The sequence below is a fragment of the Somniosus microcephalus genome, unplaced genomic scaffold (assembly GCF_052327205.1).
Source record: "Somniosus microcephalus isolate GS21.2 unplaced genomic scaffold, FLI_Smic_1.0 unresolved_chr4, whole genome shotgun sequence".
In the NCBI taxonomy this organism is placed as follows: Eukaryota; Metazoa; Chordata; class Chondrichthyes; order Squaliformes; family Somniosidae; genus Somniosus; species Somniosus microcephalus.
Window position 1 is genome coordinate 25,408,508 of NW_028225182.1, and position 72,089 is coordinate 25,480,596.

Below are 72,089 nucleotides of genomic sequence, written 5' to 3' on the forward strand. Positions count from 1 at the left end.
GGTTTCTTGCGCGTTTAAATTTTTTTTTGTTGTTTTCCCATCGTGGAACAACACTGTGGGACTCTTGCCTCCCTCTTCGTGGGTCTATACGCAGCCCGGCTTCGTAGCACCGTCCGCGCCCGGTGTGCTCCACCCTCTCTCTCTCTTATTCCTGAGAATGTTGCTCGGCCCCGTTGCAAACCACCCGCTCGGGTTTGCGACTGCCGCAGCCCAGGAAGGATCAGTGCACTACCTGCCACCAGCCTGATTAGCTGAAGCACCATCGACAGGAACCAGGCCCCGCATCCGACAGCTTCTCCAGCAATCATCAACTCTGCAACACAGGGCGGATGCCCACGGTCGACGCCCGTTTCTACTGCCTCTTACTTTCTTTTCTTTCTGGCCTCGACCTCTGCTCACTTCGCTGTAGGAATGGATCCCAGGAGGTGGTGCAGACTGTAGGTAAGTTCGTATCTGCTCATCGCCAGTATTACATCCGTGAATGATTGAGACACGGACAGCAGGAGTGGAACAAAATAAGTCTTTACTGATGGAAGTCAATAGTGAAACAGAAAAACAGAGGCTCACTAGCGCCTTTTATACAGGGGTGGTCACTGTTGGTACTGCAGTCTGAGACCAGTTATTCTCTTAAAGGTACATACACAACAGTAGCGTAGTACGCAGACATGAAGATCGGCTACTTCCCAGACAAGGGGAAATTGAAATGAAGGTTCCAGATGCAATGACTGAAGACAGGGTTGCCCCAGTTCTCTAAGTGAATCTGTGATGCCACCACCAGGGTCAGAGCCAATTCCACAGGAACCTATTCGTCAAGAGGAAACCATTGTTGCAGAGTCAGATACTCTGAGCACTGCTCAGGAGCAGCTGGTGGCTTCACCACAAACAAGCAGGGACTTTGCTGTTAGACACTCACAATGGCCTCGCAAGCCACCAGAGAGATTGATACTGAACTGTTAGATTTGTCAAGTATGGAACATAATGAATGGAGACTCCTTATGTGACCCTCAGGAATGGTTGTTTGTTAAGAAATTCATACTGAAATCTTAAGGGGGGAGGGTAGGGCCTGATAATATGCACCACAGGGTAATTAAGGAAGTGGCCCTAGAAATAGTAGATGCATTGCTGGTCATCTTCCAGGACTCGATAGACTCTGGAACAGTACCCATTGATTGGAGGGTAGCTAATGTTACCCCACTATTCAAAAAATGTGGTAGAGAAAAAGTGTGGAATTATAGACCAGTACGCCTGACATCGGTAGTGGGGAAACTGCTAGAGTCTATTGTAAAATATGTAATAGCAGAGCACCTGGAAAGCAGTGACAGGATCGGACAATGTCAACATGGATTTACAAAAGGTAAATCAAGCTTGACTAATCTACTGGAATTTTTTGAGGATGTAACTGGTAAAATAGATGAGGGAGAACCAGTGGAGGTGGTGTATTTCGACTTTCAGAAGGCTTTCGATAAGGTCCCACATAAGAGATTAACGTGCAAAATTAAGGCACATGGGATTGGGGGCAAGGTATTGACTTGGATAGAGAACTGGTTGGCGGACAGAAAGCAAAGAGTTGGAATAAACGGGTCATTTTCCGAGTGGCAGGCATTGACTAGTGAGGTACCGCAAGGATCGGTCCTAGCATGGTGGCATAGTGGTTAGCACTGTTGCCTCACAGCGCCAGGGACCCGGGTTCGAATCCGGCCTCGGGCGACTGTCTGTGTGGAGTTTGCACATTCTCCCCGTGTTTGCGTGGGTTTCCTCCGGGTGCTCCGGTTTCCTCCCACAGTCCAAAGATGTGCGGGTTAGGTTGATTGGCTATGATAAAAATTGACCCTTAGTGTTAGGGGGATTAAATACGTGGGGTTACGGGGATCGGGTGGAATATGTGTCGGTGCAGGCTCGATGGGCCAAAATGGCCTCTATCTGCACTGTGGGGTTTCTATGATTTCTATGATATGACCCCAGCTGTGCACAATATATATTAATGATCTGGACGAGGGAATTGGATGTAATATCTACCAATTTGCAGACGACATAAAGCTGGGTGGGAGGGTAAGCTGTGAGGAGAATGTCGTGAAATTCCAGTATGATTTGGACTGGTTGGGTGATTGGGCAGAAACATGGCAAATGCACTATAATGTGGATAAATGTGAGGTTATCCACTTTGGTGGCAAATACAGGAAGGCAGATTATTATTTTAATGGCAATAGATTGGGAGAAGGGGAAGTGCAACGAGACCTGGGTGTTCTTGTGCACCAGTCGCTGAAGGTAAGCATGCAGGTGCAGCAGGCGTTTAAAAGGCAAATGGTATGTTGGCCTTCGCAGCAAGAGGGTTCGAGTACAGGAACAAGGATGTCTTGTTACAGTTGTACAGGGCCTTGGTGAGACCGCACCTTGAGTATTGTGTGCAGTTTTGGTCGCCTTACCTGAGGAAGGACGTTATTGCCATGGAAAGAGTGCAGCGAAGATTCACCAGGCTGATACCTGGGATGGCAGTAATGATGTATGAGTAGAGATTATGTCGATTGGGCTTATACTCACTGGAGTTTAGAAGATTGAGAGGGGATCTCATCAAAACCTAAAAAATTCTGTCAGGCCTGGACAGACTAGATGCAGGAAGGATGTTTCTGATGGCCGGGGAGTCCAGAAGCAGGGGTCATAGTCTAAGAGTAAGGGGTAATCCATTTAGGACTGAAATGAGGAGGAATTTCTTCACCCAGAGATTGGTGAACCTGTGGAATTCTCTGACACAGAGGGTGGTGGAGGCCAGTTCATTAAATACATTCAAGAAAGAGTTGGATATATTTCTTAAGGGTAAAAGGATCAAGGGATATTGGGAGAAGGCAGGGACAGGGTACTGAAATTGATGATCAGCCATGATCTTATTGAATGGCGGAGCAGGCTCGAAGGTCCCTATGGCCTACTCCTGGTACTATCCTCTATATTTCTATGATTCTATTTCTGGTCACATTACAGAAAATCTGTGGGAAAGCAAATACTGGGGACCGTCACAGTACGCCAAGACATCCCGAGGCCTTGGGCTCTGTTTTAATTCAACATGGGGGTGGGTGGGTCTCAGGGGGGAAATCCCACATAATTAATCCGTAGGAGCTGCAGCGAATTTTTCCTCTGTGTCTAACTCGTGTTGTACATGCCCTGGGAGTGTTTGATGGGACAGAGTGGAGGGAGTTAATCTGTATCTAACCTGTGCGGCACCTGCCTTGGGAGTGTTTGATGGGAGATTGTAAGGGAGCTTTACTCTATATCTAAACTGTGTTGTGCCTGCCCTGGACGTGTTTGATGAGATAGGCTTGAGGGACCTTTACTCTGTATCTAACCTGTACTGTACCTGCTCTGGGGGTGAGTGATAGGACAGTGAATAGGCAGCTTTACTCTGTAACTCAACAGTGCTTTAACTGACCTGGCAGTTTTTGATGGGATAGTATAGAGGGCGCTTTACTCGGTATCTCACCCGTGATGTACCTGCCCTGGGAGTGTTTGATAGGAAAGTGCAGTGGGAGTTTTAGTCTGTATCTAACCCATGCTGTACCAATCCTGAGAGTGTTCGTTTGATCTGGCAGTGAACAGGGTGCTTTACTCTGTATCTAACCCGTGTTGTACGTGCCCTTGGCATGTTGGATGGGACAGGGTTGAGGGATGTTGAATCTTTATCTACCCCTTGCTGTTCCTGCTCTGTGAGTGTATGGATGGGATGGCTAGAGGGAGATTTACTCTGTATTTCACCTGAGCTGTACCTGCCCTGGGAGTGTTTGATGGGACAGTGCAGAGGGAGCTTTACGCTATATCTATCCCGTGTTTTATGTGCCCTTGGAGTGTTTGATGCGACCGGGTTGAGTGATTATTACTCTGTATCTATTCTGTGAATTTCCTGCCCTGTGAGTGTTTGATGGGATAGATTGGAGGGAGCTTTACTACCCGTGCTGCACCTGTGCTGGGTTATTTGATGGCAGTGTGTAGAGGAAGCTTTACTGTATATCTAAACCCTGCTGTACCTGCCCGGTGAGTGTTTGATGGGACAGTGTAGATGCAGATTTACTCTCAATCTAACCTGTGCTAGACATGCCCTGGCGGTGTTTGACGGGAAGGCATAAGGGAGCTTTACACTATATCTAATGCGTGCTGTACGTGCCCGGGGAGTATTTGATGGGACAGTGTAGAGAAAGCTTTACACTGTATCTTAACTGTGCTGCACCTGACATGAGAGTGTTCGCCCGGATAGTAGAGTGGGAGATTTACTTGGTACCTAACCCATGATGTAACTGATCTGGGAGTGGTGGATGGGACAGCGCAGAGGGAGTGTTCTGGACTTATTACATGCAGATAGCACAATCTAGTGGTAGCTAGGTTATAGCAGTGTTAGTATACTGCAATAGCTCATTTGACCTTGTTCCTGTGTCAACCCAGAAGTAGTATTCCAGAAAGAGCCTACTGAGTAATGGAGAATCTTCCATGACGGATTCTCAATCCTGTGGCATCTCATCTTATATGCTGGGCTGGACGCAATGTCTGTGAGTATCTTTGTTTGTTAACATGATAGCAACTTTGTCAGTGTAGTATTTGACAATACTTTGTTTATAAGAGGTTATTAGTGGTAGCTACAGAAGTTTAGCTCAAGTGCCATTTAGTTATACAAATAGTCTATTCTATTTTTATAAATATGTTTGTATCTTATGTAACATCTAATGTGTCCATGTACAAAACATACTTTGTCTTTGTTTACAGTTTCACAAATTTGTTCAAGTAAAGCTTCAAAACAGCAAACCCGCTTGTCGAGAAATTATCTGACTGTGTGTTTAGCTGGCTGGATAACTAGATAGGAGCACGTCTATCGAGACCAGTACAGTGAAAAGACAGCAATACGGCTAGCTGTGAAGAGTGGAGCAGCAGGAACTCAGAGTAGGCCATCACAACAGAGCCAGCTTAAATCTTCACCTTGTACACCACACTTACCTCACATCAACATGTCAGAAGATAATAGCAAAAACGCTGCTCAGCGAGTAGAAGACCTTAAACAGTTAGCCGAAACTGTAGAATGTGACAATCAGTCTATAAGCTCTGGTTTCTACATATCGCAAGCTGGTTCACGGTCATCAGCTGGTTCACATTCATCAGTTGGTTCTCGGTCATCAGCTGGTTCTAGATCGCAAGCTGGTTCACGGTCATCAGGTGTTTCTGGGGCAAGCTGGTTCACGGTCATCAGGTGATTCTGGGGCAAGCATGGCCATTGCCAAAGCATGGGCTAAGCTGGAAGCTGCTCAAGCCAGAGCTGCGCATGGCGACAGAGAAATAGAAATAAAAGTAGCACAGGCCTGTCTCAAAGCTGAACTCCAAGCTGACCAGGCCCGTTTCCAAGCTGAACAGGCCCGTTAGCAACTTGGACGCCAGGCTGAACAGGCACGTCTCCAAGCCACATTAGATGCTCTGCAGCAACAAAAAGAGATAGATGCTGCATTAGCTGAGGCACAAGTATTCCAGGCAATTTTAGAGGAAGCTGATCCAGAGACAGCTAACATACCTTTAATTCCCGTTCCGTGGCAGAGTTGATGACAGTGCACCAGAGATTACGTGAGCGACCATGCCGACATACAGTTTACGAGAGAGAGGGATGAAGACCCGTACATCTCTACAGATGCAATCACTTCATATAACATGCCCCAATTCGCCAACCAAGGTCAAAATAGACAGCGTGCCTCAAGTCACAGGTTCGTCACCTACAAAACAAGAGGACACGGTGCAGAGGAATAGAATGCTGAAGACAGAAAGTCAGCAGCACACGCCCTTTCGTTCCCTTGAGAACCCCATTAGAGCCCTTACTCAAGGCAACCCCGGCAGAGGTCCCAGCACCTACGACCTTGCCAAATACCTTGCACACAACCAGCTGGTGACTACAGGGTTAACCAAGTTTGGTGACAGGCCAGAGAATTATTGGGCTTGGAAGTCTTTCTTCCACGATGCCATATCAGGCTTAGACCTGTCGGCAGGAGAAGATGTCGGCCTCCTTATCAAATGGCTCGGCCCAGAGTCCACCGGACTGGCACGCAAGATAAAAGCGGTCAATGTGGGACATCCGCCAGTGGGGTTGAAGATGGCTTGGGCGAGGCTGGAAGAAAGCTACGGCTCGCCTGAAGCCATTGAAAGGGCTCTCTTTGCCAGGTTGGAGAACTTTCCGAAATTGACCAATACGGAACCCCAGAAGCTCCGCGACCTTGGAGATCTGTTGTCGGAACTCGAAGCCGCAAAGCAGGACAGCTACCTACCCGGCCTATCGTACTTAGACACTTCCAGAGGAGTAAGTCCCATCATTGAGAAGCTTCCATTCAATCTGCAGGAGAAGTGGATATCATTCGGGTCAGAGTTCAAGCTAAAGCACGACGTTACCTTCCCTCCATTCTCTGTGTTTGTCAACTTCATCCGTAAAGAAGCCAAAGCCAGGACTGACCCCAGCTTCAACCTCTTCTCCTCCCACACAGTACTTGCCAGAAGAGATAAGTTTGACAGACATGGGAAGACACCAATATCTGTCCACAAAATGCAACTGTCTTCAACAGAGAACACAAGGGATCAGAAGAAATCTGAGGATACGAGCAAACAATGCCCTATCCACAACAAGCCCCATCCATTAAGGAAGTGCAGAGGCTTCAGGGAGATGTCCCTGGAAGATCGGAAACATTTACTCAAACAGAACTCTATATGTTTCAAGTGCTGCTCTTCCACGAACCATCTCGCCAGGAACTGCAAGGTAGATGCAAAATGCACAGAATGTGAAAGTGATCGACACATTTCAGCATTCCACCCAGGCCCAGTTCCTTGGAAGTCAGAGCCGCCTCCTCCCGCCTCAGAGCACGGCGGGGAGAGAGAGGGAACTGCCGGTCTGGAGATGACATCTAAGTGCACCGAGGGGTGTGGAGAAGGAGTGAGCGCAAGAGCACCCTCCAAGATATGCCTCATTAATGTATACCCTGTAGAACGTCGCCAGGAATCTGAAAAGATGTATGCCATACTAGATGAACAAAGCAATCATTCTCTAGCAAGATCCGAGTTCTCCGACATTTTCAAGGTCAAAGGATGTCCGTCGCCTTACACGTTGAAGACGTGTGCTGGATTTTCAGAGACAGCCGGCAGGAGGCCTGCAGTTATGTTGTTGAGTCAGCCAACGGGAAGATTAGTCTCCCCCTTCCTACACACATCGAATCTAATCAAGTCCCCGACAACCGTTCTGAGGTTCCCACTCCGAATGCAGCTCATCACCACCGTTATCTGAGACGCATTGCAGACGAGATCCCACCTCTTGACCCAGATGCAGACATACTTCTGTTGTTGGGAAGGGACATCCTGAGGGTACATAAGATAAGGAAACAGATCAACAGTCCACATGATGCCCCTTTCGCCCAACGGCTAGACCTCGGCTGGGTCATTGTTGGAGACATGTGCCTCAAGGGTGCTCACAAGCCATCTCAGGTGAGCACACTCAAGACTTCCATCTTGGAGAATGGTCGTCCAAGCTACCTTACCCCATGCAGTAGTCAGATCCGAGTGACAGAGAAGTTCAGTCATACGGCTCAGCCTCAGAACCCCCTGGCGCTGATCTCCGCAGACAGCACACAGATGATGCTCACTGGAGAGAACCCGGGTCAGTCAGTCTTCTGTCGCACCGCCAACGACCACAAACTTGCTCCATCGATTGACGACATGAGATTCCTCCAGATTATGGACAATGAGGTCTCTCGTGACAGCTCTAACAGCTGGGTTGCACACTTACCCTTCCAGAACCCCAGACGACAGCTGCCGAACAACAGGGAGTATGCCTATAATCGTCTTAACTCACTCCATCGCACACTAGAGATGAAGCCGAAGATGAAAGCACACTTCCTAGAGTTTGTTAAGAAAATGCTTGTCAACGATCATGCAGAGATAGCTCCTACACTCCAGGAAGGCCAAAAGTGTTGGTACCTCCCTTCCTTTGGAGTCTATCACCCTAAAAAGCCGGAACAGATCCGCCTGGTGTTTGACTCCAGTGCACCATGTCAGGCAGTCTCTCTCAACGACGTACTCCTCACAGGGCCTGATCTCAACAACAGCCTCTTGGGGGTACTCATGAGATTCAGGAAAGAACCCGTCGCCATCACTGCCGATATCCAGCACATGTTTCGCTGCTTTGTGGTGAGAGAAGACCACAGAGACTTCCTCCGCTTCCTATGATATCGCAACAACGACGCCAATAGAGACATTGTGGACTACAGAATGAGTGTCCATGTCTTCGGGAATAGCCAGTCCCCTGCTGTCGCCATATATGGACTAAGGAGGGCTGCCAAGGAAGAAGAAGACGAATTTTGGCAGTGAATAGAGAGGGTTCATCAAACGAGAGTTTAAGTCGACAACGCACTGAAGTCATCCCCGAACGAAGCAGAGGCCATCAGTATCTTGGACGAGCTCAGGAACTACTTGCACTATCCAACCTCAGGCTGCACAAGATAGCCTCTAACAGGCCAGCAGTGATGGAGGCATTCCCCCCTGAAGATCGTGCTAATGACGTCAAGGATCTAGACCTCTTCACCGATGACCTCCCCCTACAGTGTAGACTAGGAGTGTCTTGGAACATAGCAACAGACACGTTCACGTTCCAAGTCTTAGATGACAAGAAACCCTTCACGCAGAGAGGAGTGCTCTCTACAGTCAACAGCCTATACGACCCTCTCGGCTTCTTAGCCCCTGTCACCATACCGGGCAGGCTGCTCCTCAGGGAACTCTCCACATGCGCTGAAGAGTGGGATTCACCCCTCCCTGAAGAGATGGAAGCAGAGTGGGACAGATGGAGAGACTCACTTCAAGACTTACAGGAGATCCGAATACCTCGCTCCTATACATCCTTCTCTCCCTCAAGAGCCCAATTCAAAGAGCTTTGTTTCTTTGCAGACACTTCCGCTAAGGCCATAGCAGGTTGGCTTATCTGAAGATCACCACTGAAGATGGACAAAGCAAAGTCGGCTTTGACTTTGGTAAGGCCAAGTTGGCCCTCGAGCCAGACCTCACCATACCCAGATTGGAACTGTGCGCAGCAGTATTAGCAGTTGAGATTGCAGAGTTCATAGTAGACGAGATCGATCTGAAGTTCGACAGCATCACATATTATATAGACAGCAAGGTGGTGCTAGGATACATCCATAATCAAAGTAGACGGTTCTACTATACGTGAACAACAGGGTCCAACGTATTCGACAGTCCACATCCCCCGACCAGTGGAGGTACGTCCACACAGACCTGAACCCAGCTGACCATGGGTCTAGATCTGTAACAGCGTCCCTACTCAGCAGCACGACATGGCTGTCAGGACCTGCTTTTCTTCAGGATCAGTCCCTGCACTCCTCTGAACTCAATGAGTCATTCGACCTCCACAACCCTGTTTCTGACTCCGAGATACGCCCACAAGCCACAGCGAACGTTACTCAAATCTCTAAGGACCTGATGAGCACCAAACTCTTCGAGCGTTTCTCCAAATGGAACACTCTCATAAAGACGGTAGCATGCCTAACCCACATAGCTCATACTTCCTCCCAGTCTACTCTAAAGAGTGGCTGCCATGGGTGGCACATCTGTTGTAAGAGTCCCTCTGAAGAGGCGCTCAATAGAGCCACAATTCTTGTGATAAAGTGTGTCCAACACGTGTGTTACTCAGAAGAGTTAAAGTGCATAGCAGCAGAATGCAACCTACCTCCTCACAGCAGTCTATGGAAGCTGCATCCTATCGTCGACACCGACGGACTTCTCAGAGTTGGGGACGCATATTGCAGTCTCAAATGGAACAAATGCAACCAACCCCATCCTCATTCCAGGTCGTCATCACCTGACCACTCTGCTTGTGCGTCATCATCATGAGGATGTGAAGCACCAGGGCAGACATTTCACCAAAGGTGCCACCAGAGCAGACGGTCTCTGGTTGGTTGGAGCTAAGAGATGTATCAGTGGCACGCTTTTCCAATGTGTCATCTGCAACAAAGTCCGTGGAAAGATGTAGCACCAACAGATGGCAGGTTTGCCAGCAGAGTGGCTACAAATAGCACCACCTATCACCTATGTAGGCGTGGATGTCTTCGGAGCATGGCACGTGGTCTCACGCCACACCAGAGGAGGACACACCAATAGCAAAAGGTGGGCAGTGATGTTCTCATGTATGTCCACAAGAGCTGTACACATCGAAGTTATAGAAACAATGAGCGCCTCCAGCTTCATAAACGCTCTGAGATGGTTTTTCTCAATCAGAGGCCCGGCAAAGCAAATATGCTCGGATCGCGGCACAAACTTTGTTGGTGCTTGCAGAGAGCTGAAGATGGATGGATCCAGTTCCAGCTCAGAGAGTGTGGAGAAGCATCTTCAAGAGCAGAAATGTACCTGGGCATTCAACCCACCTCAATCATCCCACATAGGTGGCGCATGGGAGCACATGATCGGCATTGCCCGCCGCATCCTCGACTGCATGCTTCTCCAAGGAAGATCGCCGTGCCTCACACATGAAGTCTTGACCACACTGATGGCTGAGGTCACCACCGTGATGAATGCAAGGCCCCTCATCCCAGTATCTTCAAACCCGGAATCACCCCACATCCTCACTCCGGCCATGCTTTTGACCCAGAAGATAGGTGTTTCCCCTTGTCCTCCAGGAGAGTTTGGGGAAAGAGAACTCTTCAAGGATAAATGGAAACGGGTTCAGAGTCTGGCAGACACGTTTTGGGGCAGGTGGCGAAGGGAGTACCTCAACACACTGCAGAGCTGACGCAAGTGGCAGGACAAGAGGCCAGATCTCAAAGAAGGAGATGTTGTCTTGATGAAGGACAGTCAGGCAAAAAGGAATGAGTGGCCTATGGCTATCATCATGAAGTCCCTTCCGCGCCAGGACGGGAGAGTGAGAAAGGTGGACTTGAGAGTCATCAAAGAAGCAACAGCAAATGTCTTCTCCCGGCCTGTCTCTGAGGTGGTTCTTCTTTTGTCGCCAGAGGACTCCAGTGACAATTAAAGTTAGGATTATGTGGAGTCGCTAACGACCCCGGATGGGGAGTGTTCTGAACTCATTACATGCAGATAGCACCCTCTAGTGGTAGTTAAGGTATAGCAGTGTTAGTATACTGCAATAGGTCATTTGACTTTGTTCCTGTGTTAACCCGGAAGTAGTATTCCAGAAAGAACCTACTGAGTAATGGAGATTCTTCCATGAGGGATTCTCAATCCTGTGGCATCTCATCTTATATGCTGGGCAGGATGCAATGTCTGTGAGTATCTTTGTTTGTTAACATGATAGCAACTTTGTCACTGTAGTATTTGAAAATACTTTGTTTATAAGAAGTTACTAGTGTTAGCTACAGAAGTTTAGCTCAAGTGCCATTTCGTTATACATTTTGTTTATTGTATTGTTATAAATATGTTTATATCTTATGTAACATCTAACGTATAGTACTCAGTTCTATGTACAAAACATACTTTGTCTTTGTTTACAGTTTCACAAATTTTTTTCATGTAAAGCTTCAAAACAGCAAACCCGCTTGTCGAGGAAATATTTGAATGAGTGTTTAGCTGGCTGGATAACTAGATAGGAGCACGTCTAGCGAGACCAGTACAGTATAACTCCCTCGAGCACCCAGTACTGAACCCTGGGGAACAGCACTGTATACATCCCTCCAGCCCCCAATACTGAAATTTGGGGAACTCCACTGTATAACTCCCTCCATCCCCAGTACTGTACCCTGGGGAACAGCACTGTAAAACTCACTATTCTCTATCCCTTCGTCAATTTTGTATCCATGCTGCTAATACCCCTTTTATCCCATGGGATTTTAACTTTGCTAACAAACCCACAATGTGCAACTTTATCAATCACCTTTTAAAAGTCCGTATACACAACATCAACTGCACAGCCCTCATCCACGCTCTCTGCTACCTCATGAAAAAACTCAGTCAAATTAGTCAAACACGATTTGCCCTTAACAAATCTTTGCTGGCTCTCCTTTATAACTGATACATAGTGGTATAAAAATCCAGTTACAGTAACTGTTAAATTGGGCTTGATGACCAATGCGCTGGGGAATACATTTATCATTAATTGTTAACTTGGACATGACAACCAACTCAGAGTGGAATAGAGCCAGAGATGGTTTTAACTTGGAAGTGAAAACAAATACACTGAGGAACCAAGGTACAGTTTATTCATAAATTGGAGAAGGACACTAATACACAGGTTGCAGAGCAGGCTCGTATTTATTATTTTATTCAGAGCGTTGTTGTTAATTGTAAAACTGAACATATTAAGCAACGGAGGGGGAACAAATGCTATAGTTAATTAAATTTGATAATATAAATAATATAATTGCATAAAAGCTAGTTAATTGTTAAATTGGAGATGGCAACCAATACACAGGGAATACAGTTACCGTTAATAGTTCAATTGAATATAACAGACAATGGCTAATACAATTATCTTAATTGATAAATTAGCCTTACTAACGAATGAATGGAGTATAATGTTACAGTTAACTGTTAAATTTGATATAATAACCATACGCAGGGCAAAATTGATAGTTAATTGTTAAATTGGACATGATAACCAATATACAGGGTAAAACTGTCACAGCTAATTGTTAATTTGGGTATGAAAGCCAATAAACAAGGGAGTAATGTTTATTGTTAATTCTTAAATTGGACATAAGCAATACACAAAGCAAACAACTCGTATTTATATAGCGCATTTAGTGTTGTAAAACATCACAAGGTGCTTCACAGGATTGCTATCAATCAATTTTAGACATCGAGCCAAATAAGGAGATATTAGGGCAGATAACCAAAAGCTTGATCAAAGAGGTAGGTTTTAAGGAGCGTCTTGAAGGAGGAGGGAGAGGCAGAGATCTTTACAGACAATATTCCAGAGCATAGGGACCAGGCAGTAGAAGGCATAGCCACCAATGGGGGAGCGATTAAAATCAGGGATACATTGAGAGGGACATTAGAGTCATAGAGTCATAGAGTCATAGAGTTTTACAGCACAGAAAGAGGCCCTTCGGCCCATCGTGTCTGTGCCGCCCATCCATCCCTGTCCAGTCTAATCCCATTTTCCAGCATTTGGTCCATAGCCTTGTATGCAATGGCATTTCAAGTGCTCATCCAAATGCTTCTTGAATGTTGTGAGGGTTCCTGCCTCCACCACCCTTTCAGGCATTGAGTTCCACATTCCAACCACCCTCTGGGTGAAAAAGTTCCTCCTCAAATCCCCTCTAAATCTCCTGCCCCTTACCCTGAATCTATGCCCCCTTGTTATTGAACCCCCCACTAAGGGGAAAAGTTCCTCTTTATCTACCCTATCTATGCCCCTCATTATTTTGTACACCTCAATCAGGTCCCCCCTCAGCCTTCTCTGCTCCAAGGAAAACAACTCCAGCCTGTCCAGCCTCTCTTCATAGCTGAGGCGCTCCATCCCCGGTAACATCCTGGTGAATCTTCTCTGCACCCTCTCCAAAGCAATCACATCCTTCCTATAGTGAGGCGACCAGAACTGCACACAGTACTCCAGCTGTGGCCTCATCAGCGTTTTGTACAGCTCCATCATAACCTCCCTGCTCTTATATTCTATGCCACGGCTAATGAAGGCAAGTATCCCATATGCCTTTTTAACCACCTTATCTACCTGCTCCGCTGCCTTCAGGGATCTATGTACATGTACACCAAGGTCCCTCTGACCCTCTGTACTTCCTAGGGTCCTACCACTCATTGTGTATTCCCTTGCCTTATTTGTCCGTCCAAAATGCATCACCTCGCACTTTTCAGGGTTAAATTCCATTTGCCACTTTTCCGCCCATCTGACCAACCCGTTTATATCGTCCTGTAGCCGGAGGCTTTCCTCCTCGCAATTTACCACCCCACCAATTTTCGTGTCATCTGCGAACTTACTGATCATACCTTTTACATTCTCATCCAAATCATTTATGTAGATCACAAACAATAAGGGATCCAGCACCGATCCCTGAGGTACCCCACTGGACACAGGCTTCCAGTCACAAAAGCAACCTTCGACCATCACCCTCTGCCTCCTGCCACTCAGCCAGTTTAGGATCCAACGCGCCAAGGCACCCTGGATCCCATGGGCTCTTACCTTCTTGACCAGTCTCCTATGCGGGACTTTGTCAAAAGCTTTACTGAAGTCCATGTAAACCACATCCACAGCATTTCCCTCATCCACCCCACTAGTCACCCCCTCGAAAAATTCGATCAGATTTGTTAGACATGATTTACCCTTGACAAAGCCATGCTGACTATCCCCGATTAATCCTTGCCTCTCCAAGAGATACATTGACTGAAACATAGAGCGAAAGTATCGGAGGGCCATAGAGAGGGCCATAGAGAGGGAGAGAGACAGGCAGAGACAAAGAGAGAGAAGTAGAAACAAAGAGAGTGAGCAGCTAGAGAGATAGAAACAGAGAGACAGACAGACAGGGGGCGAGACACAGACAGCCAGAAAGAGACAGAGACAGACAGAGAGGTGGTGAGAGACAGAGAGATACAGAGGGAAGAGAAAGACAGGGATATATAGTGAGAGTTAGAACAGAGGAGCATAAGAAATAGGAGCAGGAGTAATCCATTCGGCCACTCGTTTCTGCTCCTCCATTCAATAATATCATTGCTGATCTTCTGCCTCAACTACACTTTCTAGCACTATCCCTATACCCCTTGATTGCCCTAATATCATAAAATCTAGCAATTTCTGTCTTGAATATACTCAAGGACTGAGCGTTCACAGCCCACTGGGGTAGTGAATTCGAAAGATTCCCCACCCTCTGACTGAAGAGATTTCTCCTCATCTCAGACCTAACTGGCCAACCCCTTATTCTGAAACTGAGACCCCTGGTTCTAGACTCCCCAGCCAGGGGGAACATCCTCCCTGCATCTACCATGTCAAGCCCTGTAAGAATGATGTATGTTTCAACGAGATCAATTCTCATTCTTCTAAAATCTAGAGAATATAGGCCTAGTCTACTCAATCTGTCCTCATAGGACAATCCCCCCGTCCCAAGTACCAGCCTGCTGAACCTTCGTTGAACTCCCTCTTTGGCAAGTTTATCCTTCCATAGGTAAGGAGACCAAAACTGTACACAATACTCCAGGTGTGGTCTCACCAGGACCCTATATAATTGCAGTAAGACGTCTTTACTCTTATACTCAAATACTCTTCTAATTAAGGCCAACATACCATTTACTTTCCTAATTCCTTGCTGTACCCGCATGTTAACTTTCAGTGATTCATGTACAAGGATGCCCAGGTCCCTCTGAACAGCAACATTTCCCAATCTCTCACCATTTAAAAATGCCCTGTTTTACTATTTTTCCAAACTTCACATTGCTCCACATTATATTTCATTTGCCATGTACTTGCCCACTCATTTAGCCTGTCTATATCTCCTTGAAGCCTCCTTGCAACCTCTTCACACCTTACATTCCCACCCAGCTTTGTATCATCAGCAAACTTGGATACATTACATTTGGCACCCTCAACCAAATCATTGATATAGATTGAGAAAACTGAGGCCCAAGCACTGATCCTTGTGATACCCCACTAGTTACAGCCTGCCAACCTGAAAATGACCTGTTAGTTGCTACTCTCTGTTTTCTATCCATTAACCAATCCTCAACCCAATCCCATTTTGTTTAATAACCTCTTCTGTGGCAACTTATCGAATGCCTTCTGAAAATTCAAATCCACCACATCTACTGGCTCCTCCTTATCTATTCTGCTAGTTATATCCTCAAAGAACTCTAACATTTGTCTAACACGAATTTCCTTTCATAAATCCGGGGGAGAGCTGCAGCGGAGGAGGAGCCCGGCTTGAAAACCGGCGGCAGCTACAAGGCCCGACCAGTTCGGGGGAGAGCAGCAGCGGAGGAGGAACCCGGCTTGAAAACCGGCGGCAGCTACAAGGCCCGACCAGTTCGGGGGAGAGCAGCAGCGGAGGAGGAGCCCGGCTTGAAAACCGGCGGCAGCTACAAGGCCCGACCAGTTCGGGGGAAAGCAGCAGCGGAGGAGGAGCCCGGCTTGAAAACCAGCGGCAGCTACAAGGCCCGACCAGTTCGGGGGAGAGCAGCAGCGGAGGAGGAGCCCGGCTTGAAAACCGGCGGCAGCTACAAGGCCCGACCAGTTCGGGGGAGAGCAGCAGCGGAGGAGGAGCCCGGCTTGAAAACCGGCGGCAGCTACAAGGCCCGACCAGTTCGGGGGAAAGCAGCAGCGGAGGAGGAGCCCGGCTTGAAAACCAGCGGCAGCTACAAGGCCCGACCAGTTCGGGGGAGAGCAGCAGCGGAGGAGGAGCCCGGCTTGAAAACCGGCGGCAGCTACAAGGCCCGACCAGTTCGGGGGAGAGCAGCAGCGGAGGAGGAGCCCGGCTTGTAAACCGGCGGCAGCCACAAGGCCCGACCAACTCAGCAGCGGGGAGAGAGGTAAAAAGTAATCAGTTTGTGACGTCACCAGGGAGCAGGTAAGTGATTGGTTGGTGAGTATTTCTCTTCTTTAAAATTTAGCTCTGTAGTTTATAGTTACTAGGGTCTTTTCTGGTGTAGCAGGGACTGTGGTAGACTATACAAGCGCCTTAGAGATATCTTAAATTGGTGATAGTAAATTAATTTAAATTAATTATAGGGTAAGTCATGCCAGGAGAGCCCAGCCCCGTGATGTGCTCCTCTTGCTCTATGTGGGAATTCAGGGACACTGCCACTGATGACCACGTGTGCAGGAAATGCATCCATCTGCAGCTACTAGCAGACCGCATTGAGGCGCTGGAGCTGCGGGTGGATGGGTTGTTGAGCATTCATGATGCTGAGAGGGTCGTGGATAGCACGTTTAGTGAGTTGGTCACACCGCAGGGAAGGGCTGCACCGGAAGATAGGAAATGGGTGACCACCAGGCGGAGCAATAGAAGCAGGCAGGTAGTGCAGGAGACCCCTGTGACCATTCCCCTCTCAAACAAGTATACCACTTTGGATACTGTTGAGGGGGATGACTCACCAGGGGAAGGCAGCAGCAGCCAACTTCCTGGCACTGGGGGTGCTCCTGCTGCCCAGGAAGGGGGGAAAAAGAGTGGGAGAGCAATAGTGGTAGGGGATTCTATAGTAAGGGGAACAGATTGGCGTTTCTGTGGCCGTAGACATGAATCCAGGATGGTTTGTTGCCTCCCTGGTGCCAGGGTCAAGGATATCACTGAGCGGCTGCAGGGCATTCTGGAGGGGGAGGGTGAACAGCCAGAGGTCGTGGTCCACATTGGTACCAACGACATAGGTAAAAAGAGGGATGAGGTCCTGCAGCAAGAATTTAGGGAGCTAGGTGAAGGATTAAAGAGCAGGACCTCAAAGGTTGTAATCTCTGGATTACTCCCGGTGCCACGTGCTAGTAAGTATAGGAATAGGAGGATAGAACAGATGAATGCGTGGCTAAAGGGATGGTGCAGGGGGGAGGGCTTTAGTTTCCTGGATTACTGGGTCTGCTTCTGGGAAAGGTGGGACTTGTACAAGTCGGACGGTTTACACCTGAACCAGAGGGGAACCAATATCCTTGCGGGGTGGTTTGCTAGCACTGCTGGGGGGGTTTAAACTAACTTGGCAGGGGGATGTGGTACAGAGTGGAGCTATAGTAGGGGGTGATTTACGGCCAAATACAGAGGAAAAAACAAGTCAGCTGGGAAGGCAGAGCAAATATGTGAAGGCAAAAGGGAATATGGCAGGGCTGGAAGGCATATATTTTAATGCAAGCAGTCTTACAAATAAGGTGTATGAACTGAAGTTGTTGTTGAACACATGGGAGTACGATATTGTTGCTATCACGGAGGCATGGTTGAGGGAAGGTCAGGACTGGCAGCTCAATATTCCGGGGTATAGAATCTTCAGGCGAGACAGAGGGGGGTGTAAAAGGGGAGGGGGTGTTGCAATTTTAATTGAGGAGTCAATTACTGCTGTAAGGAGGGACGATATATTAGCGGGTTCCTCTAATGAGGCCATATGGGTAGAACTTAAAAACAAAAAGGGGGCAAGCACTTTGCTGGGAGTGTACTATAGGCCCCCAAACAGTCAGGGGGAGATAGAGGAACAGATATGTAGGCAAATCTCAGATAAGTGCGAAAATAATAGGGTAATAATAGTGGGGGATTTCAACTTCCCCAATATAAATTGGGATAGTCAGAGTGTGAAAGGCTTAGAGGGTGCAGAATTCCTAAAGTGCATCCAGGAGAGCTTTTTGAGCCAACATGTAGAAAGTCCTACAAGAGAGGGGGCGGTACTGGACCTAATTCTAGGGAATGTAGCCGGGCAAGTGGTGGAAGTATCAATAGGAGAGCATTTTGGCGACAGTGACCATAATTCGGTGAGATTTAAGGTGGTCATGGAAAAAGACAAAGACGGCCCGGAAATAAGGGTTCTAAATTGGGGGAAGGCCGATTTTAATATGATAAGGCAGGATCTGGCCAAAGTGGACTGGGAGCAGCTACTTATAGGAAAATCCACATCAAAACAGTGGGAGACTTTCAGAAGGGAAATAGAGAGAGTACAACGCCAACATTTTCCTGTAAAGGTCAAGGGTGGGACCAACAAGCAAAGGGAACCTTGGATGACAAGGGATATACAAAAATGCATTAGAAATAAAAGGGGGGCTTTTGGCAGTTACAAAAGACTAAAGATGGAAGAAGCCCTAGAGGAGTATAAAAAGTGCAGGGGCATACTTAAAAAAGAAATTAGGAGGGCGAGGAGGGGCCATGAAATAACACTGACGAGCAAAATAAAGGAAAATCCTAAGATGTTTTATAAGTATATTAAGGGCAAGCGGATAACCAGGGAAATGGTAGGGCCCATTAGGGACCAAAGTGGCAATCTGTGTGTAGAGCCAGATGATGTAGGGGGGGTTTTAAATGAATTTTTTGCATCTGTGTTCACTATGGAGAAAGACGATGCAGACATAGAAATCGGGCAAGGGGACTGTGACATACTTGAGCATATTAGCATCGAGAGGGAGGAGGTGCTAGCGGTTTTAGCAGGCCAAAAAGTGGATAAATCCCCAGGCCCGGACGAGATGTATCCCAGGCTGCTGTGGGAGGCAAAGGAGGAGATTGCAGGGGCTCTGACACAAATTTTCAGAACCTCTCTGGCCACAGGGGATGTACCAGAGGACTGGAGAACAGCTAATGTAGTACCATTATACAAGAAGGGTAGCAGGGATAAACCAGGGAATTACAGGCCAGTGAGCCTAACATCTGTGGTAGGGAAATTATTGGAAAAAATTCTGAGGGACAAAATTAGTCTACACTTGGAGAGGCAAGGATTAATCGGGGATAGTCAGCATTGGTTTGTCAAGGGTAAATCATGTCTGACAAATCTGATTGAATTTTTCGAGGGGGTGACTAGGGGGGTGGATGAGGGAAATGCTGTGGATGTGGTTTACATGGACTTCAGTAAAGCTTTTGACAAAGTCCCGCATAGGAGACTGGTCAAGAAGGTAAGAGCCCATGGGATCCAGTGTGCCTTGGCGCGTTGGATTCTAAACTGGCTGAGTGGCAGGAGGCAGAGGGTGATGGTCGAAGGTTGCTTTTGTGACTGGAAGCCTGTGTCCAGTGGGGTACCTCAGGGATCGGTGCTGGGTCCCTTGTTGTTTGTGATCTACATAAATGATTTGGATGAGAATGTGAAAGGTATGATCAGTAAGTTCGCAGATGACACGAAAATTGGTGGGGTGGTAAATTGCGAGGAGGAAAGCCTTAGGCTACAGGACGATATAAACGGGTTGGTCAGATGGGCGGAAAAGTGGCAAATGGAATTTAACCCTGAAAAGTGCGAGGTGATGCATTTTGGACAGACAAATAAGGCAAGGGAATACACAATGAGTGGTAGGACCCTAGGAAGTACAGAGGGTCAGAGGGACCTTGGTGTACATGTACATAGATCCCTGAAGGCAGCGGAGCAGGTAGATAAGGTGGTTAAAAAGGCATATGTGATACTTGCCTTCATTAGCCGAGGCATAGAATCTAAGAGCAGAGAGGTTATGATGGAGCTGTACAAAATGCTGGTGAGGCCACAGCTGGAGTACTGTGTGCAGTTCTGGTCGCCTCACTATAGGAAGGATGTGATTGCCTTGGAGAGGGTGCAGAGAAGATTCACCAGGATGTTATCTTGGATGGAGCGCCTCAGCTATGAAGAAAGACTAAACAGGCTGGGGTTGTTTTCCTTGGAGCAAAGAAGGCTGAGGGGGGACCTGATTGAGGTGTACAAAATGATGAGGGTCATAGATAGGGTAGACAAAGAGGAACTTTTCCCCTTAGTAGGGGGTCAATAACAAGGGGGCATAGATTCAAGGTAAGGGGCAGGAGATTTAGAGGGGATTTGAGGAGGAACTTTTTCACCCAGAGGGTGGTTGGAATGTGGAACTCACTGCCTGAAAGGGTGGTAGAGGCAGGAACCCTCACAACATTCAAGAAGCATTTGGATGAGCACTTGAAATGCCATTGCATACAAGGCTATGGACCAAATGCTGGAAAATGGGATTAGACTGGACAGGGATGGATGTGCGGAGCAGGCACGATAGGCCGAAGGGCCTCTTTCTGTGCTGTAAAACTCTATGACTCTATGACTATGATCCGTGTTGACTCTGTCCAATCCTAACATAATTTTCTAAGTGCCCTGTTACGACGTCCTTAATAATATACTCCAGCATTTCAACTACTAATGATGTCAGGATAACTGGCCTGTAGATCCCCGATTTCTCTCTCCCCACTTTCTTAAATAGTGGGGTTAAATTTGCTACATTCCACTCCGCGGGAGCGGTTCTAAAATATATGCCATTTCATCTGACATATATATTTTTTTCTTCATTCATGGAATTCGGCCATCGCTGGCAAGGCCAGCATTTATTGTCCACACCTAGTTGCTCTTGAGAAGGCGGTGGTGAGTCGCGTCCTTGAACTGCTTCAGTCCATGAGGTGAACGTGCTCCCACAGTGCTGTTATGGAGGGTTTTGCAAGATTTTGACCCAGCGACAATGAAGGAATGGCGACATACTTCCAAGTCAGGATGGTGTGTGACTTGGAGGGGAAGTTACAGGTGATGGTGTTCCCATGCGCCTGCTGCCCTTGTCATTCTAGGTGGTAGAGGCTGCGGGTTTGGGAGCTGCTGCTGAAAAAGCCTTGGCTAGTTGCTCCATTGCGTGTTTAGCTGGTAGACACTGCAGCCACGGTGCGCCGCTTGGATGGAGTGAATGTTTAAGGTGGTGGATGGGGTACCAATAAAGTTGGCTGCTTGGTCCTGGATGATGTCGAGCTTCTTAAGTGATGTTGGAGCTGCACTCACCCGGACAAGTAGAGAGTATTCCATCACTCTCCAGACTTGTGTCTTGTAGAATGTGGAAAGGCTTTGGGGAGTAAGGAGGTGACAAACTCGCTGCATGATACTCAGCCCTGACCTGCTCTTTTAGCGACTATATTTATGTGGCTGGTCCAGTTAAGGTTCTGGTCAATTGCAACCCCTAGGATGTTGATGGTGGTGGATTAGGCGAAGGCAATCCCGTTGAATGTCAAGGTGATGTGGCTCTTCACAGAATCACAGAATCACAGAATCACAGAAACCCCACAGTGCAGATAGAGGCCATTTCGGCCCATCAAGCCTGCACTGACACATATCCCACCGATCCTCGTAACCCCTACACCAACACATATCCCACCCTATCCCTGTAACCCCACGTATTTAATCCCCCTAACACTAAGGGTCAATTTATCATAGCCAATCAACCTAACTCGCACATCTTTGGACTGTGGGAGGAAACCGGAGCACCCGGAGGAAACCCACGCAAACACGGGGAGAATGTGCGATTTTTACTTCCCCCCTTATCAGCCCAAGCCCGACCATCATCCAGGTCTTGTTGCTTGTGAACATGGGCTGCTTAATTATCTGAGGAGTTGTGAATAGAACTGAACACTGAGCAATCATCAGCGGACATCACCACTTCTGACCATATGATGGAGCGAAGGTCATTGATGAAGTAGCTGAAGGTGGTTGGGTCGAGTACACTGCCTTGAAGAAATCCTGCAGCGCAGTCGTAGGGCTGTGATGATGACATCCAAAAATCACAAGTATCCTCCTTTGTGCTAGGTATGACTCGACCCAGTGGAGAGTTTTCCCCCTGCTTCCCATTGACTTCAGTTTTACTAGGGCTCCTTGATGCCGCACTCAGTCCAATGCTGCTTGATGTCAAGGGCAGTCACTCTCACCTCAGCCCTGGAATTCAGCTCTTTTTACGATGTTTGAACCAAGGCTGCAATGAGGTCTGGAGCCGAGTGGCCCTGGCGGAACTCAAGCTGAGCATCGGTGAGCAGGCTATTGGTGAGTAAGTGCCACTTAATAGCAATGTCGATGACACCTTCCATCACTTTGCTCATTTCACCAGTCTGTCTATGTCCTCCTGAATCTTACTACTATCTTGTTCAGTGTTTACTACATTTCTGAGTTTCGTGATATCAAAAAACTTTCAAATTATGCCCTTTATTTATATAATCTAATCTAATAATAATCTATATAAAGCGGTTCCTTACATTTTGTCCGTCCGGATATACGCTCGAAAGTTATAGGGCGTACCTACCCGTACGTTACGTCCAAAGAAAGCTTACGCTTCCAGGATGGTCGTAAGCATATTTACTTTTCGGTCGGACAAAAATTGTTTTGCGCGTTATACAAAAAACCTTCAAAATTACGCTCATTATCTGCTAATTATCATTGATTGACTGACGTCAAGGTTTGACCAATCCTGTACCATCATGATTGACCAATCCTACAGTTCATTCACCTGATGGTTGGCCAATCGCTGCATCTGTGGGCGGGACTAATGATTTTGAACTCAGGCATCGGGCAGCCATTGCTTCAGCTACTTCCAGCTCAAAATCTGCTAATCCAGCTTCGAAAAAGTTAGTATCTCTTTTAAAAATAACATAACATTTACCAAAAATGTTTTGTAAGCACTTTCACTTTCAACTTGCAAGGTATTAAAAGGTAGAAATGTTGCCCGGCAGCAGATTCACAGAGGGACACAGAGACAGGCCCGAAAGCCTGGGACTCGATTTAAAATGTTGCCCGGCAGCAGATTCACAGAACGACACAGAGACAGGCCCGAAAGCCTGGGACTCGATTTAAACCGCCCGGCCCAAAACAGCTCTGGAAACGCGGGGCCCCCCAGCTAGTATATATAAGTCAATATCAGAAAGAGTTGCTGTCTGAATAGCAACCCCTGGGGGGAACCATTGTACACTTCCCTCCAGCCTGAGCAACAACTGTTCACCAGGACTCTCTCTTTTCTATCTCTTAGCCAATGTCAGATACCCACTGCCACTGCCGCTTTGGTCCTACCAAGTATATTCAATGGCACTTTATCAAATGCATTTTTAAAGTCCATATACAAAACATCAACCTCATTACCTTTATAAAACCACTCCGTTACTTCATCACAGAACTCAATCAATTTTGTCAGACACACTTTGACGTTAACATATCCGTGCAGGTTGGCATTTATTAATCCATGTTTGTTCAAAAGACAAAAAATTTTCTCGGGAAATATGGCCTCTAAAATTTTCCCCACCAATGTCGTTAGGCTGACTGGCCTGCAGTTAAAGGGTTTATCACTCTCTCCTTTTTTAAACAAGTTGTAAACTTTGCAACCCTCAATGCTCTGGCACCACTCCCATATCCAAGGAGGATTGAAATATTCTGGCGAGATCGTGTGCTATTTCCACCATTCCTTCCCTCAACAACCCTCATACATCCCATCCGGACCGGGGAAATTTTCTACTTTACTGTGGTACAATGAGTGCTGGATTGAAAAGGGTTAACTGAAGCTGTTTGTTCAGTGACTGTAATTAATGTCAGTCTCCACGGGTTAATTGAAGCTGTTTGTGTAGTGATTGTAGTCCATGTCAGTCTCCACTGGTTAACTGAAGCTGTTTGTTCAGTCACTGTAATTAATGTCAGTCTCCACAGAAAAACTGAAGCTGTTTGTTCAGTGACGGTAATTAATGTCAGTCTCCGTGGACTCTAATTGTATCAGTGCAGGGTTTCCCTCTTCTATTAATAAGGGACTCCTTTCAATGTGCTATCCCATAGTGTCAGTGAGAGCATCAGCTCCGTCACTAACAGGGATCAGCACGCAGCTCCACAGAGAGGGAGTCGGAATCTGAGAACAGTAGATTTAAATGTTACAGCAATGGGTCGGAATCTGAGAACATTAGATTGGAATGTTGCAAAAATGGGTCGGAATCTGAGAACAGTAGATTGGAATGTTACAACAATGGATCGGAATCTGAGAACAGTAGATTGGAATGTTGCAACAATGGATCGGAATCTGAAAACAGTAGATTGGAATGCTACAACAATGGATCAGAATCTGAGAGCGGTAGATTGGAATGTTACAACAATGGGCAGGAGTTTCAGCTGGCAGTTTGACATTCTTTCAGAATCTTATGATGAAATGACATTAGACGATCGGATCTATTACGCACTTCAGATTATTCAATGCATTTACTATCCGCTCCTTGCTGCTGTTGGTGTTCCTGGTAAGTCTCTCTCTATCCAGCTATTCTGTTAACCATGTTTTACTGTATTATTGTTATTTTCATTTACTCTCACCTCCTTGCTGCTGTTGTTGTTCCTGGTAAGTCTCTCTCTCCAGCTATTAACTCTGCAAACCTTTGCTAACTGTATTACTATTCTTCATTCTTTGCTGCTGTTGGAGTCTTCGGTAAGTCTCCATATCCAGAAATTGGATCTGTAAACCACGTTTCACTGTATTACTGTTTGTCATTTAATTCTTGGAAAGAGCAAAGTCATTGTCTTCGGACCTCCTCACAAAATCCATTCTCTATTTATCGATTCAGTCCCCCTCCCTGGTCAATGTCTGAGGCTGAACCAGACTGTTTACATCCTCGGTGATCTCTTTGTCTCTGAGCTGAGTTCCAAACTCATATCCTCTGAATCACCAGTCCTGCTTATTACCACCTCCAGAATATCACCTATCTCCACTCCACCTCAGCCATTCCGCTGCAAAAACCTTCATCCGTGCCATTGTTAAACCCAGACTCGACCATTCCAATGTGCCCCTGGCCGGCCTTCTAGTTACAAGCCTTCATAAACTAGAGCTCATCCAAAACTCTGCTGCCCGTATCCTAACTCGCACCAAGTCCCGTTCATCCATCACCCCTGTGCTCACTGACCAACATTTGCTCCTGATCCGGCAACAGATCGATTTTAATATTCTCATCCTTAAGATCAAATCTCACCTTGGCCTCACCCTACAATTAATACCATTCCCTTTCTCTTTTCCCGTAGACCTGCAAACTGTTCCCCTTCAAGTGTTTATTCAATTCCTATTTTAAAGTTAATTTCTTTCACTCTACCTCTCCCACTCATCCTGTCTCTATTTGTCTTTCTCTTTTTCCTTCTCCCTCTTCTCTCTCTCTTTCTCTTGCTCAAAAATCATAGAATGGCACAGCACAGGAGGCCATTCGGTCCATCATGTCCGTGCTGCCTCTTGGAAAGTGCTAACTAAATAACCTGACTCTTTAGTCAGAGCCCTGTAAATATTCCCCTTCAACTAATTATCTAATTCCCTTTCGAAAGTTACTATTGAATCTCTTTCCACCACGTTCTCAGACAATGCATTCCAAATCACAACAACTCACTGCGTGTGGAAAATGCTCCTCATCTCTGATTTTCATCATCTATATTGAATCTCCTCTTATGGAAAAGGACAAAGGTAGACCAGGTGTAGAAGTTCTCAATTGGGGAAAAGTTAATTTTACTAAGCTGAGATGTGATTTTACAAAAGTGGACTGGAAACAAGGACTTGAAGGGAAATCAGTGTCAGAGCAATGGGAGGCAATCAAAGAGGAGATAGTCAGGCTTCAGATCAAATATATTCCCAAAAATAAAAACGGAAGGGACTCCCAAATCTAGAGCCCCCTGGATGGCAAGGAGCATACAGGATAGAATTAGCCAAGAAAGGGAAGCTTTCGACAGATACCAAGAGCTCAATACTATGGAAAGCCGAGAGGAGTATAGAAAGTGCAGGGGTGAAATTTAAAAAAAGGAAATTGAAGCACCACGAGAGCATCAAAAATATTGGCAAGTAAAATCAAGGAAAATAAAAATGTTTTATTAATACATAAAGAGCAAGAGGATAACTAAGGTAAGAATAGGGCCTATTAGTGTCCGAAAAGATGACCAGAATGTGGAGGCAGAAGACATGGGTACGGATCTTAATAAATACTTTGTGTCTGTCTTCACAAAAGAGAGGGACGATGTAGACATTGTAGGTAAGGAGGAGGAGTGTGAAATATTAGATGAGATAAAATTACTGAGAGGAAACATTAAGGTGTTCAGCATTTTCAGAGTAGATAAATCATGAGGCCCAGATGAAATGTATCCCATGCATTGAACAGAGGCAAAGGAGAAAATAGCAGAGGATCAGGCCATCATTTTCCAATCCTCTCTGGCTGCTGACATGGTCAAGAGGACTGGAGGACAGCTAACGTTGCACCGTTGTTTAAAAAGGGAGAAAGTGATAGACCAAGTAATTACAGGCAAGTCAGCCTATCCTTGGCGGTAAAACAATTAATGGAAAAATTCTGATGGCCAATATAAATCGGCGTTTAGAAAGTCACGGATTAATCAGTGACAGACACCACGGATTTGTTAAGGGAAGACCGTGCATGAGTAATTTGAATGAATTTCTGAGAACGTAATGAGGAGGGTTGATGAGGGGAGTGCATTTGATGTAGTTCACATAGATATTAGCAAAGCCTTTAACAAGGTCAGAAATGACAGGCTGTTCAAAAAGAAAAAGCCCATGGCATCCAAGGGAAAGTGGCAAGTTGGATCCAAAATTGGCTCTGTGTCAAGAAGCAAAGGGTAAGGGTCGACGGATGTGTTTGTGATTGGAAGGCTGTTTTTCGTGGGCTTCCGCAGGGCTCAGTACTAGGTCCCTTCCTTTTTGTGGTATATATCAATGATTTAGATGACCGTGTTGGAGCCACGATTAAGAAGTTTGCAGATGATACAAAATTAGCCGTGTGATTGATAATGAAGAAGAAAGCTGTAGACTGCAGGAAGATATCAAAGGACTGGTCTGGTGGGCAGAAAATTGGCAAATCGAATTCAATCCGGAGAAGTAAGAGATAATGCATTTGGAGAGGGCTAAAATGGCAAGGAAATACACGATAAATGGTAGGATAATGAAAAATGTAGAGCAACAGAGGGATATTGGAGTTCACGTCCAAAGTTCCCTGAAGGTATCAGGACAAGTAGATATGTTTGTTCAGAAAATACAGGATACCTTTGAACTATTAGCCTAGGTACAGATTATAAGAGCAGGGAGATTATGCTAGAACTGTAAAAAGCACAAGTTTAACCACAGCTACATTATTGTTTACAGTCTGGTCATCACATTACAGGAAAGATGTGATTGCACTAGAGAGGATACAGAAGAGATTTACGATTTAATTGCCAGGACTGGGGAATTTTAGCTATGAGGGAAGATTCGATAGGCTGGGCTTGCTTTCTTTGGAACAGAGCAGGTTCAGGGGAGATTTAGTTCAGGTGTATAAAATTATGAAGCGTCTTCATGGAGTCGATAGGCAGGACATATTTCCCTTCGCAGAGAGGTCAATAACCAGGGGAATAGATTTACAGTAATTGGTAGAAGTATTAGATGGGAGGTGAGACGAACTTGTTCACCCAGAGGGCGGTGGGGCTCTGGAACTCACAGCTGGAAACGGTGGTAGAGGCAGAAACTCTCATCACATTTAGAAAGTACTTGGATGTGCACTTGAAGTGCCGCACCCTACAGGACTATGGACCAAGATCTGGAAAGTGGGATTAGGGTGGATTGCTCTTTTGCGACCAGCGCAGACTAGATGGGCCGAATGACCTGCTTCTGTGCCATAAATTTCAAGTATTGTATAATGCTATGTTTCTTAAGCTTCTCTGCTCTACAAAAAACATATACTACATCCACTGGTTACCATTAATCTAATCTGCTAGTTACATCCTCAAAAAACTCTAATAAATTTGTCAAACACGATTTCCCTTTCATAAAACTATATTGACTCTTCCTAATCATGTTATGATTTTCTAAGTGACTTGATGCCATTTCCTTAACAATGGATTCCAGCAATTTCCCCATGACTGATGTCAGGCTAAATGGTCTGTACTTCCCTGTTTTCTCTCTCCCTCCTTTTGAAATTCCAATCCACTGGGACCATTCTAGCATCTAGTGAATTTTGGAAGATCAAAACCAATACATCCACTATCTCTTCAGCTACCTCTTTTAGAACACTAGGATGTAGGGCGTCAGGTCCAGTGGATTTGTTGACTTTTTGTCCCATTAGTTTACCTAGTACTTATTCTCTGCTTACATTAATTACATTAAGATCCTCACCCTCATTAGAACCAGACGATTGGAAGACAGCTAATGTAGTACCATTATTCAAGAAGGGTAGTAGGCATAAACCAGGGAAGTACAGGCCAATGGCCCTAACATCAGTGGTAGGGAAATTATTGGAAAAAATTCTGAGGGACAGAATTAGTCGGCACTTGGAGAGGCAAGGATTCATCAAGGATTGTCAGCATGGACATGTCGGGGCAGATCATGTCTAACCATTTTGATTGAATGATTAGAGGGGATGAATAGGTGTGTGGTTGCGGGTACTGCAGTTGATGTAGTCTACATGCACTTCAGTAAGGCTTTTGACAAAGTCCCAATGGGAGACTAGTCAAGAAGGTAAGAGCACATGGGATCCAGGGACATTTGGCTCATTTGATCCAAAATTGGTTTAGTGGCAGGAGGCAGAGGGTAATGGTCGAAGGTTGTTATTGTGACTGGAAACCTATGTCCAGTGGTGTAACGCAGGGATCAGTGCTGGGTCCTTTGCTGTTTGTAGTGTACATTAATGATTTAGATAAGAATGTAGGAGGTATGATCAGTAAGTTCGCAGATGACTCAAAAATTGGTGGAGTGGCAAATAGCGAGGAGGGAAGCCTCAGGCTACAGGACTATATACGCAGGTTGGTCAGATGCACAGAACAGTGGCAAATGGAATGTAACCCTGAAAGTGTGAGGTGATGCATTTTGGACGAAGAATAAGGCAAGGAAATACACAATGAAAGGTAGGACAGTAGGAAGGACAAAGGATAAGAGGGACCTTGGTGTGCATGTACATAGATCCCTGAAGAACATTAGAACATAAGAACATAAGAAATAGGAGCAGGAGAAGGCCAATCGGCCCCTCGAGCCTGCTCCGACATTCAATAAGATCATGGCTGATCTGATCCTAACCGCCAATCCACTATCACAGAACCATCTCCTGAATCTAACAGAATTAGACACAGGAAATAGGAGCAGGATCAGGCTACATGGCCCCTGAGCCCGCTACGCTACCCACAGGGCCGTGACCGATCCGAACCTAGACTCATGTCCAAATTCCTGCCTGTTCCCCGTAACCATTAATTCCCTTTACTTCTAGGAAACTGTCTATTTCTGTTTTAAATTTATGTAATGATGTAGCTTCTACAGCTTTTTGGGGCAGCATATTCCATGGACGTACCACCCTCTGAGTGAAGTAGTTCCTCCTCATCTCAGTTTTGAAAGAGCAGCCCCTTATTCTAAGACTATGCCCCCTAGTTCCAATTTCACCCATCATCGGGAACATCCTCCCCGCATCCACCCGATCCAACCCCTTCACAATCTTATATGTTTCAATAAGATCGCCTCTCATTCTTATGAACTCCAATGAGTAGAGTCCAATCTACTCAACCTCTCCTCATCCCCGGGATTAACCGAGTGAACCTTCTTTGTACTGACTCGAGAGCAAGTATGTCCTTTCTTAAGTATGGATAACAAACTGTACGCAGTATTCCAGATGCGGTCTCACCAATACCTTGTACAACTGAAGCAATACATCCCTATTTTTATATTCTATCCCCTTAGCAATGAAAGCCAACATTCCATTGGCCTTCTTAATCACTTGCTGCACCTGCATACTAACCTTTTGAGTTTCGTGCACCAGGACCCCCAGATTCCTTTGTACTTCAGTACTTTCAAGTTTCTTGCCATTAAGATAATAACTTGCTCTACGATTTTTCCTGCCAAAGTGCATAACCTCACACTTTCCAGTATTGTATTCCATCTGCCAGATCTCTGCCCATTACTTAGCCTGTCTATGTCCCCTTGCAGGTTTTTTATGTCATCCTCACTCACTACTTTCCCTCCCATCTTAGTATCATCTGCAAACTTTGATATGTTACACTCGGTCCCCTCCTCCAAATCGTTAATATAGATTGTAAAGAGTTGGGGACCCAGCACTGACCCCTGCGGAACACCACTAGTTACTGATTGCCAGTCTGAGAATCAGCCATTTATCCCAACTCTCTGCCTGCTGTTAGATAGCCAATCCTCTATCCATGCCAGAATATTACCCCCAATCCGGTGATTCTTTATCTTAAGCAATAATCTTTTGTGTGGCAACTTGTCAAATGCCTTTTGGAAGTCTAAATACAGTACGTCCACTGGTGCCCCTTTATCCACCTTTTATGTTATTTCCTCAAAGGCAGCAGGACATGTAGATAAGGTAGTTAAAAAGGCTTCTGGTTGCTGTTCCCAGAACTGCGGCAATTTAAGGGCAACGGTGTTCGTGTTCATTATGAGTATCTCGAAGAAAGTTGTCCAATGAGCTCGAGGTCACCAATGTAGGAATGGCAGTTCCTATCCGAATAACGAAGTCCAACGCAGTGAAACAAAATAATCAAACTTTAATAAACAAAATACTTTAACTAATTAACTACAAGAGCAGATGTCAGCAGGTCTGTCCAGGTCTCCAGCCTCTGCAAGACTGCCACTAAATACTGGAAACCGACGTCATGACGTCATCACGCTTTCCGCGCCAACTGGGGGTCACGTGATTGGCGTCATGGCGTCATCACATGGAAATACAAGAACCTACACACAGCTTAAAGGTGCAGTCCACAACTGCACCACAGAGTGGTTAAAGGAATGATTACAGATTGTTCAGTGTCTCTTGGTGGCTCCGCCACAATACTTGACTTCCTTAGGCGAGGGATAGAGTATAAGAGCAGGGAGGTTATGATGGAGCTGTACAGGCATAACAGTCGTCGAACAATGGGCCGCCTTTAAAGAAATGATTCAGGTACAATTGAGGAACCTTCCCACGAGGGGGACTGGTAGGGCAACCAAAGCCAGAGCTCCCTGGATGACGAAAGAGATAGAGATTAAGAGGAAGTAGAAAAATGGGGTGTATGGCAGATGTCAAGTTCAGAATACAAGTGAGAACCAGGCTGAATATTGAAACTTCAGAGAGGAAGTGAAAAAGGAAATAATAAGGGCAAATAGAGGGTATGAGAATTGATTGGCAGCTAATATAAAATGGACTCCAAAAGTCTTCTACAGGTATATAAATATTAAACAGGCAGTAAGAGGAGTAGTGGGGCCGATTAAGGGCCAAAAAGGAGATCTACGAATGGAGGCAGATGGCATGGCTTTACAAAGAAGAAGCTGCCTCCAAAATCATAGTGAAAGAGAAGATAGTTGAGATACTGGATGGGCTAAAAATTGAGAAAGACGAAGTACTAGAAAGGTTGGCTGCACTTAAAGTAGATAAGTCACCAGGAGCGGATGGGATGCATCCTCGGATGGTGAGGGAAGTAAAGGTGGAAATTGTGGAGGTACTGGACATAATCTTCCAATCCTCCTTAGATAGGGTGTGGTGCCAGAGGACTGGAGAACAACAAATGTTACAACCTTGTTCAAGGGTAAACCCAGCAACTATGAGCCAGACAGTTAAACCTTGGTGTACGGGAAGCTTTTAGAAACGATAATCCGAGACAAAATTTACAGGCACTTGGATAGGTGTGGATTAATTATGGAAAGCCAGCATGGATTTGTCAAAGGCAAATCTTATTTTAACTAACTTGATCGTGTTTTAACTAGCTTGACCGTGTTTTAAATAACTTGACCGTGTTTTAAATAACTTGACCCTCTCTTAACTAAGTTGATCGTGTTTTTTGATGAGGTGACAGAGAGGGTTGATGAGGGCAATGCGGTTCACATGGTGTTCAAGGACTACCAAAAGACGTGGATTAAGTGCCACATAATTAACTTGCCAGCAAAGTTGAAGCTGATGGAATATAATGTACAGTAGCAGCATTGATACAAATTTGGCTGAGTGACAGGAAACTGAGAGTAGTGGTGAGCTCTTGTTTTTTGGACTGGAGGAAGGTATGCAGTGGTGATCCCCAGGGGTCGGCACTAGGACCACTGTTTTTCTTGATATATATTAACGACTTCGCCTTGGGTGTACAGGGCAGAAATTCGAAATTTGCAGATGAAATAAAACTTGGAAATATAGTGAACAGTGAGGAGGATAGTGATAGACTTGAAGAAGACATAGACAGGCTGGTGGAATGGGCGGACACGTGGGAGATGATAATTAGTGTAGAAAAGTGTGAAATGATAAAATTTGGTAGGACGAATGAGGAGAGACAATATAAACTAAAGGGTACAATTTTAAAAGTGGTGCATGAACAGGGAGACCAGGGGGTATATGTGTACAAACCATTGAATTTAACAGGGCAGGTTGAGAAACCAGTTAAAAAAGCAGACTGGATCCCGGGCTTCGTAAATAGAGGCATAGAGTACAGAAACAAGGAAGTTATGATGAACCTTTATAAAACACTGATTCGGCCTCAACTGGAGTATTGTGTCCAATTCTGGGCACCGCACTTTAGGAAGGATTTGAAGGCCTTAGGGCGGGTGCAGAAAGGATTGACGAGAAAGATTCCAGTGATTAGTGACTTCAGTTACGTGGATACACTGGAGCAGCTGGGGTTGTTATCCTTAGAGCAGAGAAGTTTGAGAGGAGATTTGATAGAGGTATTCAAAATCACGAGGGGTCTGGACAGAGTAGATAGAGAGACACTGTTCCCATTTGTGGAATGGTCACGAATCAGAGGACACAGATTTAAGTTGATTGGCAGAATAATAAAGGGGTCATAAGAAAAAACCTCTTTACGCAGCGACTTGTTAGGATTTGCAGTGCTCTGCCTTAAAGGGTGGAGGAGGCAGACTCAATCGTGGCTTTCAAAACAGAAAGCGGATAAGTACCTTGAAGGAAAAATATTGCAGGGCTACGGAGAAAGTGCGTGGGAGGGGGACTTGCTGAAGTGCTATTGCAGAGAGGCAGCACGGGCTCGCCGTTTTGAATGGCCTCCTTCTGCGTTGTAACCATTCTATGATTCTAACTTTTAAGAAAGAAAGCGGTTCGCCACCATCGGACATCTCAAAACCCTTTACAGCCAATGAGGTACTTTTGGAAGTGTGGTCAATGGCCCAGAAATTTGGGTCGGGGGTCTTCCCACGGGTGCAAGCCCCCGACCTGCACTTACCTTGCACACCGGCAGTTGAGCTGCAGGGCCCCGTGGAATTCCGATCCGGGGCCTGGTCCAGCTGCCGGTGCGCTGTGCTTGCGTGTCCCAGGGGCGCAGTTAGTTCGATGAGCCCCCTGGGATCACGTGGGCCATGGGCAGCCAATCGGAGGAGGGAAATGCCCATTGATATGTACAGACAGGAAGAACTGTCAAGACTTGTAAATACTACGGCCCCACAATAGCGGTAAACCTTCAAATAATTTTTTTTTTAAACACACTTTTTAAATAAACTATAAATTACACTAAATAACTATTTTAAACAATAATTTAAATTTTTGAAGAAACTAATTTTATATTCTAACGGGGCTAAAAATATACTTACATTGCTTTAAAGTATTTAAAAAAAAATAAACCTGTGGAAAAAATGTTTTCATATTAATTAATGACCACTGACCTTGTAAGAAGCAGGCCTTACACCTGGTTTTTACATTTCTAAATTCTAAAGACTTATCCTCCCGGAGAAACCTTAAAAAAAAACGTAAGTTCAAAACGCACACGCAGCCTCCCGTGTGCATGCATTCGACCTCTGAACCCCTGCTTTCAGTGAAACGGAAGTGTCAGTTTCCCATGCATGCGCAGTGCATGCAAGAAACCGGCACTTCCATCGGGCACACGCGTGAGTACCCCGTGTGTACTCACCCGTGGGGACCCGAATTTCTGGGCCAATGTTTCAGTGTGGCAAACACGGCAGGCAATTTGTGCACAGGAAGCTCCCACAAACAGCAGCAATGTGATAATGACCAGATAATCTGTTTCTGTTATGTTGATTGCAGGAAAAATATTTCCCATGACAGCAGGGATAACTCCCCTGCTTCTCTTCGAAATAGGGCCATGGGATCTTTTACGTCCACCTGAGAGAGCACAGACAGGGCCTCGATTTAACGTCTCATCTGAAAGACGGCACCTCCGACAGGGCAGCACTCCCTCAGCACTGCACTGGAGTGTCAGCCTAGATTTATGTGCTACAGATCCTTGGAGTGGGACTTGACCCCACAGCCTTATGAGTCAGAGGCGTTTGTGCTACCCACTGAGCCACAGCTAACACATTATTTCGTCGTTTTTACTGTCACTTTCTCCTCTTTTGTTTTCAGCTTCAGATCAATACAGGAAGGGAAACTCTGTCCTCTCTATTTTTGGACTCTACTCGGAGCAAGGGATGAGGGGGTGGGGGAATATGGATTTGAAGTCGAAGGTCAGCCATGATCTTTTTCAAAGGCAGAGCATGCTCGAAGGGCCGTATGGCCTACTCCTGCTCTTAATTCTTATAGTTTAATGTTCATGGGCAGTTGAAATTTTGCACATTCGCTTACTTTTAAATTAAAACTGTGTACTATAAGGTGAGCTAGATTGTGTTGCAGTAAACTTTTGTGGTGACAGTGGTTCAATGAGTCTGTTTGTTCAATGACTGTAATTAATGTCTGTTACAGTGAGACCTACTGATGTCACTCACTGATGTCCCCCTGCTCTAAATAATTGCAGTGTATTTTTAATATTGTATTTGAATTGCTCCAGATAGCTTACCGTAGTTGTGATTTGCAATGCACGATGGGTCATAGCGTGCATTAAGTTGAAGAGATTCTTCTGGAAGTAAAGATGGCTGTTAACTGAACTCTGTCTCATGCAAACTCTTTTAATTGCTATACAAGCAAGGTTATAAACTCTCGAGACATACCAAAATTGCTGACGAGTACGTCTGAATATATGTGGCACTGCTGTGTGAAAGACTGTTGGGTTTTATGTGTTTAAAACTGTTATTTTTGCCGGGGACTAACGACTTGATGAAGGCGTGGAAAAGTAAAGAGTAAATTGGGAAGGACATTTATTCAACTGTGAAACGATCTGTGAATTGAAGCACTAAATAACTGATAGTGATTTTAGTTGAGTTCAGCATTGGAAGGATCCTTCGTGAATGATAATTAGGAGCCTGAGAGAAGGAAAATGGCTGGAGTTTCGGTAACATTGGACCGTTTGATGAGAATGTCGAACAATGGAGCTCATACACAGAACGATTTGAATACTTCACACAAGCAAATGACATTGGAGGGAACAAGGTAGTACCTACATTGTTAATTGTGATGGGACCAAAGACTTTCAGGCCTAGAAATTCACTAGCCTTAGCGCCGCTTTTGAGGCGCTAGAGGGACTAGCGCCAGAGTTATGGCCAGTTGAAAAATTCCCTGGGGCCCTAAAGCGGCGTTGCACCGGTAGCGCTGCGCCGGCACCGATGATGTCATCGGTGTGCGCAGCGTCCCGGTTGCCATGCCGACGGGCCCCAGCGCCAAAATTCAGTTGCGGCCACCTCGCCCGTGGCAGCCGCAACTAAGACTCTGGCAACAGAGTCCAACATGTGTTTGCGCCAGCGCATTAAAGGCCCCGCGGCGGCCGGCCGCTTTCCCACCGGCCGCCTGCCCGCAGCTCCCTCCCCGGACTTCTCCCCGCCCCCCGGAACAGATGCAAGCCCGGCACTTGTCCGAGGTGCCGGGCTCATTTTTAAACAGATTTGCGCGGGCCGCGGCCGGGTGCAGGCAGCTCCTCCTTAACGGAAGGAGGAGGCCTGCACTTCCCCAGCCTGCCGCACCGCATCGGGTGCCGCAGCGCCGGAATTGCGGCGCTAAACGGCAGTTAGCGCCCTTTTCCAGGCGCTAAGACCCTTCAGTAGCGCCGGCAGCCGTTTGGGCGTGGCGCTACTGAATTTTTGGTGCGCGCAGGGGGACTTAGCGCCGGCACTAACTTCCGGCGCTAAAGCCCTGGCTAAGCCAAAACCCAATTTCTAGGCCTCAATCTTTTGCGTACTTTAGTGCATCCAGATAAACCAGGGACTAAACAATATAGCGAAATTGTGGAGATATTAAAGGGCATTTTCGCCCAACCCCTAGTCATGGCCGAGATGTTTAGTTTCCACAGGCGTAACCAGGAAGAAGGAGAAACTGTGACCTTGTTTGTAGCTGCACTAAAAAGACTATCAGAGCTCTGTGAGTTTAATGACGTGCTAAATGATACTATAAGAGACTGGCTAGTATGGTATGAGAACTGAAGCCATACAGAAGAGACTATTAACGGAGAGTAATCTGACACTACAAAAGGCCATTGAAATCAGTATTTCCATGGAATTGGCAGCTAAGGAAGCTCAACAGTTGGGTGCAACAAAAAAAGTGCACAAAGTAAGAACAGAGAGTCAAAGGCCATGTTTCCGTTGTGGCAAAACGTGGCATCTTTATTCTGCATGCTGGTGTGTGGACATGGATTGCCACAGCTGTGGTAAAAAGGGACATATTCAGCGAGCATGCAGAAATAAAAAGGGCACAGAGAAAACGTCAAAGACGGAAGGAAGAAAAAAAACATGCAGCAAAAGACAAAGCAGCATGTCCGCTCTGTAGAACAGGACAAAACAGCGGCAAATGACACACAGAGGAGTAACCATCACTGAACGTGCTGACTGTAGCTGTGGATTCGCATGGCTACTGGGTCTCACCTTGCTGGAGGGGCAGCCTGTGCGAAAGCAGATCGATACTGGGGCAGCAGTATCTCTTATGACAGAGACAGTCTACAAAAAGCCATTAAAGCACCTTCCACTTCAGCCAGCTAACCCAGCGTTAAAGACATATACCAGTGAAAGAGTAACTGTGAGATGTATCACTGAGGTCACAGTTCAGTTGAATGGACAAACTAGGAAGTTACCACTCTACGTAATTAAAGGAGACTACCCCTCCCTACTGGGAAGTTCGTGGATGGAGAGAATAAATTAGACTTGTCATCAGTCTACATGATGTCACAAAATGAACCACGCTTAACCGCCATCTTAAAAAACATATAGAAGTCTTTAATGGAGAACTGGGTAGCATGAAGGATATTACTGTGAAGCTTCGTATTATGCAGGATAGCAAACCCAAGTTCATGAAGGCACGACCCGAACCTTATGCCATCAGACCAAAAGTCCAGGCTGACTTAGAAGCCCTTGTTGAAAGCGGAGTACTAGAATAAGTCAGCGTGATTGAATGGGCAACACCCATCGTACCAGTGCACATGAAAGGGGGCAGAGTTAGGATATGTGGAGATTTTAAAGTAACTGTTAACCCTGTATTGTCAATGGAGCAATATCCGCTTCCCCATATTGATGATTTGTTTGCGGGACTTGCTGGGGGCCAGACGTTTAGTACAATCGACCTCTGTCAAGCCTAACTGCAAATGCATGTGGATGAACAGTCATGAGAAATGCTGACTATCGTGACGCACAAGGGCCTATTTAGGTATCGTCGGCTTCCTTTCGGAATTACATCAGCTCCAGCGCTTTTCCAACATGCTATGGACCAGATCCTTAGTGGATTGCCTGGAGTCCAGCGCTACTTAGGTGATATCTTAGTTACTGGGTGTGATGGCCAAGACCACCTCCGTAACTTGGACGCAACACTACAGAGACTGAGGGATTATGGACTCAGAGATTGCAGGGATAAATGCGATTTTTTTCAGGCATGAGTTGAGTACCTCGGTCATGTGATCAATGCCACAGGCCTTCACAAGGCACCGTCCATGACCAAGGTAATCATGACACATCAGACACTGGGGTCACGCCTACCCTGGAGGGGAGCAGGGTGTTAGTGTCTGATGAAAGAGAAGCTCCTGGACCCAGCAGGCTGCAGCAAGCTCAGGGGCCATCTACCCAGAGGGTGAGTAGGCACCCGAGTTCTGCTGCACAGAACTCGGATGAGGACCCCGAAATTGCAGCCATGAATACCCAGGTCTTGTGCATGCATAGTAAGTTAGTGGGTGCAATGGCAAAGGTGCACAGCAGCATGGATGCATTGCCTAGGAGCGTGGAGCTGTCTGCCACTAGTACAGCTGTCATCCATGCGCAAACCCTCGAACCCATCCTTCGAGTCTTAGAGTCATAGAGTTATACAGCACAGAAAGAGGCCCTTCGGCCCATCGTGTCTGCGCCGGCCATCAGGCCCTGTCGAACCTAATCCCATTTTCCAGCATTTGGTCCGTAGCCTTGTATGCTATGGCATTTCAAGTGCTCATCCAAATGCTTCTTGAATGTTGTGAGGGTTCCTGCCTCTACCACCCTTTCAGGCAGTGAGTTCCAGATTCCAACCACCCTCCGGGTGAAAAAGTTGTTCCTCAAATCGCTTCTAAACCTCCTGCCCCTTACCTTGAATCTATGCCCCCTTGTTATTGACCCCTCTACTAAGGGAAAATGTTCCTTTCTATCTACCCTATCTATGCCCCTCATAAATTTGTACACTTCAATCAGGTCCCACCTCAGCCTTCTCTGCTCCAAGGAAAACAAACCCAGCCTGTCCAGTCTTTCTTCATAGCTGAAGCGCTCCAGCCCAGGTAACATCCTGGTGAATCTCCTCTGCACCCTCTCCAAAGCAATCACATCCTTCCTATAGTGTGGCAAGCAGAACTGCACACAGTATTGCAGCTGTGGCCTAACCAGCGTTTTGTACAGCTCCATCATAACCTTCCTGCTCTTATATTTTATGCCTCAGCTAATGAAGGCAAGTATCCCATATGCCTTTGTAACCACCTTGTCCACCTATTCTGCTGCCTTCAGGGATCTATGTACATGCACTCCAAGGTCCCTCTGATCCTTTGGCTTTCCTAGGGTCTTACCATTCTTTGTGTATTTCCTTGCCTTGTTAGTCCCTCCAAAATGTATCACCTCACACTTTTCAGGGTTAAATTCCATTTGCCACTGTTCTGCCCATCTGACCAACCCATCTATATTGTCCTGCCGACTGAGGCTACCCTCCTCGCTATTTACCACCCCACCAATTTTCGTGTCATCTGCGAACATACTGATCATACCTTTTACATTCACATCCAAATCATTAATGTAGAACACAAACAGCAAGGGACCCAGCACCAATCCCTGCGGTACCCCACTGGACACAGGCTTCCAGTCACAAAAACAACCTTCGACCATCACCCTCTGCCTTCTGCCACTAAGCCTGTTTTGGATCCAATGTGCCAAGGCACCCTGGGTCCCATGGGCTCTTACCTTCTTTGCGGGAATTTACTGAAAGCCATACTGAAATCCATGTATACCACATCCACACACCTAGTCACCCCATCGAAAAATTCAATCACATTAGTCAGACAGGATCTTCCTTTGACAAAGCCATGCTGACTATCCCTGATTAATCCATGCCTCTCCAAGTGGAGACTAATTCTCTCCCTCAGAATTTTTTCCAATAATTTCCTTACCACTGATGTTAGGCTCACTGGCCTGTAATTCCCTGGTTTATCCCTTCTACCCTTCTTGAATAATGGTACTACATTAGTTGTTCTCCAGTCCTCTGGCACATCCCCTGTGGCCAGTGAGGTTCTGAAAATTTGCGTCAGAGCCCCTGCAATTTCCTCCTTTGCCTCACACAGCTGCCTGGGATACATTTCGTCCGGGCCTGGGGATTTATCCACGTTTAAGCCTGCTAAAACTGCTAGTACCTCCTCCCTCTCGATGCTAATATGTTGAAGTATATCACAGTCCCCCTGCCCGATTTCTATGTCTAGACCGTCCTTCTCCATAGTGAACACAGATGCAAAAAATTCATTTATAACCCCACCTACATCTTCTGGCTCCACACACAGATTGCCACTTTGGTCCCTAATGGGCCCTACTCTTTCCCTAGTTATCGTCTTGCCCTTAATATACTTATAAAACACCTTAGGATTTTCCTTTATTTTGCTCGCCAGTGTTATTTCATGGCCCCTCCTCGCTCTCCTAATTTTTCTTGTTTCAAGTATCCCACTGCACTTTTTATACTCCTCTATGGCTTCCTCTGTCTTTAGTCCTTTGTATCTGCCAAAAGCCCCCCTTTTTTTCCTAATCCATTCCCTTATTTCCCTTGACTTCCAAGGTGCCCTGGGCTTGTGAGTCCCACCCTTGACCTATACAGGAACATGTTGCCATTGTACTCTCTCAATTTCCTTTCTGAAAGACTCCCATTGCTCCGATGTGGATTTTCCTACATGTAGCTGAACCAAGTCCACTTTGGCCAGATCCTGCCTTATCATATTAAAATCGGCCTTCCCCCAATTTAGAACCATTATTTTCCGCCCATCTCTGTCCTTTTCCATGACTGCCTGAAATCTCACCGAATTATGGTCACTATCACAAAGTGCTCACCTACTAACACTTCTACCACTTGCCCGGCCACATTCCCTAGAATTACGTCCAGTACCGCCCCCTCTCTTGTAGGACTTTCTACATTCTGGCTGAAAAAGCTCTCCTGGATGCACTGTAAGAATTATGCACCCTCTAAGCCTTTCACACTCTGACTATCCCAGTTAATATTGGGGAACGTGAAATCCACCACTATTATTTCCCTATTATTTGCACATTTCTCTGAGATTTGCCTACATATCTGTTCCTCTATCTCACCCTGACAGTTTGGGGGCCTAAAGTACACTCCCAGCAAAGTGCTTGCCCCTTTTTTGTTTTAAGTTCTACACATATGGCTTCATTAGAGGAATCTGTTAATATATCATCCCTCCTTACAGCAGTACTTGACTCCTTGATTAAAATTGTGACACCCCCTCCTCTTTTACCCCCCCCCTCTGTCTCGCCTGAAGATTCTGTACCCCGGAATATTGAGCTGCCAGTCTTGACCCTCCCTCAACCATGTCTCCGTGATAGCAACAATATCGTACTCCCATGTGTTCATCAACACCTTCAGTTCATCCACCTTATTCGCAAGACTCCTTGCATTAAAATAAATGCCATCCAGCCTTGCACTATTCCCTTTTGCCGTTACATATTTTCTCTGCCTTCCATCCTTGCCTCATTGCAGAGAATGGTTCAATTGCAGGGAGACTCTGGTGAACCAGAGCCATGTGCAATGGGTGAGGAGGCAGGATTCATTGCAGCACAGGCCGAAGCATCTCAATGTCTTACTGATGCAATTGAGTCATTGGCTGGTGCCATCCAGTGTCAGACTGCTCTCATGCAATCTCAGATTGATGACACGCAAGCACTGACTGCTGTCAACCTCGTTGAGTCGCCTACAGTCCCCCGGGAATCTTTCAGTACCGCAGCAGGCTTGCAATCTTTGCTCGAGCAGATTAATCTGGATGCTGATGTTCTGCCCCGGGCGAGTGGCAGTTTGTCGGTCGAGCAGGAAGATGCTGTCCTCTCTCAGGATTACAGCATTGCTGCTTGGCATGACCTGCAAAACAGCCAGCCCAGACTGCTGCCGTCCATGCAGAGTTGGCACAGTCTACAGCCAGACCCTCCATGCACAGGTCTAATCGAGGGCGTCCTTCAAGGCAATCTCTGGATCCAGCATTCAGTAGTCTTCCACCACCCTTGCTGCAGCCACTGGAGCCACATTAAGAGGAGCAACAGGGTGGGATGGGCGGAAGTGCGCAGGGGATGGAGGCAACCTACGAAGGCCCAACAGTGCAATCTGTAAATAAATCGGGGGAACGTTTGTGGGAAAGGTCGAGGTTGTTGTTATTATATTTGTTGAATGTTTTGCTGTTTATCTCCATGTTGTGAGAATGAGTTTTGTTAGTTCATGTTTTGTTGGGTTTGTTTCTAATTGTTTTGTCCTAAATAAATGACACAGAGTTTGTAACGTAAATATTTTTTTAATTGTTACTTTATATCCTTTATGAGTTGACTCATTGCAGCTTTGCCCGGAAACAGGGGTTGCAGGATGCTTTCAATGATGTGCTTCTTCATCCCAGAAGCCATCTCCTCAATAACGTATTGTTTCGCTGTCTTATGAGCTGTTCAGTGACGGGCCTTGCAGTGGCAACATTGCTCGCCTCCCTCCCACGTTGGTGCTGCTGATCTTCCTCTTCATCCTCCTACTCCTCCTCTCCCTCTTCCTCCTCCTCCTCAGGTGGTGCTCCAATCCTTGGTGGCAATGGCTGGGCCCTCATGATTGCAAAGTCATGAAGCATGCAGCATACAACAATGAAGAGGGAGACTCGCTAGGGAGAGTATTGCAGGGCTCCTCCTGAGTGGTCCAGACACCGGAACCGTTGTTTCAAGACACGACCGTCTGCTCTATGAGGTTCCTGCTGGCGCTATGGCTATCATTGTATTGCAGCTCGACAGGGGTTTTGGGGTTAAGGAGCGGTGTCATCAGCCAGGTGCAATGTGGATAACCCGTGTCCCCGAGGAGCCATCTACTAGGTTGACACGGCGGTTGGAAGAGGTCTGGGACTCCAGACTGGCGCAGGATATAAGTATCATGGCTGCTGCCAGGATAGCGGGCATTGACGGCGAGGGTGAGCTGTCTCTGGTCACAGGCCAGCTGAACATTCAGAGAGTGGAAGCCTTTCTGGTTTCGGAACACCTCTGCATTTTCATGAGGTGCCCACAATGCCACATGCGTGCAGTGAATGGCACCCTGAAACATGGGAAGCCCACTATCCTCACAAAGCCACATGCATGTTTGCGATGTTTGTCCCGGGTCATGGGGGGAGAGATGAACTAGCATTTCCTCTTATTGGAAGCCATTGTCACCGCCAGGATAACAGGCATTGATGGCGAGTTTGAGCTGTCTGTGGTTACAGACCAAATGGACATTCAGAGAGTGGAAGGCCTTGCGGTTCCGGAACACCTCCACATTATCATGAGGTGCCCACAATGCCACATGCGTGCAGTCAATGGCGCCCTGAACCATGGGGAAGCCCACTCTCCTCACAAAGCCACATGCACTTTCATGCTGTTTGTCCCAGGTCATGGGAAGAGATATACTGGCATCTGCTCTTATACAATGTCTTTGTCACCTCCCAGATGCAACAATGAATAGCGAACTGGGAGATAGTCAGTATGTCCCCAGTAGAAGCCTGAAAGGAACCGCTGACTTTGAAATTCAGAGCCACTCTCACCTTCACTGCCACCGACAGGGACGACCTAGTCATGAGCTGAGGCGGCAGATCTGGTTGCAGGAGGTGGGAGAGCTCAGTGACCACCTCCTCGCTGAAGCACAGCCATTGGAAACATTGCTCCTCAGACAAATGGATATAGGAGGAGAGTTGCTCGCTGAATATCCTGGGTGGATAAGGCCGCCTGTGCAGAGGCCTAATGGCCCTCCTCCTTCTGGCCACTTTTGCCACACTCTCTCTTTCCTTCCTGCGCCTCTGCTGCCTCCGAAGGTGAAGCTGGACGATGACGACGCCCTGAGTTAGTGCAGCCCAAATACAAGTTTCTAAATATTGTTAGAAGAAAGGTGAAATAAAAAGGAACATCGAAAATGGTGCTCAGGACCCGATAATCCTTCGGATAGCGTCGAATCTCTCCAGACGTCTCTCCCCCTCTCAACCTGCATGTACCAAAAGTTTCACCAAAAAGAAGAGGCAGGAAGTGGACACCTTTAAGAAGCGCTCCCCACAGCCTCTTCAATACTTGAAATCTTTTTGCTCTACTTATCGTCCCTAGCTGCAGGTGGAAAAGCAGGGGACGTGACTCAATATCCGTTCCGGGGCATTGCATGCTCGCATGATATCATGATCTGTGGGTGCAGGAGATCGTGGTGGTGGACTTTAGTGCCAGTACAAAATGTCTGGCTGATTTCATGAGCGGCGCTACAATAGCTGCGCTCGGGCACTAAGCATGTAGCGCCGCATTAGCACCACCCAAAGTCGCTAAGGGGAGGCGCTAACCAACGGAATTTTTCCCACATGTTTAACTGTTTTTCTCTCTTTGTCGTTCCCCATCCCATCCGTGCTGCTGTCGGCTATTGATTCTGAACATGATATCGTGTTACCAAGATTCAAATGTTCTATATTCACCTCAAGGAAATTTATTGGAGGTGACTCTTTATTTAACGAATTTCAGTCTGCTACCTACACTCAACATTATAATGGGCCAATTTTCCCGCAGGTGCGGGGAATTGTCGGGTTCCCCGAATATCGGGTTCCGACACGAATCTAAATGGGTCTGCCAGCTGGATGCAATTTTCCCTCAATTGGCCAATTTATTTCCAGCGTGTGGGCACCATTGCTAATTGACTATTTCCAGTCAGAAAGCCCCACACTATGGTGTCATCATTCGTGGTGCTTTTAAAGTCTGTAGCAAGCATTGCAACCACTGCAGGCTTCCCAACGAGCCGTTCAGTATGGCAGAGGAGCCTGCAGCAGCTGTGGCCAGTGCCAGACCCTGAGCTGCCATCAAATTCGATGAGTCATCACTACAGACAGTATTGGATGGGGTTAGGGCCCACAGGGAGGTCCTCTTCCCTTGGTCAGGGAGGATGAGCCCGCCCACTGAGACCAAGGCTGCATGGATGCAGATGGCAGCAGATGTGAACTCTCTGGGAGTCACCAAAAGAACATGGGTGCAGTGCAGGAAGCGATTCCAAGACCTTCACCGTAGAGGAAAAGTAAGTATGAAGTTTCCATCACCCTCAACCTGATACCCATTGCCTTTCCCCAACAGCACTCAGCTTCAGCACTCTCTTCCTCCACATCCCACTTCACAGTCACATCCATGCACCCTTACCCATTACCTCTCTCTCTATGCTCACATTCATATAACTATTCCACCATGCAGCCCTCACACTACCTCTGACTCTGATGCTTTTAACACAACTGACAACAAACAGGGAGGGCCCTTGGTCTTGCAGCCTCACACCATCTTTGTCCCCCTCTAAGTATCTATGCTATGCAATCTCTGCACTCACTCCTGCATTCTCACTCAAACTCCACTTGTCTCCCTCATTGCAGTAAAAGAGAGCTCACAATAACAGAGAGCGAGCCAGGACTGTAGGAGGACCACCCTCAATAGCCCAACTGATCCCATGGGAGGAAGGAGTGCTGGAGATTGTCGGGGCTGATGTGGCTGCGGAAGCTGGGGAAGGAGAGACAGGGGCAGGCCTGCAAGCTGGTGACAGAAGAGTTTTCCAACTCTCTCATTGACATAGCATGAGTCGCTGTTATGATTCTGAAGCTACATCATTTAGATTTACGAGCATCTGCAAAATCCAATGTGCATGTCGCCTTGGCCTCACATGTCTAACTCTTTCCTTTACTCCCCCACAGGACCATCCAGAGCCGCCATCCCCACTGTGGAGGAGGAAGAAGTTGTGCATCCAGACTCTTCACTGAAACTCCAACCTCTGAGGGTGCAGCGTCAGCAGAAGTAAGCACACCCAGCACCAGCGCAGACACTCGCACCTCGGGGGGATCCTCGGGACATAGAGTAGTGTTGTCTCCTGGTGTTTCACAGCTCACAAGTGCGCATCAGCAGATTGTGGAGACATGGACAGCAGTGCAGAGTCCTCGACGGAGGGCGCAGGCCTCTGCCAGCTCAGCTCAGCTGCATGACGGCCCTCTGCCTCTGGGTCCATCTGCAAGAGAAGAGGTGATGGATCTCCATGTACAGATGCAGGAGTTTCTGGCAGGTTTTTTCTCCAGGGTCGCTGCGAGTGCGGAGTGAATGGAGGAATCCATAATGAACATGAGCAGAGCATTAGTGGAGTCATTGTCGCATGAACGCATCACCACGGAAAGGATGGCTACCTCCGTGGTAAGGCTGGCTGCCGCTGAGGAGAGGAGTGCTACGGCCAAGGAGAGGAGGGCTACAGCCATGGAGGAGCTTAGTCGCCAGGGTATCGAAAACATGGTGAGTGAATGACATCTCTTGAGGAGCGATGGGCATCTATTGAGCACAGAAACCAGTCCTTCATGGAAGTCCTTCTGAGCAGGATTTCCAGTGCAGATACGGGTCGCCATGGCCCCCCCTGATGTGCAGCAAGGTGCTCTCCAGCCACTTGCAGGCGCTGAGGGGGACCTGACCCATGAGGGGGAGGTTGCTGCCACTCCTCAAGGAATTGAGTGCTCCTCTCCACGCGCTCACACTTCCTTGCCACTGCAGAGCCCTCGGCCAGAGCCGCATCAGAGTCCACACCCAAGTGAGATAGGTGTTTCAACCCCTGCACAGCCACAGGAGCAGCAGACTGCTGGCGAGCCCTCATCGGCTCGCCACCCCAGAGGATGCCCGCCAAAGGTGTCGAGACAGGAGCAGCAGGAAAGTGAGCAATGGGCCTCCACTTCTGCTGAAGCCCCAGGGGAACCACTACGTAGAAGCACGCGTAAGAGAAAAATAAAGCACTAAGCACAAGGTTATTCACTTGGCTGAAAAGTTTGGTATATAGTTTTAATGCCATTAGTATCTTGTGCATTAAAAATCTGATGGCAACTGCTGCAGTTGTGGCGTCTGTCATTTGGCGAATGGGGATTTCACATAGAGGCCTTAGCATTACTTGCAGATGTCAGCAAGCTAGTCAAATAGGTAGATATGCGCAGGGATTAGCCATTGTCCATGCTCAGGTAAGAAGCAGCGAGGCTACCATGTTTGATGTACCAGGCTAAGCAAATCTGGGCAGGATGAGTGAGTTACTTGCATTCCAGCCAGCAATGTTCTCGCATAATGGTGCCGCTGGTTGATGGGCCTCTGCAGGATTGTCGCTTTCGGCCTCGTCCTCCTCCTCCTCCTCCTCCTCCTCCTCCTCCTCCTCCTTGCATCACCTCATCCAAGGCGGCTCTGTGAGGAGCCTCTTGGTCCTGTGGAATCTGCAAGTCATGACGCTGTGCCATGTTGTGAAGTACACAGCAAACCACGACATTTTGGAGAACCTGGCTGCGGAGTACTGTAGGGCTCCACCTGATCTATCCAGGCATCTGAAGCGCATCTTCAGCAATCCGATGGTTTGCTTGATAATGCATCTGGTGGAAATGTGGCTGGAGTTTTAGCGCCACTCAGCTTCGTTGGCTGGTCTCCTCAACGGCATCATTACCCAACTTCACAGGGGATAGCCCTTGTCTCCAAGTAGCCATCCCTGAAGTTCGTCCGGTAGACTGAATAGCGGAGGCAGAGTAGACTGGTGCAGTATCAGGGAGTCATGGCAGCTTGCTACTTGGCACAAACATGCAAAATCTCCTCCTTGTGGTCACACACCAGCTGAACGTTAAGGGAATGGAAGCCTTTGCGGTTGACAAAAACTCCTGGATTGCGATGAGGTGCCCTAAGGGCCACATGTGTGCAGTCAAGGACGCCCTGCACCCTTGCAAAGTCTGCCAGCTGAGCTAATCCACACGCTCGCACCCTCACACTTGCATGATCCCTGGTGAAATGGATGTGATTGTGCACGAGGGCAAAGAGTGCATCGGTTACCTGCATGATGCAAGTGTGTGCGGCCGCCTGGGAGATGCCGCTGATGTCTGCTGCTGATCCCTGGATGGAGCCTGAGGCAAAAAAGTTGAGGGCGGTGGTGACTTTGATGGCCACTGGTAAAGAGTGTCGACCTGGTGCTCTGGGCTCCAGGTCTTGCTGCAGCATTGCGCTGATGTCAGTCACTACCTCTCGCAAAAGTCGGAGCCGCCTTTGGCACTGCTGCTCAGTCATGTTGAGGTGGCTCACCCTGTGTCTGTAGACTCTATTTGGGCGGTATCTCATGCACCGACGGCCTTCCATGCACTGGCCCCTTCTGGCCTGTGCTGCCTCAGGTGTGTGAGCTGCAGCCTGTCACTCCTGCTGCTGCTGCTGTTGCTGGTGATGCTATTGTTGCTGGATCTGCTGCTGCCTCCTCTGCTGTTGGAGATCCTCTAATGCCAAGAAGGGAAGAAAAAAAAAGCCTCCCATGCCTCTGTTGAAGAAGCGCTCAGTGTGGGTGGTGAGAGGGACTTCCCAGAGGCTCATACTGGAGAAGTATGTGAGGCTCCAACCTTCCACAGCTGTGCCTAAGCCTTGAACAAGTTGCCCCAAGTCTGAAACAACAAGGTCCTGCAACCTTAAAATGCAGTCTGATTAAATCTCTTCTTCCTGTCTGACTTGCAGCTGAAAGTAATCAAGCCGACATTGTTCACGCCAAGTTTCATCAGCGGGGTTCCCACCAGGCGTGTTTAACTTGGGGAAAGGCTGAAAATAGCAAGGGCCCCTTAAAATGGCATTATAGATGCCAATTATTGGTGATTAGGCTCCCGACGACCTGTCCCGCCTGCTGCGGGCGGGACTGATTCGGTTCAGATTGAAACGCCGGGTGAAAGTCAGACGGGGTGGGGGACCAGGTGGGAGGTCGTGACCCCCCATTTTTGCGATCCCCCCCCCCACACGCCTGAAACGCCGGCTGACGGCTCCAGGAAAATGGACCCCTTAGTATCAGATCCGAAGAATGCTGTCTTGGTTGAGGAGACTTTTCACCTAATGGCGAAATGTCATCGACCTGAAACATTAACTCTGTTTCTCTCTCTCTCTCCCCACAGATCCTGCCTGACCCGCTGAGTATTTCCAGCATTTTCTGTTTTCATTTCAGATTTCCAGTATCTGCAGTACTTTGATTTGGTTTTCACCTAATGCTCGGTATGGTTACTGACAGAGTCACAGGAACAAATCCAGGCAGATCACATCCACATCTTTAAAAGCCAGAATCATCCGCTAATCATTCAGTTACAGTCAGTGTCCCCTTCCCTATCCTCTCCAATTCTGCATTAGTGGCACTGCTTCTGATGGTTAAAGTAGGATTACAAAGATAACTTATACTCTCACAAAATGTTCATTCAGCCAGATTTCAATACATTTATTTCCAATCATTCTTTTGAATTGACAATTGGATCCCATGCCCGTCTGTCACGGTTCAGTGTATCTGTCAGTGAGACCCAGAGAGATTCTCTATTGCCTCCTGCTGTACTTCAGGATAAACATTCCCAGCTGATTGTCACTGAAATACTGAGGATAAGAAAATCCTTTGATATCTTCTCGTCTAATATTCTCTGCACTAGATGGAAACAACAGGTGAAAAAGTACAAGGATAAACATCTTCCATTTGTGTTCAGATACTTTACAACAGCATTCGGTGGCACTTTGCCTGTGGGATAAATCGTCTGATTTTGATGTTGATAAATGCATTTAGTGGGACATTACCTGGTCAATGATCACTATTTTTTTCAATTCAGTGTCCATTCGTATTGATGAAATTTGCAATGTTATTTGGTAAATCTTCCTTTCTTTGAACTACGGTTTGGGTATTTCAACAAAAATGTGGAACACTCAAATTTCAAAACACTTCTGATAGCCCAGTTATCTTTATAACTGCAGTGCACTTGTATTTATTATCTTAGCATTGTCATATTACATCCACACATTTTATATACAATTGCCTGTAATTAATGCATGCCAAGTTTGCAGTTTCTGTATATTGCTGTTGCATTCATTTTCAGTTCAATATATCATTGATATTCTAACCAGGAGCAGGAATCCAAGCGGGATTTGCCGCTGTCCAAACACAGGGGCACAGAAGCGAATTGCACCGCTCCAAATAATGATGGATCCCGGGACATAAAGGCTTCCTGAAAGGTTCTGGTCCTTTGTGTCCCTGGTACCTCAGGTGGTGCTTTTGTCTGCTGGGCTAAAGGTAGATTGATCATTTAATCTCTCCTTGATCAAACATCTGTTATTGTCATGTTGAAGTCATTCCCATTTCATTTATTGATTCCACAATTTATTCCTTATTATTCTTACAATAAATCCTGTATTCAGCAACACAGCTAATAGAATTAGATGAGTTGCAGATTCCTCCTCGAATTCCATCAAACTGCTGCTCTTGCTCCCAGCCTGATGTGTAATTTCTGTTTATTTCTCTTCCTCACAGTGAACTTAGTGACGATTGTGATCCTGTCTCGGGGAAAGTGCGGTCTCTCCAAATGTGTCACTCGCTACCTGGTGGCCATGGCAGCAGCGGATCTACTGGTCGTTATCCTCGACCTGATATTGAGGCACATTCCGATTGTTTATAAGGAACAGTTTTATTTCGTGCAGTCCATGCGTGTGTGTAATATCCACGGTGTCCTGCTGTTCGCAGCCACAGACTGTTCTGTTTGGTTCACCGTCACTTTCACCTTTGATCGATTTTTGGCCATTTGTTGCCAGAAGCTGAAAACTAAATATTGCACCGAGAAAATGGCGGCTGTGGTTCTGGGAACAGTGACAGTGCTAAGCGGATTAAAAAACATTTTCTGGTATTTTATGTTCACAGATCGGTATGGGCTTCAGAACTACCCCTGGTTTTGTGATGTCACAATGGATGGTATGATTTCCCGGGTCTGGGGAACAATCGAGTTCCTTCATTATGTTCTCACCCCGGGGGTCCCATTTGTGGTGATTCTGCTGCTCAATGCTGTTACCGTCAGATACATTTTAGTGTCCAGCAGAGCCCGCAGGAGACTCCGGGGTCCCAGCAGTGGGGAGAGACCCAGAGACACAGAGATGGAGAGCCGCAGGAAATCCATCATTTTACTGCTTGTTATCTCTGGCAATTTCATCCTGTTATGGGCAGTGTTTATGGTGTTTTCTATATGGAGCCGAATGGTTGATTTGGGGTTTGAGGCTATATTTCTACCTGATTATGTAATGGAACTGGGATTCATGCTGCAGCTGCTTAGTTGCTGCACAAACACTGGGACTTACGCCATGACCCAGACTAAGTTCAGACAGCAGTTGAAAAATGTGTGGAAATATCCCTTTACTCTGATTGTAAAATTCATTAAAGGATGAGAAGAATCGGAGACTTTGCAGCCTGAGAGTTGAAAGTTCCCTGGGCCTGATTTTGTGGGGCCCCGCACAAAGATGGCAGCTCTGGTGCCACGCACAAAGATGGCGGCTCTGGGGCCCAGCACAAAGATGGCGGCTCTGCAGTCCCGCACTAAGGTTGAGGCTCTAGGTCCCAGCACAAAGATGGTGGCAATGGGGTCCAGCACAATGTTGGCAGCTCTGGGTCCCACGCAAAAATTGTGGCTCTGGGGTCTCGGAACAGAGATGGCAGCTCTGGGGCCCCGCACAAAGATTGCAGCTCTGGGGTCTCAGAACAAAGATGGCAGCTCTGGGGCCCCGCACAAAGATTGCAGCTCTCGGATGCCGCACAAAGATTGTGGCCCTCTCTCGGGACCTTGCCCTGGCGGCGGGAGGCAGGCGGGCTTCCTGAGGGCAGCAGCAGCTGGAGTTCTGGTTACCACGAGACCAGTCGGCGAGCCAGAGCAGCCCGGCTTGGCCCGGGCCACAGGATCCTGAACAACCCAGCCCGGGGAGGAGAAGGCCCGCCACCAGGATTTTATTAATCATTATAACCCTTTATAATGCTTTCCATCATTACAGCACTTTACAGATCTTTCTAACGCTTTGTAAATGATTATGACCATCAATAAAACATTATGAAGCTTTTAAAATCATGATGAGACTTAATAAATCATTTTTATAATTCATTCTTGGGATGTGGGCTTCGCTGGCAAAGCCAGCATTTATTGCCCATCCCTAATTGCCATGGAGAATGTGGAGGTGAGCCGCCTGTGACAAGCGACTGTCTTGCTGAGCCATTTCAGTGGCCAGTTGAGAGTCAATCACATTGCAGTGAATCTGGAGCCACATTTCAGCCAGACCAGGTAAGGGCAGCAGATTTCCTGCCCTAAACAAGGTCATTAGTGAACCAGATGTATTTTTACGACAATCTGGTACTTTCATAGTCAACATTACAGACACTAGCTTTTTATTTCAGATTTATTTAATTAATTGAATTTAAATTCCACAGCTGGTGGGAGTTGAACTCTGATTCTTTTGTCCAGTCTTCTGGTTTACTAAAGCAGCAACATAACCACTATGCTACTGTACCCTTCAGGTATATCGTCGTTCCTTCATCATCACTGGGGCAAAAGTCTGAAATTCCTTCCATAACAGTATTGTGGGTGCACCTTCACCACAGGGCCTGCAGCGGCTCAAGATGAAGGCCCACCATTTTCTCATGTGTAATTATGGATGGGCAAGTGAACCGGCCCTGACAGCATCACCCATTTCCTGACAACAAATATGTAGAAAAAATAAAATAAGATTAAAATCAATGATTTTGTAATTCATTGATTGAAACCACAAGAGGGCTGTGATCAGAGTGTGGCATCAAGTACGTTAAACAAATTGTCAACAACACTTGGATCACCTATTCTATGGTTGTATGATTGATACTACTCACACTATCCCAATATCCCTATATTTGAAAAGGTGCTTGACAAGGTATCAATTATTAGCAAAATTGAAGCCCATGGGATTGAAGTGGCAAACAAAAGTGAGTGGTGTGGTGTATATCAGAATTACAGTGAGGGGTAAGGAATATATCAGAGAGTGTAACAGTGGGGGGTGTCAGGTTCATCAGACTGTTACATTGCGGTGTGTGGGGTATATCAGAGTGTTACAGCGAGTCGTGTGGGATATAAGAGAGTTAGAGTGAGGGGTGTGGTGTATATGAGTTTAAAAGTGAGGGGTGTGGTATGTATCAGAGTGTTACAGTGAGGGGTGAGGGATGTGGAGTATATCAGTGTGTTGCTGTAAGGGGTGTGAGGTATATTAGCATGTTACAGTGAGGGTTGTGGGGTATATCTGAGTGTTACAGTGAGGGGTGTGCGATATGTCAGTGTGTTACAGTGAGGGGTGTGGGGTATATCAGAGTGTTACAGTGAGGGTTGTGGAGTATATCAGAGTGTTACAGTGAGGGGTGTGGGGTATATCAGTGTGTTACAGTGAGGGTTGTGGGGTGTATGAGAGTGTTACAGTGAGGAGTGTGGGATAAATCACAGTTTACAGCGAGGGGTGTGGGATATATCAGTGTTACAGCGAGGGGTGTGTGTATATCAGTTTTACAGTGAGGGTTGTGGGGTATATGAGAGTGTTACAGTGAGGGTTCTGGGGTATATCAGAGTGTGTTACAGTGAGGGGTGTGGGGTATATCAGAGAGTGTTACAGTGAGGGGTGTGGGGTATATCAGAGTGTTACAGTGAGGTTTATGGGATATATCTGATAGTGTTACAGTGAGGGGTGTGGGGTATATCAGAGAGTGTTACAGTGAGGGGTGTGGAGTATATCAGAGTGTTACAGTGAGGGTTGTGGGGTATATGAGAGTGTTAAAGTGAGGAGTGTGGGATAAATAATAGTGTTACGCAAGGGGTGTGGCATATATGAGAGTGTTACAGTGAGGGTTGTGGGGTATATCAGAGAGTGCTACAGTGAGGGGTGTGGGGTATAACAGAGAGTTTTACAGTGAGGGGTGCAGGGTATATCAAAGTGATACAGTGATGGTTGAGGGGTGTATCAGATAGTGTTACAGTGAGGGGTGTGGGCTATATCAGAGAGCGCTACAGTGAGGGGTGTGGGGTATATCAGAGTGTTACAGTGAGGGTTGTGGGGTATATCAGTGTGTTACAATGAGGGGTGTGGGGTATATCAGTGTTACAGAGAGGGGTGTGGGGTATATCAGTGTGCTACAGTGAGGGGTGTGGGGTATATCAGAGTGTTACAGTGAGGGTTGTGGGGTATATCAGTGTGTTACAATGAGGTGTGTGGGGTGTATCAGTGTTACAGCTAGAGGTGAGGGCTATATCACTGTAAAATTGAGGTGTGTGGGGCATATCACTTTTACAGTAAGGGGTGTGGTGTATATCAGAATCTTATCTTGAGTTGTGTGGGGTATATCAAAGTCTTACACTGAGTAGTGTGGGGTGTATCATAGTGTTACAGTGAATGGTGTGGGGCATGTCGGTGTGTTACAGTAAGGTTTGTGGAGTGTATCGATGTGTTACAGTGAGGGGTGTGGAGTATATCGATGTGTTACAGTGAGGCGTTTGGGGTGTATCAGAGTGCCAATGCGAGGGGTGTGGAGTATATCAGAGTGCCAATGTGAGGGGTGTAGGGTATATCAGCGTGTTACATTTAGGGGTGTAGGGTATATCAGCGTGTTACATTTAGTGGTGATGGGTTTATCAGAGTGTTAAAATGTGGTGATTGGGGTATATTGGTGCGTCACAGTGTGTGTTTTGGGATAAGTAAGAGAGGATTAAATGAGATGAATATCAGAGTGTTACTGTGAGGGGTGTGGGGTACATCAGACTATTACAGTGAGGAGTGTGGTGTGGTGTGGTGTGGAGTATAACATTGTGTTACAGTGAGGGGTGTGTAGGTATATCAGAGTGCTACAGTGGGTGTTGGGGTGTATCAGCGTAATGCAATGAGTGGTGTGGGTTATCTCAACGAGTTACAGTGAGAGGTATGGTGTATAACCGAGTTTTACAGTGAGGGATTTGGGATACAACAGAGTTTTACAGTGAGGGGTGTGGGGTATATGAGTGTTACAGTGAGTGGTGTGGGGTATATCAGAGAGTGCTGCAGTGAGGGGTATGGTGTATAACAGAGAGTGTTACAGTGAGGGGTGCAGGGTATATCAAAGTGATACAGTGATGGTTGAGGGGTGTATCAGATAGTGTTACAGTGAGGGGTGTGGGCTATATCAGAGAGTGCTACAGTGAGGGCTGTGGGGTATATCAGAGTGTTACAGTGAGGGTTGTGGGGTATATCAGAGTGTTACAGTGAGGGTTGTGGCGTATATCAGTGCGTTACAATGAGGGGTGTGGGGTATATCAGTGTTACAGAGAGGGGTGTGGGGTATATCAGTGTGCTACAGTGAGGGGTGTGGGGTATATCAGCGTGTTACAGTGAGGGTTGCATCGTATATCAGTGCGTTACAATGAGGGGTGTGGGGTATATCAGTGTTACAGTGAGGGTTGTGGGATAAATCACAGTGTTACAGCGAGGGGTGTGGGATAAATCACAGTGTTACAGCTAGAGGTATGGGCTATATCACTGTAAAATTGAGGTGTGTGGGGCATATCACTTTTACAGTGAGGGGTGTGGGGTATATCAAAATCTTACACTGAGTAATGTAAAAAGTCACACAACACCAGGTTATAGTCCAACAGCTTTATTTGAAATCACAAGCTTTCGGAGCGCTGCTCCTTCTTCAGGCTACTATTACACTGAGTAGTGTGGGGTGTATCATAGTGTTACAGTGAATGGTGTGGGGCATGTCGGTGTGTTACAGTAAGGTTTGTGGAGTGTATCGATGTGTTATAGTGAGGGGTGTGGAGTATATCGATGTGTTACAGTGAGGCGTTTGGGGTGTATCAGAGTGCCAATGTGAGGGGTGTGGAGTATATCAGAGTGCCAATGTGAGGGGTGTAGGGTATATCAGCGTGTTACATTTAGGGGTGTAGGGTATATCAGCATGTTACATTTAGTGGTGATGGGTTTATCAGAGTGTTAAAACGTGGTGATTGGGGTATATCGGTGTGTCACAGTGAGTGTTTTGGGATAAGTAAGAGAGGATTAAATGAGGTGAATATCAGAGTGTTACTTTGAGGGGTGTGGGGTACATCAGACTATTACAGTGAGGAGTGTGGTGTGGTGTGGAGTATAACATTGTGTTACAGTGAGGGGTGTGTAGGTATATCAGAGTGCTACAGTGGGTGTTGGGGTGTATCAGCGTAATGCAATGAGTGGTGTGGGTTATCTCAACGAGTTACAGTGAGAGGTATGGTGTATAACCGAGTTTTACAGTGAGGGATTTGGGATACAACAGAGTTTTACAGTGAGGGGTGTGGGGTATATGAGTGTTACAGTGAGTGGTGTGGGGTGTATCAGAGTGTTACAGTGAGGGGTGTGGGTTACAACAGTGTGTTCCAGTGAGGGGTGTGGGGTGTATCAGAGTGTTACAGTGAGGGGTGTGGGTTATATCAGTGTTACAGTGAGTGGTGTGGGGTGTATCAGAGTGTTACAGTGAGGGGAGTGGATTATAACATTGTTTTGCATTGAGGGGTGTGGGGTGTATCAGAGTGTTACAGTGAGGGGTGTGGATTATAACAGTGTGTTACAGTGAGTGGTGTGGGGTGTAGCAGAGTGTTACAGTGAGGGGTGTGGATTATAACAGTGTGTTCCACTGAGGGGTGTGGGGTGTATCAGAGTGTTACAGTGAGGGGTATAGGGTATATCAGTGTTACAGTGAGTGGTGTGGGGTATATCAGAGTTTTACAGTGAGGGGTGTGGATTATAACATTGTGTTGCAGTGAGTGGTGTGGGGTGTATCAGAGTGTTACAGTGAGGGGTGTGGATTATAACAGTGTGTTACAGTGAGTGGTGTGGGGTGTATCAGAGTGTTACAGTGAGGGGTGTGGATTATAACATTGTGTTGCAGTGAGTGGTGTGGGGTGTATCAGAGTGTTACAGTGAGGGGTGTGGATTATAACAGTGTGTTACAGTGAGTGGTGTGGGGTGTAGCAGGGTGTTACAGTGAGGGGTGTGGATTATAACAGTGTGTTCCAGTGAGGGGTGTGGGGTGTATCAGAGTGTTACAGTGAGGGGTATAGGGTATATCAGTGTTACAGTGAGTGGTGTGGGGTATATCAGTGTTTTACAGTGAGGGGTGTGGTGTATAACAGTGTGTTGCAGTGAGGGGTGTGCAATATATTAGAGTGTTAAAGTGAGAGTTGTGGGGTATAACAGGGTGTTACAGTAAGGGTTGTGAGGTATAACAGAATGTTGCAGTGAGGGGTGTTGTGTATATCACAGTGTTACAGTGACGGGTGTGGGGTATATCAGAGTGTTACAGTGAGGGGTGTTGGGTATATCACAGTGTTACAGTGAGGGGTGTTGGGTATATCACAGTGTTACAGTGAGGGGTGTTGGGTATGTCACAGTTATAAAGTGACGGGTGTGGGATATATCAGAGTGTTACAGTGAGGTGTGTTTTGTATAAAAGTGTATTACAGTGAGGGGTGTGGGTAATATCAGAGTGTTACATTGAGGGATGTGGGTTATATCAGAGAGTTACAGTGAGGGGTGTCTGTTATAACAGATTGATACAGTGAGGGGTGTGGGGTATGCCAGAGTGATACAGTGAGGAGTGTGGGGTAAATCAGATTGTTACATTGAGAGATGTTACAGTGAGGGGTATGGGGTATGGGGTATATTGGTGTCTTACAGTGAGGAGTGTGAGGTATATCATTGTTACTGTGAGCGGTGTGGGGTATATCAGTGTGTTACAATGAGGGGTATTTGGGGTATATGAGAGTGCCAATGTTAGGGGTGTTGGTTATATCAGAGGTGTGTTGGGTATATCAGTGTGTTACCGTGAGGGGAGTGGGGTATATCGGTGAGTTACATTGAGGGGTGTGTGGGGTATATCAGAGTGCCAAGGTGGGGTGTGGTGTAGATCAGAGTGTTAAAGTGTGGTACGTGTGGTGAGTGGGGTATATCAGTGGGTCAGAGTGAGAGATTTGGGATATATAAGAGGATTAAAGTGAGGTGAATATCAGTGTGTTACAGTCACAGATATGGGTTATATCAGAGCGTTACCGTGAGGGGTGTGGGGTATATCGGTGAGTTACAGTGAGGTATGAGGGGTGTGGGGTATATCAGATAGTTAAAGTGACAGATGTGGGCGATGTCAGTATATTGCAGTGAGGGATTTGGGGTATGTCACAGTGTTACAGTGAGGGGTGTGGAGCATATCACAGTGTTACAGTGAGGGGTGAGGGGTATATCACTATGTCACAGTAAGGAGTGTGGTGTATCTCAGGGTGTTACAATGAGTGGGGTGGTGTAAATCAGAGTGTTGTGTGTGGTGTGCATGTGGTGAGTGTGGTATATCGGTGGGTCAGAGTGAGAGATTTGGGATATGTAAGAGAGGATTAAAGTGAGGTGAATATCAGTGTGTTAGAGTGAGGGGTGTGGGGTATATCAGAGTGTTGCCATGAGGGATGTTGGGTATATCAGAGTGTTACCGTGAGGGGAGTACGATAAATCGCTGTGTTACAGTGAGGGGTGTGGGGTGCACGGTGTATCACAAGGTTACAGTGAGTGGTGCTGGGTATATCAGAGTGTAGTGAGGTGTACCAGAGAGTTGGAGTAATGGTGTGGGGTATATCACATTGTTGGAGTGATTGTGTGGGGTATATCAGAGTGTTGGAGTGATGGTGCATGGCATATCAGAGTGTTACAATGAGGGCTGTGGGGTATATCAGAGATACTGTGAGTGGTGTCGTATTAAGTGTGACAGAAGCGTGAGGGGGGTGTTACAGTCAGGGATTTGGGGTTTATCCGAGTGTCACTGTGATGGTGTAGGGTTTATCAGAGAGCGTTAGAGTGAGGGGTGTGGGGTATATGAAAGTTACAGTGAGGGGTGAGGGGTGAGGGGTGAGGGGTGACGGGGGAGGGGTGAGAGTTGACGGGTATATTAGATTGTTACATTGAGGTCGACAGACACACACCTCTCCCCACACACACCCCTCCCCACACAATTCACAATTCACAATTCAAATCGCTTTATTGGCATGATAAGTTACATCTTATGTTGCCAAAGCATCAAAATACATTTATGGTTGAGCACATAAACGCAGTTCTATTCATACAGTGTATAAACAGGTATATCCCTGAGTGTATAAATATACATTCGCATTGTTTATATATATTCTTTTCTTAGTTTACTGGTTGTCCCTCTGTTCATGGCAAGCTGTAACATAGTGTGCCGCCAGTGTTACACAGCTTCTCTCCTCTCCCAGTAGGAATGGGAGTTTTTGGTTGTCATTCAGATTTCTGAATTCAGGGCATATTTGTGAGAATTTTTGGCAGAAATTCTCCCTGATGTCCTGATATTTTCCACTGGCTGTGAGGAAGTGCATCTCTGTCTCCACTACTCCCTGACTGCAGTGAGAGCATATCCTGTCTTCTCGTGGCAGCCTGGTCTGCCTGTGTCTGCCTTTTTCGATCGCTAGGCTATGTTCGCTAAGTCTGTACCTTGTCAAGGTTCTTCTCAGTTTGTTATCCTTTACCATGGTCAGGTAATCAGCTATGTTGTATTGTCTGTTTAGGGCCAAGTAGCAATTGAGTTTGCTTTGGGTTTTTGTTGTTTCTGCCCAATATGTCAGATATTTTTCCTTTTGCTTACCCCTCCCTCACACACAACCCTCCCCACACACACACCCTCCCTCACACACACACCCCTCCCCACAAACACACCCCTCCCCACACACACACCTCCCCACACACACACCCTCCCTCACACACACACCTCTCCCCACACACACACCCCTCCACACACACACACACCCCTCGGCACCCACATACCCTCCCCACACACACCCCTCCCCAAACACAGACAACTCCCCACACACACATTCCTTGCCCACACAAACACCTCCCCACACACACACCTCTCCCCACACACACCCCTCCCCAAACACACCCCTCCCCACACACACCCCTCCCCACACACACCCCTCCCCACACACACACCCCTCCCCACACACACCCCTCCCCTCACACACACCTCTCCCCACACACACCCCTCCCCACACACACACACCTCCCCACACACACCACTCCCCACACACACACCCCTCCCCACACACACCCCTCCCCACACACACACCTCCCCCCACACACACCCCTCCCCACACACACCCCTCCCCACACACACACCCCTCCCCACACACACCCCTCCCCACACACACACCTCTCCCCACACACACCCCTCCCCACACACAACCCTCCCCACACACACCCCTCCCCACACACACACCCCTCCCCCACACACACCCCTCCCCACACACACACACCCCTCCCCACACACACCCCTCCCCACACACACACCCCTCCCCACACACACACCCCTCCCCGCACACACCCCTCCCCGCACACACCCCTCCCCGCACACACCCCTCCCCGCACACACCCCTCCCCGCACACACCCCTCTCCGCACACACCCCTCTCCGCACACACCCCTCCCCGCACACACACCTCCCCGCACACACCCCTCCCCGCACACACACCCTCCCTCACACACAAACCCCTCCCCACACACACCCCTCCCCAAACACACCCCTCCCCACACACACACCCCTCCCCACACACACCCCTCCCCACACACACACCTCCCCACACACACACCCCTCTCCACACACACCCCTCCCCACACACACACCTCCCCACACACTCCCCTCCCAACACAAACCCCTCCCCACACACACCCCTCCCCACACACACCTCTCCCCACACACACCCCTCCCCACACACACCCCTCCCCACACACACACACACCTCTCCCCACATACACCCCTCCCCACACACACACCCCTCCCCACACACACACCCCTCCCCACACACACACCCCGCCCCACACACACACCGCTCCCCACACACACCCCTCCCCACACACACCCCTCCCCACCCCACACACACCCCTCCCCACACACAATTCACAATTCACAATTCAAATCTCTTTATTTGCATGATAAGTTACATCTTATGTTGCCAAAGCATCAAAATACATTTATGGTTTCGCACATAAACGCAGTTCTATTCATACAGTGTATAAACAGGTATATCCCTGAGTGTATAAATATACATTTGCATTGTTTATATATATTCTTTTCTTAGTTTACTGGTTGTCCCTCTGTTCATGGCAAGCTGTAACATAGTGTGCCGCCAGTGTTATACAGCTTCTCTCCTCTCCCAGTAGGAATGGGAGTTTTTGGTTGTCATTCAGATTTCTGAAATCAGGGCATATTTGTGAGAATTGTTGGTAGAAATTCTCCCTGATGCCCTGATATTTTCCACAGGCTGTGAGGAAGTGCATCTCTGTCTCCACTACTCCCTGACTGCAGTGAGAGCATATCCTGTCTTCTCTTGGTAGCCTGGTCTGCCTGTGTCTGCCTTTTTCGATCGCTAGGCTATGTTCGCTATGTCTGTACCTTGTCAAGGTTCTTCTCAGTTTGTTATCCTTTACCATGGTCAGGTAATCAGCTATGTTGTATTGTTTGTTTAGGGCCAAGTAGCAATTGAGTTTGCTTTGGGTTTTTGTTGTTTCTGCCCAATATGTCAGATATTTTTCCTTTTGCTTAGCGACGATTGTGTTGGGTCGAATTCTTTGTGTTACCCTGTCACTGTCCTGGGGCTGGTTCACTCCCCTCCCCACACACACACCCCTCCCCACACACACACCCCTCCCCACACACACACCCCTCCCCACACAAACTCCTCCCCACACACACCCCTCCCCACACACACACCCCTCCCCACACACACACCCCTCCCCACACACACACCCCTCCCCACACACACACACCTCCCAACACACACACCTCCCCAAACACACCCCTCCCCACACACACACCCCTCCCCACACACAAACCCCTCCCCACACACACCCCTCCCCCACACACACCCCTCCCCCACACACACACCCCTCCCCCACACACACTCCCCTCCCCCACACACCCCTCCCCCACACACACCCCTCCCCCACACACACACCCCTCCCCCACACACACACCCCTCCCCCACACACCCCTCCCCCACACACCCCTCCCCCACACACACCCCTCCCCACACACACCCCTCCCCACACACCCCTCCCCACACACACCCCTCCCCACACACACACCTCCCAACACACACCCCTCCCCACACACACCCCCTCCCCACACACACCCCTCCCCACACACACACCCCTCCCCACACAGACACCCCTCCCCACACACACACCCCTCCCCCCACACACACCCCACCCCACACACACCCCTCCCCCACACACACCCCTCCCCCACACACACCCCTCCCCACACACACCCCTCCCCCACACACACAACCCTCCCCACACACACCCCTCCCCACACACACAACCCTTCCCACACACACCCCTCCCCACACACACACCTCCCAACACACACCCCTCCCCACACACACACCCCTCCCCACACACACACCCCTCCCCACACATACACCCCTCCCCACACACACCCCTCCCCACACACCCCTCCCCAATCACACTTCTCCCCACACACACCCCTCCCCCACACACACACCCCTCCCCACACACACCCCTCCCCCACACACACCCCTCCCCACACACACCCCTCCCCACACACACCCCTCCCCACACACACCCCTCCCCACACACACCACTCCCCACACACACACCCCTCCCCACACACACACCCCTCCCCACACACACACCCCTCCCCACACACACACCCCTCCCCCACACAAACCCCTCCCCACACACACCCCTCCCCACACACACCCCTCCCCCACACACCCCTCCCCACACACACCCCTCCCCACACACACACCCCTCCCCACACACACATCCCTCCCCCACACACACCCCTCCCCCACACACACCCCTCCCCCACACACACCCCTCCCCACACACACCCCTCCCCACACACACACCTCCCCACACACACCCCTCCCCACACACACACCCCTCCCCACACACACACCCCTCCCCCCACACACACCCCTCCCCACACAAACCCTCCCCACACACACACCCCTCCCACACACACACACCCCTCCCCGCACACACACCCCTCCCCGCACACACACCGCTCCCCGCACACACACCCCTCCCCGCACACACACCCCTCCCCGCACACACACCCCTCCCCGCACACACACCCCTCCCCGCACACACACCCCTCCCCACACACCCCTCCCCACACACACACCCCTCCCCACACACACACCCCTCCCCACACACACCCCTCCCCACACACACACCCCTCCCCACACACACACCCCTCCCCACACACACCCCTCCCCACACACACACCCCTCCCCACACACACCCCTCCCCACACACACACCCCTCCCCACACACACCCCTCCCCACACACACACCCCTCCCCACACGCACATCCCTCCCCACACTCACCCCTACCCCACACACACCCCCACCGCACACACACACACACCGCTCCCCATACATACCCCTCCCCACACACACACTCCTCCCCCACACAGCGTTGGCAGGTAGTGGGAGCAGCAGACCTGCGGGAGACTCGGCGGCGGCGGCGGTGAGCTAAAAAAGGCGGCAGCGGGGCCAGGAGAGGCCTCAGAGCAGTGGCGGCAGGTAGCGGGAGCAGCGGACCTGCGGGAGACTCGGCTGCGGCGGCGAGCTACAAAAGGCAGCAGCGGGGCCAGGACAGGCCTCAGAGCAGTGGCGGCAGGTAGCGGGAGCAGCGGACCTGCGCGAGACTCGGTGGCAGCGGAGAGCTACAAAAGGCGGCAGCGGGGCCAGGAGAGCCATACCAAACTCCAGTCTGCGAGCTCAGAAGTTGCAGAGAGGTAAAAAGAAATCGGGGTGTGACGTCACCAGGGAGCAGGTAAGTGATTGGTTGGTGAGTATTTCTCTCTTTTCATTACAAGCTTGAATTCTGTGGTGTTAAATTTCTAGGGGCTCTGTGTTGTAGTGAGGAGAGTTGGTAAATAAAGCGCCCTAGAGTATACCTGTAACTGGGGTATTGAATAAATTTTTAGATTAATTAAAGGAGTAAGTCATGGCAGGAGAGCTCAGACCCGTGTGCTGCTCCTCTTGCTCTATGTGGGAAGTCAGGGATGCTGCCAGTGTCCCTGGCGACCATGTGTGCGGGAAATGCATCCAGCTGCAGCTACTTGTAGACCGCATTGTGGTGCTCGAGCTGCAGGTGGATGAGTTTTGGAGCATGCTCGATGCTGAGAGGGTTGTGGATAGCACGTTTAGCGAGTTGTTCACGCCTCAGGGTAGGGCTGCACAGGGGGCGGCCATCAGGCGGAGCAACAGAGGCAGGCGAAGTGCAGGGGCCCCCTGCGGACATCCCCCTTTCAAACAGGTATTCCAAGTTGGATACTGTTGAGGGGGATGACTCACCAGGGGAAGGCAGCAGCAGCCAGCTTCCTGGCACCAGGGACGCTTCTGCTGCTCAGAAAGGGAGGAAAAAGAGTGGAAGAGCAATAGTGGTCGGGGATTCTATCGTAAGGGGAACAGATAGGCGTTTCTGTGGCCGCAAACATGACTCCAGGGATGGTTTGTTGCCTCCCTGGGGCCAGGGTCATGGGATGTCACTGAGCGGCTACAGGGCATTCTTAGGGGGGGAGGGTGAGCAGGCAGAGGTAGTGGTCCACATTGGGACCAACGACATAGTTAGGAAGGGGGATGAGGTCCTGCATCAAGAATTTAGGGAGCTAGGTAACAGATTAAAGAGCAGGACCTCAAAGGTTGTAATCTCTGATTACTCCCAGTGCCACGTGCTAGTGAGTATAGGAATAGGAGGATAGAGCAGATGAATGCGTGGCTAAAGAGTTGGTGTAGTGGGGAGGGTTTTACTTTCCTGAATCACTGGGCCTGCTTCTGGGGAAGGTGGGACTTGTACAAGTCGGACGGGTTGCACCTGAACCAGAGCGGGACGAATATCCTTGCGGGGAGGTTTGCTAGCACTGTTGGGAGGGGTTTAAACTAACTTGGCAGGGGGATGGGATACAGAGGGGAGCTGAAATAGGGGGTGATGTGCTGCCAATTATACAGAAAAAAACAAGTCAGCTTGGTAGACAGGGCAAATATACAAGGGCAAGGCTGGATGGCATCTATTTTAATGCAAGGAGTCTTGCAAATAAGGTGGATGAACTGAAGGTGTTGATAAACACATGAGAGTATGATATTGTTGTTATCACGGAGACATGGTTGAGGGAGGGTCAAGACTGGCAGCTCAATATTCCGGGGTACAGAATCTTCAGGCGAGACAGAGGGGGGGGTATAAGAGGAGGGGGTGTAGCAATATTAATTATGGAGTCAATTAATGCAGTAAGGAGGGATGACATATTAGCAGGTTCCTCTAATGAGGCCATATGGGTGGAGCTTAAAAACAAGAAGGGGGCAAGCACTTTGCTGGGAGTGTACTATAGGCCTCCAAACAGTCAGGGGGAGATAGAGGAACAGATATGTAGGCAAATCTCAGAGAAATGTGCAAGTAATAGGGTAATAATAATGGGGGATTTCAACTTCCCCAATATTAACTGGGATAGGCAGAGTGTGAAAGGCACAGAGGGTGTAGAATTCTTAAAGTGCATCCAGGAGAGCTTTTTCAGCCAGCATGTAGAAGGTCCTACAAGAGAGGGGGCGGTACTGGATCTAATTCTAGGGAATTTGGATGAGCACTTGAAATGCTATAGCATACAAGGCTACGGACCAAATGCTGGAATATGGGATTAGATTAGATAGGGCGTGATGGCCGACGTGGATACGATGGGCCGAAGGGCCTCTATCCATGCTGTATAACTCTATGACTCTATGACAACTCTCCCGCACACACACCCCTCCCCACACACACACCTCTCCCCACAAACACCCAATTCAATTCATTTCAATTCGAATAGAGTCATAGAGTCACAGAGTTATACAGCATGGATAGAGGCCCTTCGGCCCATCGTGTCCACGCCGGCCATCAAGCACTGTCTAATCTAATCCCATATTCCAGCATTTGGTCCGTAGCCTTGTATGCTATGGCATTTCAAGTGCTCATCCAAATGTTTCTTAAATGTTGTGAGGGTTCCAGCCTCCACAACCCTTTCAGGCAGTGAGTTCCAGACACCACCCACCCTCTGGGTGAAAAAGTTTTTTCTCAAATCCCCTCTAAACCTCCTGCCCTTTACCTTGAATCTATGCCCCCTAGTTATTGACCCTTCTACTAAGGGTAAAAGCTCCTTAGTATCCATTCTATCTATGCCCCTCATAATTTTGTACACCTCAATCATGTCTCCCCTCAGCCTCCTCTGCTCCAAGGAAAACAAACCCAATCTGCCCAGTCTCTCTTCATAGCTGAAGCGCTCCAGCCCTGGTAATATCCTGGTGAATCTCCTCTACACCCTCTCCAAAGCGTTCACATCCTTCCTGTAGTGTGGCGGCCAGAACTGCACACAGTATTCCAGCTGTGGCCTAACCAGTGTTTTATACAGCTCCATCATAACCTCCTTGCTCTTATATTCTACGCCTCAGCTAATGAAGGCAAGTATCCCATATGCCTTTTTTACCACCTTATCCACCTATTCCGCCGCATTCAGGGATCTGTGGACTTGCACACCCAGATCCCTCTGACCCTCTGTCTTGCCTAGGGTCTTACCATTCATTGTGTATTCCCTTGCCTTGTTAGTACCCCCACAGTGCATCACCTCGCACTTTTCCGGGTTAAATTCCATTTGCCACTGTTCCGCCCATCTGACCAACCCATCTATATCGTCCTGCAGACTGAGGCTACCCTCCTCGCTATTTACCACCCTACCAAATTTTGTATCATCTGCGAACTTACTGATCATACCTTTTACATTCATATCCAAGTCATTAATGTAGACCACAAACAGCAAGGGACCCAGCACCGATCCCTGTGGTACCCCACTGGCCACAGGCTTCCAGTCACAAAAACAACCTTCGACCATCACCCTCTGCCTTCTGCCACTAAGCCAGTTTTGTATCCAATGTGCCAAGGCACCCTGGATTCCATGGGCTCTTACCTTCTTGACCAGTCTCCTGTGCGGGACTTTATCGAAGGCCTTACTGAAATCCATGTATACCACATCCACTGCATTACCCTCATCCACACACCTAGTCACCCCCTCAAAAAATTCAATCAAATTAGTCAGACATGATCCTCCCTTGACAAAGCCATGTTGACTATCCCTGATTAATCCTTGCCTCTCCAAGTGGAGACTAATTTTGTCCCTCAGAATTTTTTCCAATAATTTTCCTACCACTGATGTTAGGCTCACTGGCCTGTAGTTCCCCAGTTTTTCCCTACTTCCCTTCTTGAATAATGGTACTACATTAGCGGTTCTCCAGTCCTCTGGCACATCCCCTGTGGCCAGAGAGGTCCTGAATATATGTGTTAGAGCCCCCGCAATCTCTTCCTTTGCCTCACACAGCAGCCTGGGATACATTTCGTCTGGGCCTGGGGATTTATCCATTTTTAGCCCTGCTAAAACCGCCAATACCGCCTCCCTCTCGATGTTAATATGTTCGAGCATATCATAGTCCCCCCGCCCTATTTCTATGTCTACATCGTCCTTCTCCATAGTGAAAAAAGATGCAAAAAATTCATTTAGAACCCCTCCTACATCTTCCGGCTCCACACACAGATTGCCACTTTTGTCCCTAATGGGCCCTATTTTTTCCCTAGTTATCCTCTTACCCTTAATATACTTATAAAACATCTTAGGATTTTCCTTTATTTTGCTCGCCAGTGTTATTTCATGGCCCCTCCTTGATCTCCTAATTTCTTTTTTAAGTATCCCCCTGCACTTTTTGTACTCCTCTAGGGCTTCCTCCGTCTTTAGCTTTTGTATCTGCCAAAAGCCCTCCTTTTTTTCCTAATCCATTCTCGTATATCCCCTGACATCCAAGGTTCCCTGTGGTTTTTGGAACCACCCTTGACCTTTACGGGAACATGTTGCCATTGTATGATCTCAATCTCCCTTCTGAAAGCCTCCCATTGCTCCGATGCAGATTTTCCTACAAGTAGCTGATCCCAGTCCATTTTGGCCAGATCCTGCCTTATCCTATTAAAATCGGCCTTCCCCCAATTTAGAACCTTTATTTCCGGCCCATCCCTGTCCTTTTCCATGACCACCTTAAATCTCACCATATTATGGTCACTGTCACCAAAGTGCTCACCTACTAGCACTTTTTCCACTTGGCCGGCCACATTCCCTAGATTTAGGTCCAGTACCGCCCCCTCTCTTGTAGGACTTTCTACATGCTGGCTCAAAAAGATCTCTTGGATGCACTTTAAGAATTCTGCACCCTCTGAGCCTTTCACACTCTGACTGTCCCAGTTAATGTTGGGGAAGTTGAAATCCCCCATTATTATTACCCTATTATTTGCACATTTCTCTGAGATTTGCCTACATATCTGTTCCTCTATCTCCCCCTGACTGTTTGGAGGCCTATAGTACACTCCCAGCAAAGTGCTTGCCCCCTTTTTGTTTTTAAGCTCCACACATATGGCCTCATTAGAGGAACCTGCTAATATATCATCCCTCCTTACTGCAGTAATTAACTCCTTAATTAATATTGTGACACCCCCTCCTCTTATACCTCCCCCTCTGTCTCGCCTGAAGATTCTGTACCCCGGAATATTGAGCTGCCAGTCTTGACCCTCCCTCAACCATGTCTCCGTGATAGCAACAATATCATACTCCCATGTGTTTATCAACACCTTCAGTTCATCCACCTTATTTGCAAGACTCCTTGCATTAAAATAGATGCCATCCAGCCTTGCCCTTATATATTTGCCCTGTCTACCAAGCTGACTTGTTTTTTTCTCTATAATTGGCAGCACATCACCCCCTATTTCAGCTCCCCTCTGTATCCCATCCCCCTGCCAAGTTAGTTTAAACCCCCCCCAACAGTGCTAGCAAACCTCCCCGCAAGGATATTTGTCCCACTCTGGTTCAGCTGCAACCCGTCCAACTTGTACAAGTCCCACCTTTCCCAGAAGCAGGCCCAGTGATCCAGGAAAGTAAAACCCTCCCTCCTACACCAACTCTTTCACCACACATTCATCTGCTCTATCCTCCTATTCCTATACTCACTAGCACGTGGCGCTCGGAGTAATCAAGAGATTACAACCTTTGAGGTCCTGCTCTTTAATCTGTTACCTAGCTCCCTAAATTCTTGATGCAGGACCTCATCCCCCTTCCTACCTATGTCGTTGGTCCCAATGTGGACCACGACCTCTGCCTGCTCACCCTCCCCCTTAAGAATGCCCTGTAGCCGCTCAGTGGCATCCATGACCCTGGCCCCAGGGAGGCAACAAACCATCCTGGAGTCACGTTTGCGGCCACAGAAACGCCTATCTGTTCCCCTTACGATAGAATCCCCTACCACTATTGCTCTCCCACTCTTTTTCCTCCCTTTTTGAGCAGCAGAAGCGTCCCTGGTGCCAGGAAGCTGGCTGCTGCTGCCTTCCCTTGGAGAGTCATCCCCCTCAACAGTATCCAACTTGGTATACCTGTTTGAAAGGGGGATGTCCGCAGGGGTTCCCTGCACTTCCTGCCTGCCTCTGTTGCTCCGCCTGATGGTCACCCAATTTCTTTCTGCCTGTGCAGCCCTACTCTGTGGCATGAACAACTCGCTAAACATGCTATCCACGACCCTCTCAGCATCGCGCATGCTCCAAAACTCATCCACCCGCAGCTCGAGCGCCGCAATGCGATCTACAAGTAGCTGCAGCTGGATGCATTTCTTGCACACATGGTCGTCAGGGCCACTGGCAGCGTCCCTGACTTCCCACATGGTGCAAGAGGAGCAGAACGCGGGTCAGAGCTCTCCAGCCATGACTTACTCCTTTAATTAATTTAAAAATGTATTCAACACCCCAGTTACAGGTATACTCTGGGGCGCTTTATTTACCAACTATCCCCACTACAACACAGAGACCCTCGAAATTTAACACCACAGAATTCAAGCTTGTATTGAAAAGAGAGAAATACTCACCAACCAATCACTTACCTGCTTCCTGCTGACGTCACACTTGGATTACTTTTTACCTCTCTCCCGGAACCTGGATTGGTATGCCTCTGGCTGCTCCCTTTTATCCTCCGCCACCTCGGGTTGCTCCCGCGCAGGTCCGCTGCTTCTCCGGTCTCGGGGCTCTGGGCCTCGCTGCCTCTGGTTGCTCCCTTTTAACCTCCGCCGCCTCGGGCTGCTCCTGCAGAGGTCCGCTGCCTCTCCGGTCTCGGGGCTGTGGGCCTCGCTGCCTCTGGTTGCTCCCTTTTAACCTCCGCCGCCTCGGGTTGCTCCCGCGCAGGTCCGCTGCTTCTCCGGTCTCGGGGCTGTGGGCTTTATTGGCATGACAACGTAAATCTTATGTTGCCAAAGCACGAAAAACATTCATGGTTGAACACATAAATACAGATCTATCCATACAGTGTATAAACAGATATATCCCTGAGAGTATAAATATACATTCATATAATTTGTATATACTCTTTTCTTATACTTAGTGGTTGTCCCTCTGTTTATGGCAAGCTGTATCATAGTGTGCCGCTAAGGTTACACAATTTCTCTCTTCCCCTACTAGGTATGGGAGTTTTTGGTCGTTATTCAAATTTCTGAATTCCGGGCATATTTTTGTGAATTTTGGGTAGAAATTCTCCCTTATGCCCTGATATTTTCTACAAGCTGTGAGGAAGTGCATCTCTGTCTGCACCACTCCCCTCCCCACACACAGACCCCTCCTCAACACACCCCTCCCCACACACACACCTCCCCAAACACACACCCCTCCACCACATACCTCTCCCCACATGCACACACCACACCACACACTCACCCCTCCCCACACACACCCCACCCCACACACACACCCCTCCCCACACACACCTCTCCTCACACACACCTAACCCACACACACCCCTCCCCCACACACAACCCTCCCCCAAACACACCCCACGCCACACACACACACCTCCCCACCAGAGACCCCTCCACCCATACATCCCTCCCCACACACACCCTGCAACACACACAACCCTCCCTACACAGAAACACCTCCCCACACACACCCCTCCCACATACACTCCCCTCCCCCACACACAACCTGCCCACACACTCACCCCTCTCCACACACACACCCCTCCCCACACACACACCCCTCACCACACACAACCCTCCCACACACACACCCCTTCCCCTACAGACACCCCTCCTGCACACACACACCCCTACACACACACAGACCTCTCCACACACACACACTCCTCCCCCCGCAGACACCCCTCCCCCACACACACACCCCTCCCCACACACACACCTCCCCACACACACCCCTCCCTCCGCAGACACCCCTCCCCCACACACACACCCCTCCCCACACACACCCCTCCCCAGCACACACCCCTCCCCCCACACATACACCTCCCCACACAGACAACCCTTCCCCCACACACAACTCTCCCCCACACACACAATTCACAATTCACAATTCAAATCGCTTTATTGGCATGATAAGTTACATCTTATGTTGCCAAAGCATCAAAATACATTTATGGTTTAGCACATAAACGCAGTTCTAATTCATACAGTGTATAAACAGGTATATCCCTGAGTGTATAAATATACATTTGCATTGTTTATATATATTCTTTTCTTAGTTTACTGGTTGTCCCTCTGTTCATGGCAAGCTGTAACATAGTGTGCCGCAAGTGTTACACAGCTTCTCTCCTCTCCCAGTAGGAATGGGAGTTTTTGGTTGTCATTCAGATTTCTGAAATCAGGGCATATTTGTGAGAATTTTTGGTAGAAATTCTCCCTGATGCCCTGATATTTTCCGCAGGCTCACACTCACCCCTCCCCACACACACACACCCCTCCCCACACACACCCCTCCACACTCCGGTTTGAACTGGTCCCACCTCCCACAGAAGCGGTTCCAATGTCACAGGAACTTGAATCCCTCCCCCTGGCACCATTCCTCTAGCCACATATTCATCTGAAGTATCCTTCTGTTTCTACTCTGACTAGCACGTGGCACTGGTAGCAATCCTCAGATTACTACCATTGAGGTCCTGTTTTTTAATTTATCTCCTAACTCCCTATATTCCACTTTTATGACCTCATCCCGATTTTTACGTATATCATTGGTGCCTATATGCACCACGACAACTGGCTGTTCACCCTCCCCTTCCAAGATGTTCTGCAGCCGCTCGAAGAAATCCTTGACCCTTGCACCAGGGAGGCCACACACCATCCTGGAGTCTCGTTTGCAGCCGCAGAAACACCTATCTATTCCCCTTACAATCAAATCCCCTATTACTATAGCTCTACCCCTCTTTTTCCTCCCATTCTGCGCAGCAGAGCCACCCCTGGTGCCAGGAAGTTGGCTGCTGCTGCATTCCTCTGATAAGCCATCC

At 47.9% G+C, this 72,089-nt stretch overlaps 1 protein-coding gene across 1 annotated transcript; it reads left to right on the top strand.

Annotated features, from left to right (window-relative positions):
• Positions 1–24,161: 24,161 nt before the first annotated feature.
• Positions 24,162–51,738, top strand: LOC147090047 (putative G protein-coupled receptor 139). Its single transcript, XM_085977125.1, has 2 exons — positions 24,162–24,605; positions 50,154–51,738. The coding sequence occupies exons 1-2, from the start codon at positions 24,257–24,259 to the stop codon at positions 51,053–51,055; spliced, it is 1,251 nt and encodes a 416-aa protein (XP_085833251.1). The 5' UTR covers positions 24,162–24,256; the 3' UTR covers positions 51,056–51,738.
• The last annotated feature ends 20,351 nt before the right edge of the window (positions 51,739–72,089 follow it).

What these genes read in the sequence shown, in the direction of transcription:
- LOC147090047 (XM_085977125.1), top strand. Translation starts at nt 24,257, where the DNA reads ATGGGTCGGAATCTGAGAACATTAGATTGGAATGTTGCAAAAATGGGT. An exon ending in TGCTGCTGTTGGTGTTCCTG is followed by an intron (nt 24,606 to 50,153) that starts GTAAGTCTCTCT and finishes TCTTCCTCACAG; the next exon opens with TGAACTTAGTGACGATTGTG.